Below are 63014 nucleotides of genomic sequence, written 5' to 3'. Positions count from 1 at the left end.
GTATCGTTACTGGCAGTTTTGTAGCTCAAAATAATAAAGCAACTAATCTTCTATCCAAAAATAGCAAAAAGAATACAAAATTAGGACACAAAACAAAAATAAAGGGCCAATCGACAAAAAATCTGTAATTTTTATAAAAAAAATTAAAAGGCCAATAACTTGAGAAGGGTTAGGTTTAGGATATGGGGTTCCATAGTCAAATCGGTTAGGAATGATGGTATCTATCCTCTCTTAAAGGGTTTCGGTCGACTTAACCTGTAACCCTGTATATATATATAGATATTGACTGGACTTGGATTTTTACGCTGATATGCCATATGATTATATATTTCATATTTTTTACAATGATGATTGTATTGCCAGATCATTGTCAGAAAAAATTACGACGTTCTAACTAATGGTAAATGGTCACCACAGCCCAGTTACATTGGCATTATGAAATATTAATCATTCCTTACACCTTGAATGCGCCACCAACCTCTAGTAGTTACTCTCCAAGTATAGAATATATTATTATTGGGTGGGGGTGGTACTTTCCTAGGTAGGCGCGCACGTAGCCCTACCACCAAATAACCTTTAATTGTAATGTATATTAGCGATGGTAAGTAATACATTATGATAAGTTTAATAATTGTTTCTATAATATATGTGACAAACAAAAAAAAAACCCGCTGAGTTTCTTTCGCCGGTTCTTCTCAGGTCAGGGTATTTTCTTTTCCGAACCGGTGGTAGTGTTTCAATTGACCATCAATAAGAAAGTGTAATGCTTCTATACTGAATAAAGTTATTTGAGTTTGAGTTTGAAATTAGCTATTTACAAACTTGTGTCGCCTTCCGTACCAACCCTTTTAAAACCGACCTCCATTAATCGCGCGCTGTCGTCACGAAATTAATCACAGTGAGTCAAGGGCTAATATGTATGTATGTTTTTGGTAAGCAGGTATTTACTAAGGGTTTAGCACTTTTTTTTATTCTCCTTATTCAGGCTAATCATCATTTACAGCACTCAAAAGCGACCTACAACTGACACGTGCAGGTTTCCTTACGATGTTTTCCTTCACGACCGAGCACGAGATGGATTACATATAAGCACAAATTAAGCACATGATTATTCAGTGGAGCTTGTCTGTCTGTTATAATACATGGACAATATCAGAGGCGGATTTACAAATCTGCCGCTAGTAGACTAGTAGGCTATTCAATTTTTGCCGCCCCTACTTTATTGGTAACATTTATGATTTGTGTTCTATCGTCCTCATTACATCGGTTTTTTCCTGTTATTAGTATGATTATAAACTAGGTGATATTTCTGTCAGTTACTAGATTATTTTTCAAACCCGCTATGTAGTGACGAGTATACGGATTACGGACGTAATGTGTATACATGTAATTATAATTTTTTTTTAATTTCTGTGAAATAATAACAAGTTTGAGCTAAATTTGCCGCCCCTCTAAATCTGCCGCCCTAGGCTCCATATTTAGCCTATTGGTAAATACGTCATTGGACAATATAGTAAATATACACTGATAATTTTGTTTTCTAAAGTGATTTCGTAAGAGGTAGCGGTTTGTATTTTCTAATGACTGAAAATCTGTGAACGTTGTATACAGTCTGTAGTATATTTAGTATCAGCTTTGAACGCGTGCGAAGTCGGGGCGGGTCGCTAGTCTACACTAATATTATAAAGAGGAAAACTTTGTTTGTTTGGTTGTAATGAATAGGCTCAAAAACTACTGGACCGATTTGAAAAATTCTTTCACCATTCGAAAGCTAAATTAATCCCGCATAACATAGGCTAAATTTTATTTTGAAAAAAATAGGGTTCCGTAAGATATTTTGGGTTTTTCGGACAAAAAAGGAATTGATTTTTTGCGTATGATGCCTAAACTATAAAAGATAGAACTATAAAATGTTCTAACTCCGGTGCTTAGAGGGCATAATGGCCTCCGACCCTAAGAACCTCATCAGATTCGTGGCTGATGTTGGTCTGGCTGAGGTGTTGTGATCACGAATTTGAGGTTTATCACAATAGATCCAAGCGCCGGTTGCTGTAATTCTTCAATTGTGACCGTGCCTCAGCAGTAGGGATATTAGAAGACTGATTATGAACCGTTATCTACGGGGGCGAAGCCGCGGGCGACCGCTAGTTCTCAATATAATGGGTACAATTCCCTTCGTATTCATTGGGTAGATACCCAAATATGACGTCACATTTTATCTCCAGGGTAACTCAGGCACAGGGGATGATTTTTTTTATGGATATGTTGCCGGACGAGCATATGGGCCACAAGATGGTGAGTGGTCACCATCACCCATAGCGTGCATCTTAACCAATTATTGCGGATTCAAACCCAGGCAAGCACCACTATATATACGTGCTTAATTAGTATTTATAATTTATCTCGTGCTCGGCGGTGAAGGAAAACATCGTGAGGAAACCTGCATGTGCCTAATTTCATTGAAATTCTGCCACATGTGCATTACGCCAACCCGCATTGGAACAGCGTGGTGGAATATGTTCCAAACCCTCTCCTTAATGGGTGAGGAGGCCTTAGCCCAGCAGTGGGAAATTTACAGGCTGTTACTTTACTTTATCTATACTACTATACTAATATTATAAATTTATAAAATTTTGTTTCATTTAGTGTCGAAACCTTTGGAGTAGTGGTGCAAAGATTTATCAAAAGTATAACCTCGCCTCATTGCCTCCACTGGTGACAGGAGGGCTGGTTCGTTTGCCCAGAGGATCGGAATTGCGATTCAACGGGGAAACGCTGCTAGCATTCTTGCCGCCATTGCACGCGGTCAAGATTTATACAGTAACAAGTTTTGATGATATTTGTATATATTTGAGTATTTAATTTTAATAAATGTATATTCGAGAGAGTCGAGTCGAGATGGCCCAGTAGAACTAGAACGCGTGCATCTTAACCGATGATTGCGGGTTCAAACCCAGGCAAGCACCGCTGATTCATGTGCTTAATTTGTCTTTATAATTCATCTCGTGCTCAGCGGTGAAGGAAAACATCGTGAGGAAACCTGCATGTGACAAATTTCATAGAAATTCTGCCACATGTGTATTCCACCAACCCGCATTGGAACAGCGTGGTGGAATATGTTCCAAACCTTCTCCTCAGAGGGAGAGGAGGCCTTTAGCCCAGCAGTGGGAATTTACAGGCTGTTGTTGTTGTTGTTGTTGTTGTTGAAATGTATATTGGGTCATATTAGTATCTTATATATTATACGAGATTACAATCGACCATCAAAAGTTTGGTCAAATTTCACCTGAAATAGTTAATATTTATTTAGTAAATTTAAAACCTATATAAACCAGTACTAACTTATATAAAAGTTTATATTATAAAGTACAATAATATTGATTTTATTCCATTCCAGTTATTCTAATGCCTTCCTAATGATCGTGCGATGGTTCATAACACGTTCCGTAGTCATAAGCGCCAATTATAACGCCGGGCGCCATGTTTGTTCTGCTAGGTTCTTTATCGTCGACAGATTTCATTTAAGTTTCGTTTTCGTGATTTAATTTACGATTAAATATTTAATTTTTATACTTCACATACTAAACATATTTATATTAAACAATGAATATCTTCAAATGGTTTTTACATTATAAAGACAATAACATAGGATAGCCTTGTTACACTACAATAATAAATAATAAAAATAAAAAGCCTTATATTACTTAATAAGATGAGTAATTATATTCGTAATATCAATCTAATTTATATGCTTTATACTTATTATATATGTATAACTAAGAAGGACCTAGTTACACTAATAGACCTTATTTTTTATGAGCAATATTATTATATTGCTCATGTCATTCTGTAAACATTTAAAAAAGTTTGTTGTTTTTAGTCCCATATCGGGCGCCACTCCAAAACCAAATACTTGTACAGTAATAATAATCTGTCTTTATCTATATCGACAACATACAAACAAAACAATCATTAATAGATGTTGTGACGAGCATTTCTAATCAAATCTTTCAAGTAGTCTTATTAAGGCGAGTATTTGAATTAATATTTAACATTTTGCATAATTAAATAGGAACGTAAAATTAAAGTTTTATATATGTGGCATTGTGCACTTGCCTAGGAATTAAAAAAAAAAAAACAAAATTAATAAAATAGAAAATAGAGATGTGTACACTATAAAACACCCACAGCGCTAAGCGGTAATGAGTCTTCATTACCTTTTCATTACACGATGTCATAAGGACAGCTAACGTGAAAGTGTAGGCGTGGCTTATCGACCAATCAGATACGTGGAAATTATCTAATGATTACAAAACCAGCCAATGGGAGATTGGAAAATGTTATGTAAGTTTTTCTTTACTGTTATAGTTGTTTTAAGTGCGAAGGTGTGAACGTGACTTTTTTGTTATTTTTTTTTTAATCGGTTTGATAATTTGTTAGTATTTTTTTAAAAAACCAGTAAGAAAAGGACAATTAAAGTAAATATTATCAAAATTTATTGATAATAAGTTATCTTAAAGTATAATTTGGATCTGATTAAATTTAAGCAATAGCTTTATTAAATGATTTAAAAAATAAATTGTGTCACTCTCACTTTTTGTAAAGTGTAATTTGACGTTACTTTTGACAAGCTGATCGTACTCTTTGAAATTATTTTTCAATGATTTATAACATATTCGACGCAATTGTTTGTTTTTTTAAATTGTTAAAATAACAATTGTAAAAACATTTAAAACAATCTCCGAACACCTTTTATGTGATTTGCTACATATTTTTCTCGAGAATATAACTTTTTTAATTTTTTTTAGCTTATTTTGACATAGACTTTGTTACACAGCCGCCCTGTAAAATTTTCATATGATAATAATAACAAATTTCATAATTATAAAGTAATTGTAAACTGTTCTCACGTCGTACGTTCATAAAATAAAAGATTATCTCATTTTTATTAATTAATTAATCGCACTATAATTAAATTAACAATCTCTTTATATATAAAATAAATATGACAAATGGATAGACAGACGCAAGATCCCACACGCGATAGGATTTTAAAGTTAAAAATCAATCCTGTCCACAGATAAAATAACAATAGCGATTATAGACCTTATTCATATAATACATATTTCTTAATTGTGCAGACAGCTTCTTAGGATGTAAAAACTTGAGCACCGTTGTCGTAGGATAAATTAAAAAAGTATAAAATTTGGTAAAATTATTTCTGTTTTTTTTACAATGCGATAGATTTTGCGTCTGTGCCTCGGATCACATTTTCTTTATTATGAATTTTCGCTTCGGATTTTTAATTTATAAAATAAACATTCACAATTAAAAGCTATTTACTCAATGCTACAACTTGTTGCTAGAATTTACGAGAAACTATTCTTGTATTACTAATGACTTATATTAAATTTCAGCATAATTTATTATTATTTATATTATAGTAGGTATATAAGATAAATATACATTTTCAATTCAAAATCATCATCATCAATCAATATGATATATATATTTCATTTTTTTTCATTTAACAGTTATAAAATATTCCTTATTCAATAAGCTCTTAAAATAATTTATCATAAAATATATATAAATATAAAATATTAATTTTGATACGTCATTTAAATGTTATGTAAAAGAAGGTTCCTTGGGGACAAATTTAGCAAAACATAAAAGCTATATATCTCGTTTTCCAATAACAAATCTTTGGTTATTATGTTCGATAATCATATTCCTTAGTCTAATCTGTTTGTAATTTAAAAAAAAAAATGTGTCAAAAGTAACGTCACTTTAAATAACTATCTGTAGGTAAAATAAAAAATAATACATTTAAATATGGAACACACTAACTTGCTCTACGACCTCGACCCGGTGTGTGGATCGCAACAAAGCGCTTTAGCAGCGCTTCGACTGTTGAGGAGTTACAATCAGTTCGTCGTACCACCTGGTAAGTGTCAAATGTCATTTTTTTTCTTGTTTATGTCAAAAACTTAAAAATGGCATGGAATTATTCATACAGCCCACATTTTGAAATACGATGTCGAATATACTTATGGTCTATTTAATTTTACTTTTATAGAAAAAGGAATACAGATAAACAATATTAATTCTTATATTTCTGATAAAAAGTGTTGTACTTTAATATACTCCTTGTATATTTATTAAACATTTATTTCGTTTTTTACTACGTGTCAATAGATGTCGTTATACAATTAGCTTGATTTTCTAAATCACGCTATCCTTTGTCAAAGGAAAATATATAAGACTCGAAAGATCTGATAAATTTAAAATTATTCCCATCTTATATCAGCTAAATACTAATACAATTCCCAGTCGGCAGTCGATTCAGAAATTAGCCAGAACAAACAGACAAAAAATCTTCGTGGGTTAGTCATATATTTGTTTGTCACGTGTTACGCAGAAAAAGTATGCCTATTTGGCCAGTATTCCAAAAATAAAGTGTTTCTAACTTGAAAAATGATGAACTAACATACGAACTTTTAACTCCTTATTCGTTCCATTCGGTTTCGAATTTACAAAATTTCTTCCTTCCAATCCTACTCACCAAATTTCATGGCCCATTGAGCCCATGGCCTTTAATGGTTCACGCTCGGCAATCAATACCATCAGTCAGTCAGGAAAAATTATTTTATGTATAAGTATTTATTATATAAGATATTTTTATATTAAGATATTGATTGGTAAATCTTGAAAACAGACTTCTCAAATGAATCAGCACTTTAAATAAAAAATATACTAAAATATTATCAAGTAATGACGTTTAATACTTCCATACCGCCCTTTGTGAAGGTTAAAAAAAAAAGAATTATCAAAATCGATTAATAGTCGGTTACAACACGAATGACAAACGCCTTCGCTTTTAAATAAACTGCTAATTTAAAAAAAAAAACTATAATCTTGTTCATGGAAAAATAAATACAGCCCAAATGACATTAACACCTCATTTCACTCATTGTGAATGGTTAGTTTTGTTAATAAGAAAAAAAAAAACAAATGTCAATTATATTCAAAACTTTGAAACGATTTAGTCAAAGCAGACGCCAGGGGGACGTAATTGTACTTAATTTGCTCGACACTAACGACACGCGATGCCATTTTGATATAATGACAATTCTCTTAATAATTCAAACACAAAAACAAAAGAAAAAAGATCTTGTTTACCAGTTGTCGCGTCTTCACTTGCGTAGGGTATTGGTTGTCATGTGTCAGGCAAAAAGTAGCCCTGTCTTTCTATTACTCTTTCAAAATCAAAATCAAAATCAAAGTATACTTTTTTCAAGTGGGCTTTTACAAGCACTTTTGAATCGTCATTTAACAATTAAGTAAAGCTACCACCGGTTCGGAAAGTAGATTCTACCGAGAAGAACCGGCAAGAAACTCAGTAGTTACTCTTTTTCAACATTTAAAAAAATACAGTCATGTTAGTTAATACAATTACTAAATTAATATATCCTGCCTGGAAGTCAACAGGTATTAATTCCCCGCTTTTTTATCATCTAGAAAATCTTGTATCGAATAATACGCCCTTTTCACCAATGTATTTTTTATAAACGATTTGAATTTACGAGACGGCAAAGTTAAAAATGTCTGTGGAATTTTATTATAGAAATGGATACCTTGCCCCAAGAAAGATTTATTGACTTTGCGGAGTCGGAAACTTGGCGTTATAAGCTTATCCTTACTTCTAGTGCATATGCAATGGACAAATGGACAAACTACTGAACTTATTGCTGAAAAAAAATTATAATTGATATAAAGCATAGTTGCACTCCAAGACCTTCCGTGTCTTGTCTTGTCTCGATATAGACTTTTTTTTACACCAATACTGGAGGCCCGGAGCAAACCGGCCCTTGTCCTGAAAAAGCACAATACTTCAGAAGACCCTGAAAGGACCTCAGCGGTGCTTTTATCAGTGTGTAATTACTTAGCAGTTATCAATGTATAGTAAGACACAAATTAGATGTAGCATCCGAAAATTTACACAACCAATAGAAACAGCTCCCTATCGCGCCATTTGACGCTATTCGTCGCTATAGATTCTCGCGTCAGAGAAAGTAAGTAAAGCGACGTATCAAATTGACGAATATATTAGGTCATATGATATTACAAGTTATTACGTTTGTGCAAAGATCATATTCGCGTGAGAAATAAATATTGATAATTTGGGATAGCATACTCAATTCGGATGTGATCGGTTTTACGAATTTTGCCGACGCTACATCTACGTTGTGTCGTACTGTACCAAAGAAATTGTTAGAAGATGATCGTCCCTCGCGTTCTAACTATGTAATTTGCATACAAACCTTTTGTTTTATTAATTATCAAAGGTATTATGTACGTCTATCAGATATGTAGAGAAAGTTACTTACTCTATGTAAAAATTCTAATAATAACGCAAATCCATAGTGAATACAATAGATTAATCAAACTCTCGACCAATGGTATCGCGTCAATTTGCTGTCAAATTGTTATTTGGCTTTTCTCCTGTGTTATGGTTAAATAGAGTATAAATTGTATAGTACTCAAAGATTTAGATGTAGTTTTATTCTACTGTACTGATGAACCAAACGACTCTTTAGTAAACATAGCAAAAATGTCCTCCAAATAAATTATTTTTTAGAATTAACAACATTAAATGCTTAAAGATATATATATACAAATATGAACTAAAACTAGTTACTGTATAAATCTTGACCGCGTGGAATGGTGGCAAGAATGCTAGCAGCATTTAATATCGCTCTTTTTCTTTTAATAAATAAAAATAAATGTTTTAATGTTTGTCCTATGTTTGCAAACTTTTTTATGAAATAACAAACTTCAAATTTCACGGACCACGGACTTCAACCAAGGGCTTGCATATGCGACGCCGGTATTTATGGAATTAGTAGACTTTTTCTTTGAGGTTCCCAAGAGATACCAGTTAAGAAAATCCGCCGGTTCAAACTGGTACCAAAGATTGGTCATACGAGGCAGAAAATGCCTTAAAAATTGCCTTCGATTCACTGATTTATTGTAGACCCAAACATATTTTCAGTATAAAAGCACGTAGATCCTTATGACAAAGTTGTGACGGTTAGTTAGAAATACAGAAGAGAGACGCATTATGGGTTCAATTATAACGAATTTCGCTATATTGTATGTATTCAATAGACAATAAAATAAATCAACAATGTTTAAGAATAATTAAATTACAAGATCTGAAAGAGATAGGAAAGAATAGAAAGAGATGGAAATATCACCAGTTCTATACTTTAATGAGAAAAGAAATTCGTTCCAAAAAAAGTAAATTGAAAAGTATAGCAAATCTACAGTAATTAGTAATACGCAGAGGTCAATACGATGTTAGGGGGCGCGATCGTCGAGGTGAGTTATTACAGCCCTTTATCAAATAGGGTTGGCGATATTTCTCAAGTATGAATTTTTTTTTATGGTATAAGTTTGCGGACGAGGATATGGGCCACCTGATAGTAAGTGGTCACCATCACCCATAGACAATGACGCTGTAAGAAATATTAACTATTCCTTACATCGTCAATGCGCCACCAACCTTGAGAACTAAGATGTTATGTCCCTTGTACCTGTAGTTACACTTGCTCACTCACCCTTCAAACCGTAACACAACAATACTGAGTACTGTTATTTGGCGGTATAATAACTGATAAGTGGGTGGTACCTACCCAGACGGGCTTGCACAAAGACCTACCACCAAGAATGTCTAAATTTTTTGACAATTCAGCTATTATAATCTACTAAAAACCTGCCCCGGCTTCGCACGGGAAAAATACTGATACTAAATATACTACAGAATGTGTTTTTTTCAAATTCAAACTCAAATTGCTTTATTCAATATAGAAGCATTACACTTTCTTATTGATGGTCAAATTAAACACTACCACCGATTCGGAAAAATGAACACCCAATGACATCATATGAGAAACTTCTAAAATTATCTGTGATTGAGTAAACAAATTCAATGTCTTAGACATTTCCTGCCTCGCACAACCACTTTGTGGAATCAGCTTTCGCCGGCGGTTTTTCCGAACCGATACGACATGGGAACCTTCAAGAAAAGAGCGTACTCACTTCTTAAAGGCCGGCAACGCACCTGCAAGCCCTCTGGTGTTGCAGATGTCCATGGGAGGTGGTAGTCACTTTTCATCAGGTGAGCCTCCTGCTCGTTTGCCACCTATGTCATAAAAAAATAAAATAAAAAAAAATGATCAGTATGACGACCTCCGTGGTCAAATGGTGTGTACACCGTCGTAAATAAACAAATTCTATAGTATAATATTCAGTATTCAGTATTGCATCCGTGCTAAGATAAATATAAAACACTCAAATAAAGAGTCAAATTATAACAGTTATTAATTACGGGATATTTGCCATGTTTTTTATTTTTATTCGTTGAAGATATTTCGACATTATCTACGAATGCCTTGTTCACGAGACTGTAGTAAAAATAACCATGTTAATTTAAATTCTTACAGTCAATTTCACCCATAAAACGACCATCTCGTTTTATACGAGTATATCCAATCGCCAGCCCTGCCCATGTGTGAATATTCACACGATCACAGGTGAACGCTGTTCATCGAGGAGCTTAACCCCTACTGAACAATTTCCCTGTGTACATTGTGTAATATACCTATCAAATATTGAACAAATAAATCGCCAATATACAAACACAGCTAATAATATAATAATTTACTCAATTGTCTCTGAACGTTTAAACATAAGCAGAGTATTTGGGCCACGTGTTGTTAATTGGTCACCAGCGCCCATAGACATTGGCGCTGTTAGAAATATTAATTTCTTTCATTTCATACTTGGGCTAGCACAAAGCCCTACCGTCTAGGTAGGTACCACCCACTCATCAGTTATTCTTCAGCCAAATAACAGTAATCTTTATTGTTGTGTTCCGGTTTGAAGGGTGAGTGAGCCAGTGTAACTACAGGCACAAGGGACATAACATCTTAGTTCTCAAGGTTGGTGGCACATTGACGATGTAAGAATAGTTAATATTTCTTACAGCGTCATTGTCTATGGGTGATGGTGACCACTTACCATCAGGTGGCCCATATGCTCGTCCGCCAACCTATAACATAAAAAAAAAACTTTGGGAACTAAAATGTTATGTCCCTTGTGCCTGTAGTTACTAACTCATTATTGCTGCTTTGCAGAATATCTGATGACATTTTCCCCATTCCTGTGGTACGAGTTTAAAACCTCATATGAAAACTATCATAATAACGAGCAAAAAACGTTACGGGTCTAATAAGCCCGGTAACTAAAAATCGCTGTGATGTTGGTCGAATTTTATTTCTTCTTTGTACATGGTCGAGATGGCCCAGATGGTTAGAACGCGTACATCTTAACCGATGATTGCGGGTTCAAACCCAGGCGAGCACCGCTGATTCATGTGCTTAATTTGTCTTTATAATTCATGTCGTGCTCGGCGTTGAAGGAAAACATCGTGAGGAAACCTGCATGTGACAAATTTCATAGAAATTCTGCCACATGTGTATTCTACCAACCCGCATTGGAACATCGTGGTGGAATATGTTCCAAACCTTCTCCTCAAAGGGAGAGGGGGCCTTTAGCCGAGCAGTGGGAATTTACAGGCTGTTGTTGTTGTTGTTTGTACATGGTCAAGGAGACTCCGTATTCGCACGACAGATAAATCTATGTTCTTCTTTGCGTCAAGGGAGATACATACGAGGCGTTTTAGACCCCGCATCGAACGTGTTAAACGTGTACAAGTACAAATATTGTCGTGGACAATTAAGAGCGCGTACCGTTTAAGGGGTCGCCCGGTCGTGATCCACCGACCGCTGCTTTTATTATTTATACGTACAATTGCAAAAACAAGTGCCAATCACTATAAAATAACAAAATTTATAAGTTTATCCGTTTGTTTACACTTTGCTCTTTCTCTTCAAATGTGAATGTTTTATGTAAAAACTCGTTCAACCAGCGCAAAGTAAGAACGTGTAGGTACTTATTGAATAAAATTCAAAAAAAAAGGTAGTAGAATAACTTCCTTTGACTCCCAAAGTTCCTCGCCCCATTAATGTTGAATATTTGTTAATGTGTGTGTTTAGTCCACTTTGTAAATTTTTATGTAAATATATCGAGCGTAATAAAATTAAGTTGTGAATATTTTTGTGATCGTTCTCATTTGTTGTATTAATAATCATTTTATATGTTTATCTAATTATGTATATGTTATTGTATCGTTTTAGGGTTAACCCATAGAGGTTAACAGAGAGTCTACTACTATTGTGCCGTTAAAATTAATTTAAGCCTGCAATCTCGACCGCACCGTTCAATCTCCATCGTGTCTTCTCCATCTCACGTGACATTGGCGAAAATAATAGAAGATATATAGAATAATAGAAGATAGATAGAAGGCGTAATCTGTGCCCTCTTGGCGCAAAGAAAAGTCATTAAAAAAAAACTTTCCTTGAATGGTTTGAATATGGGAATGTTTCCCCTTTACATCCAATCACATTGAAACCATCGATATTGACTCCAAGCCTGTCCTCTGAAAAGAGAAGGCGTCCATTTGTAAGTCAAAGTCAATACAGGTCTATAGTCGAATCCAGTGGCGGATTTACGAATAGGCTAAGTAGGCTGGAGCCTAGGGGGCAGATTTAGAGGGGCGGCAAATTTAGCCCAAATCAAAATCAAAATCTTATAATTATTGTATACACACTACGTCCGTAATCCGTATACTTGTCACTACATAGCCGGTTCTGACAGAAATATCACCCAGTTTATAATCATACTAATAACGGGAAAAGGCCGATGTAATGAGGACGATAGAACACAAATCATAAATGTTGCAATTTCGGAAAAAATGTTATAAATGTGATTGTGAACTAAACTAGCGTATTGAATATCAAGTCAACGGGGGCGGCAAAAATTTAATAGCCTACTAGCGGCAAATTTGTAAATCCGCCACTGGTTTATAGGCATACCTAACGCCTAAATTGGGTAAATATGGGATTCGAGCTTGTGTTTTAAGTTGAGCTAGTATATAATATAAACAAGTTAGAATTAATAAAACACATATAGTTATTGAAGACACTTCTCAACGTGAATGTACACGGTTAGGGGATTGCACACCTGCTGGTGATGTTACGCGTAATTACATACTATAACAACCGACGAACATCATTAAAATCGATCTATGCAAATACAAAGAAAAATGCCGGAACGAAAAGTAGTGTTTATTTACAAGGTACTGTTTATTCTGTGAGATTTCACTTCGTAACTCACTCGTGAATTGGCTACTGACATGTAGTGATGCACCATTTTGATATACATATATCATATTATGCAATGTCACATGTAACATTTTAAACTCACGTTCTGCGATGAGATTCGAGATTCTTGTTATAAAATAAACCATTTAAACCATTTATTTTGCTACACACATACATTACATAGATTAGACAGGAAAAAAAATTAAATTTAAAGAACACAGTGTAGGTAGTAAGGGGTCATCATTCATCTCAGTATAAGCTGTGCACAGCACTGATTTTCAGATGGCCCCTGACTATTGGGTAAACATAAACACATGCGCGCACACGAAAATAAATAAATGAAATTATAGGAACAAAAACTAAAACTAAAAGGTCCTTATACTAAAAAAAAAGAAACATCACACAAAAAGAAAAACATCACTAGGAACTTAGAGATAAGATAGACAGACAGACAGACTTAGACATAAGACATTAAAATTGAATATGATTAACGCTAAGTCTATGAGGTAGTATGACTAACACTATATTTGGAGTTTGTTAAATAGGCCTTCTGTTTATTCAGTGAGATTTAAAAGAGAAGAACTGATACTAAATATACTACAGAATTTGTTTATTTACGACACCACTTTAGAAACCTCTAAACTGATCAGTATCTTACTATATTTTCCATGTATTATATACTATAATATATAACATAATATTTGACTTGTTTTTAAAATCCATTTTATATTGTTTAGTAGAAGTTAAGGAACCCAGTAAAAGTCGTGTTTTTTTTATTTTCTAGTACATATTTGCCGAAAAATATCATATTAAAAATTTCATATTTAAATAGCACGCAAAAACGCTACTTGGACAATATGGCGCTGCAGTGGGGTCGGTGACGTCCCTTTCCTGTATCTTAATCTGTGGTACATATAGTAGAAAAGCAAAATTTACAAGAAAGGGACTTCATAATAAGCCCGGCCAATCAGGAACGTTTTGTGTCACGTGATAAACGTTTGAAAAAATTCATTTTTAATTATGGATTTTTGAATAAATTAAGTATTATTTCCAACTTTCGTTAGTAAATAACCATTTTTAAACTCATAATATACACTGATTACAATAATTCACAATTTATTTTTCGCATTGTCAAATAGCCTATTATGATTACTTACATTAAAACTATTTCTGGTGGTAGGGCGTTGTTCAAGCCCCTTTGGGTAGGTACCACCCACTTATCAGACATTTTACCGCCAAATAGTACACAGTATTGTTGTGTTCCAGTCTAAGAGTAGGTTAGTAACTAAAGGAATAAGGGACATAACATCTTAGTTCCCAAGGTTAGTGGCGCTTTGACGATGTAATAAATGGTTAATATTCCCTACAGCGCCATTGTCTATGAATTTATGTCTTTAAGGCTTCATACACTATAAATGATAAGCTTTAGGAGTTACTTCTCGATGATAACGCAGTGACTCCAAGTTTTATGAACCGATTATTAGCCAATGCGGAGTCTCCTAGTTCTTTGAACCGATTATAGCCAATGCGGAAAGTCTCCAAGTTCTATGAACCGTTTACTAACCAATGCGGGGAGTCTCCAAGTTCTATGAACCGATTATTAGCCAATGCGGAGTCTCCTAGTTCTTTGAACCGATTATTTTAAGCCAATGAAAAGAGTCTCCAAGTTCTATGAACCTATTATTAACTAATACGGAGAGTGTCCAAGTTCTATGAATCAATTATTAGCCAATGCGGAAAGTCTCCAAGTTCTTTGGACCGATAATTAACCAATCAGAAGAGTCTACTAGTTGCTAGTACGATTAACAGCCAATGACGGCGGTTGAAACTGAACTTGTTTATACTTACACTAATGTCTAAATTCTTCCACAGATGGACGCGGCGTGGTACCTCTGTTGGCGACCATACCACCGCCGTGTTTGCCATCATACTGCCAGCATCTACCGTTATGCTCACCACGTAAATATATTAATCTTTATATATTTTTACATATCATAATAAATAACAAAATACCTACAGTAATTGTTTTTAATTAATATTTGTATATATTTAAGCAATAAATGTAATTGATTGTAACGTAAATAAGTAATTTCTCTTAAAAAAAATCACAATAAAAGCAAAAAAAAGGCCTCCTCTCCCATTAAGGAGAGGGTTTGGAACATATTTCAAACACGCTGTTCCAATGCAGGTTGGTGGAATACACATGTGGCAGAATTTCGATGAAATTAGACGCATGCAGATTTCCATACGATGTTTTCCTTCACCGCCGAGCACGAGATGAATTATAAACACAAATTAAGCACATATATATAGTGGTGCTTGTCTGGGTTTGAACCCGAAATCATCGGTTAAGATGCACGCGTTGTAACCATTGAGCCATCTCAGCTCTTAAAAAAATGACATTATAATATATTATTTATAATTTTCTAGTATCAACATCAAATGTGTCCTCGACGTTATGTGATATGGAATCACGGAGACGAGGTGAAAAGAGGCCGATACCAGCTGAACTCAAGGACGAGAAGTATTTCGAGAGGCGCAGACGAAACAACCAAGCCGCTAAGAAGTCCAGGGATGCCAGACGGATGAGAGAGGATCAGGTTAAACCTTATATACAGACAGATACAGCGCTACCCGCCCCGGCTTCGCACGGGTGCAATACTGATACTAAATACTGGGACCGTCGTTACTTCTGATTTTCCACAACACAAGTGCTTTAGCTTTAAGTTGATATAGATTATTTGTAAAATTTTGTGTACTCTATGGAGTGACGTAGTCCAAGAAAGGACCAAGCTCCTAAAATTAAAGAAAAAAAAAGTGCTTTAGCTACTTACATTGGGATCAGAGTAAATGTGATGTTGTCTCATATTTATTTATTTATTTAAATATACTACAGAACTTGTTTATTCACGACAACACATTAGTAACATATAAAATGATCAGCGTTTCTCTACTATATTGTCCGCGTATTATACTTATACAAAAACCTTCCTCTCGCATAACTCTATCTATTAAAAGAAACCGCATCAAAATCCGTTGCGTAATTTGAAAGATCTAAGCATACATAGGGACAGACAGCGGTGAGCGACTTTGTTTTATACTGTGTAATGAAAATTATGATTACTTACATTAAAACTACATTTGGTGGTAGCGCTTTGTGCTAGCCCGTCTGGATAGGTACCACCCACTCATCAGTTATTCCACCGCCAAACAACAGTATTCAGTATTGGTGTGTTCCGGTTTGAAGGGTGCAGGAAGCACATTGATGACATAAGAAATGGTTAAAGTTACTATTCACATACAATATGCAGAGATGGCCCAGTGGTTAGAACGCGTGCATCTTAACCGATGATTGCGGGTTCAAACCCAGGCAAGCACCGCTGATTCATGTGCTTAATTTGTCTTTATAATTCATCTCGTGCTCAGCGGTGAAGGAAAACATCGTGAGGAAACCTGCATGTGACAAATTTCATAGAAATTCTGCCACATGTGTATTCCACCAACCCGCATTGGAGCAGCATGGTGGAATATGTTCCAAAAACCTTCTCCTCAAAGGGAGAGGAGGCCTTTAGGCCAGCAGTGGGAATTTACAGGCTGTTGTTGTTGTATGCATTTAATTAATTTGACAAAAAAGACCCGCTGAGTTTCTTTCGCCGGTTCCTCTCAGGTCAAGGTGTTCCTTTTTCCGAACCGGTGGTAGTCTTTCATTTGACCACCAATAAGAAAGTGTAATGCTTCTACATTGAATAAAGTTATTTGAGTTTGAATTTCCTTTGTAATAATAATAGTAATAAATCATTTGTTTCAGATTATATGTCTATTTTGTTAGTAACAATTAGCTTATTTTAGTGTTCGATAAATAATACTAAAGAAGAGAACAAAAAAAACAAACATAAATTAAGCTTAATGCGGACTGGTGTCGTTTGTTTCATAAAGTAAAGGAAAGCAACAGCCTGTAAATTTCCCACTGCTGGGCTAAACCTCCCATTAAGGAGACGGTTTGAAACATATTCCACCACGCTGTTCCAATGCGAACCATTCATCCAAAAGTGAACCATTTTTGAGTTATCTCGTTTTTTAGCTTTTTAGAGACAAATATCCAGTGTTTATTCGTTTTTATAAACCAGAAAAAGAAAATAGATTTTAATTGATATTTTCTAAATACATTTTTGAACTTGCATTTGTGATAAATTTTGAAAAAATCTCAAAAACGTCATAACTCAAAAATGGTTCAATTTTGGATGATATATATGGGGTTTAAAATTATTGCAAATAGTCACCCCTATCACCCCTACGTCGAATTACCAATAACCCTGTATATTGTTGGCTGGGTTTGAACCCGAAATCTTCGGTTAAGATGTACGCCTTCAACCACTGGGCCATCTCAGGTCTTCTTTGTTTTATAATCAGAGTGATTACAATTTAAATAAACATTAATTTCAGATCGCGTGGCGAGCTTGCTTACTCGAACAAGAGAACGCATCATTAAGGGCTCATATAAATGCACTAAGACAGGAAACGATAACTCTGCGCGCGCTACTCGCGGCCAGGGATGAAACGACGATGCCTTCGTCCACTACCAAAGATTAATTTATAATCTATGGTCAACGTGACATTGACAATTTTGACATTTGACGTAAGCTTGAATAGGCTATTTGACAACGCGAAAAATAAAGTGTCAATTATTGTAATCAGTGTATATTATGAGTTTTAAAATGGTTATTTATTAACGAAAATTGAAAATAATACTTAATTTATTCAAAAATCCATAAATAAAAATGCTATTTTTCAAACGTTTGTCACGTGACACAAAACGCTCCTGATTTGCCGGGCTTATGATGAAGTCACTTTCTTGTAAACCTTGCTTTTCTACTATATGTACCACAGATTAAAATACAAGAAAGTGACGTCACCGACCCTATTGCAGTGCCATATTGTCCAAGCAGCGTTTTGGGGCGTTATTTAAAAATGGAATTTTCAATATGATATTTTTCGGCAAATATGTAAGTACTAGAAATAAAAAAAACAACTTCTACTGGGTTCCTTAACTTGTACTAAATAATATAAAATGGATTTTAAAAACCAGTCAAATAGCCTATTGAGTGTGTTTGTTATCGGAACTTTGGAAGTGAAATTAAAGTAAATTTAAGTAGTTAAGTGCAATAGTGTTGTATTATATATAAAGATATATTGATGAAGGACTATTTGCAGTGCATAAAGTAGCTGAGTTGTTAGCAAATCCCTTGTAATATGTTAATCTAAGGTTTATCTATCTCTTAAAGCATCTTGTAAGTACGAGCGTCAAGAATAGTAGTGTACGCCGATAGTAATATGTCTCGGAAGAGCCTTCGAAAATGAATCTTAATCCATCGCTTTTTATTTATTTACCAATTAGGAATATGTAAGACATGTTATAATTGAATAAAGCAACGCCATCTACCGTCGAATAGCGGACAATGAAGACAGTTTTCGCTTTCGGATTTGAAAACTAGTTAAAATAGACGATCACTCAATTTGACAATACAACTGGGCCTGACGATGCCTGCCTGACAAAACAATTGACACGACAAGGTCAGGCAGGAAGACTTCATAGCTGGTTCTGAGTGTGGTATTCTTATTTAACTCTTATATGGGTAACCCGCAGGCGCACATTGTATTACTAAAACTACATACTCCTCCCTATACATATATTAAAGATAACTCAAAGGCTTTACTGAAGAATGGCTGGTCTTTTAAACTGAATATGAGATATATTGTATAGGTTTTACAACAGTTCTTCAGAGGAAAAAGTTTTACAGTGCGTCAAATATCTGGCAAAAGTCTTTATGCGCTATTCCACCCAATCCCATAATATTATAGGAGAAAAGCCAAATAATCATTTGACAGCAAATTGACGCGATACCATTGGTCGAGAGCTTGATTAATCTATGATATTCACTATGGATGTGCGAAAAAATTTGAACATTGACGTAACTATTATTGGAAGTAATATGAATATTGAAAGTTAAATTAAAATGGAAATAAGTGGTTATGTGCAATTGTGTTGTATTATAAATAAAGACATATTAATCATAAACTCTTAGTAGTGCACAAAAAACTTGAGTTATTAGCAAAACGCAAATGCAAATATTTTTAAGTATATCCATTTGAATTGGCTATAGATTAATTTGAATCTAAATAGAGTGCTATTAGTACTATACTCTTTGATTTAATACCATTGTTTTGTTTTTTTTTCAAGTCCATTTCCATTTAATTAGTATTCTACTAGAGATTTTAAAAAATATATATATAAATGATCATTCATTAAAACAATTATGAATTACATTCATCCAATGATATTCTAATAAACAGATATGTTATACCCATACTAAACAACAGAAAAAAGTGTGCCTCGCCGGGGACCGTTTATTTTACATTTCGTTACAAGTAAAAAGTATAGGTTGATAAAAACAATAAGTAAAAGGGATAACTAGATGTTTTAATTACGCAAAACGTATTACTACGTGATTATGATGTATTATAACGTATTACTACGTAAATCGACTAAAGGCAAACGTCCCAATTAGGACGTTTTCTAGTCTTCACTTTTTGCGCGTTAATAACATATCTGTTTACTAGAAAACCATTGCATTCATCTTAAATAACCGTACAAAAACATTAGCAGTATTATTATGTATATAAGACTAGATTAGATTTCATAAGATAGGATTAATACATTTCAAAATTATGCACATATTATTAAAAAAATCTTTGTTATCTTATGTGATATTATGTAAAAATCCGTCCATTTTGTTATTAAAAAAATATCAATTTCAATTTGTTTTTTATTTTTATATATAAATGGTTAAGATCAAATAGAATAAAGGGGTGCTTTTCGCGTGCTACATTTATGTAGGTAGTTAAGGGCTAGACGGACAATTATTGGGCGCGCAACACTCAAAAATATTTAATATATTTTAATGTTTAAGGAGGATGCACTCTGGTGTAAAAGTCAGGTGTAAATAAAACTTGTACTTGTACAGAATTTAAATAATTAGCTTTGTTACACACGTAGATTTACAACTTTAGCGTTAAATTCCAATGTTGCCAGAAGCGCTTATAACTAATTGCGACACAGTGTTTAATTAATAAAAGAAACAACATAGATATCCATATTAACTGATGTTAAACATAAGAATATATGCACATGAATTAATTGATCAGGTTTTTATTTTTACAGCAAAATTAATCACTAATTATATGGAATAATTCAGTGCCAAATTTCCAATAAAAAAATTTGCTTTTGATAACTATCCAATACCTATGTATGGCCTCTTACACCTGATAACCTAACTAAGTAATATATAATTTACACATTTTACATTTTTTATCATCAAAAAATTGGTGTATAACTTGAAGTTTCAAGAAAGCTATTCATTCATAGGTGTCGTTGTAAATTGCAATTATTATAGAAGCGACATCTTTTGTGACAAGTTAGACAATGAATTTGTTTTCATAAAAGTACAATCGCTATTTTAAAAAATGAAAATTAAGCTATTCTTAATTATTACTTAAAGTCCTGAAAACACTCAATCTCTTGCAAACGATAAGCATTGTAAGGTTTGATGAAACTTGATGTAATATATTACATAATATTTTTCTTTCTGTCACTATCAAGTTAAATGTCAATTCGGTAGCAACGATTGGTTAAAAATAATACAGCTGAAATTATTGACCAATCAAAACATTCAAGCTTAAGTAATCACCAATGACAATAAAATATCTTTCGTACTAAAACGAGAACATTCCATACCGCGCACTGTTCTCGGCACGTTATTTTCCGTGTGGCAAGAATCTGAGAAGCTCGCTGCTCGCTCTGGTGTTAAAAAAGAGAAAAATTGTTCTTTCAAGTAGTTGCGTCATCCACATGGTTTTGTCTGAAGTGAAATAAATTAGAAATAATTTAATAAGTACGTAAAATACACAATAAATACAATGTTAACAGCAACGCGGGTGATAAGCCGAAAGGCGTTGGATTGTTCCGGCATTTCAGATATCTATACGCACAGAAATTTCTCCTCGATTCTCAAAAATGTAAGTTACCTTTTTAATATATTAAAAACGAATGAAAATCGTTTGTATGTCAAATGTTCTTGATCATTCGAAATTTTTCACGCATTTCTTTAAATAGCGCCAAAGTTTTATAAGTGAAATTATATCGGTATTAGCCGGGGGGGCACATGTCGCAATAATTTTTTTTTTATTAAACGGAGCATCTTTTGCGGTTTCCAGAGCGCAGCTCCCACAGTACCGATCTACCAACAACATGGATTACAACAAAGGCATAAGTAAGTGTAAAATAATTTAATTTGATACAAGTATTTTATCCTAACCTATATCGTTCGACCTTTGCACTTACTTGGGATATAACATCTCGTTAAATCTGTTTGCAAATGTTCTAAATTGAATATCTTTGTAATTTGAGGTATTTTTTTAGCAATGATATATAATTTCACACATTTAGTAAAGATTGCAAGATCAGAACTCAAATCAAAAGTTTCAACACTGATGCAATTTTTAATACATTTTTTTTTAAATATATAAAATGTACTCGCATTCCAAAGCTTTGAGACAAATTGCATCATCTTTACTCGTTATGAAATTATATATTAAAAAAATCTTATCTTATTTAATATGGAGCAAGTCAACACCACCACCATTATGTGTGTACATGAAATATGTTAGATGAAAAATGTATGTAATGAATGAATGAATGAAATACTCTACTTTCAAATGATGAAATTATCTAAAAGAGTAGCTAATGAAACCAACTTTGTAATGCTTTGGTCTCAAACTCACAATAATATCATACTCTGAGTAGTTTCTTATAATTGAATCTACATTTTGCATAAGAATCATTGACACGGGGATGGGATTATGTCTACATATATTAAAGATTTGAGGAAATTAGATAAATTTGTAGAATTATAACATATTTTTTACTCATATATCTATTAGTTGTTTAACTGGTTCAGGTTATTGAGAGTTGCCACTATAAAAAATTGCTTAGCGAATAAATGAGATAAAAGTTACGTTTGATTACGATTTAAGTAAAACTAAATGTAAATTCTATTTAAAACGAACAGAATCTCAGTAATGACTTGTATCATCAATTTTTGTATTACATGTATTAAGTATAAGCAATCAAATTAATTACTGTTTCCCATTTGTCATAACTTTACTAAGTAATTATTTTATGGTCTTATTATTGATAAGTACCATACATTTTACATTTTTTTTTACATGTTTTTGCTCTTAGCACATAATTGATTATGTTATAATGGCATTATAGACATACCACTACAGAATTAAAAAAATATGTATATCGAGAAATGTATTATGGATTTTTAATTTTGTCATTTTCTAGTTCAAATCCGTAATTTTTATAAAGAAAACTTTTATATAGACGATGGAATGATACAGGGGTCATAATTTAGACTTACATGACTCAAACTCATATATTGAGCTTTTTCAATTGGAAAATTATTAGATAGTACAGACAGCAAAACCATTGATTAACCAAATTAACTTTTAAAGACATAAATGAATATGCTCGTGTAAAACTGTGATTCCAAAGTACTTACTAGCTGAATAAAATCTATTTTTATATAAAACTAACTGCGTGTTTGGTTTAACAAAAAAAAATATGTTGTGACCTAAGTTACTTCCGATTATATCAGTTATCTGCCAGTGAAAGTCCTGGCAAAATCTGTCCAGCCATTCCAGAGATTATCCGGAACAAACAAACAGACAAACCAACAAATACATATGCATTTAGTAAAAAAGGGCTATTTTAATATTACAAATAGACACTCCAATTTTATTTTATGTGTAGTATAAAATACTGATACTTTGTATGGAGTCTTATAAGTAATTATCAGCGATAGGGTTTTAATATAGAAATAATGTTCGTTCAAGGTCGGAGGGCGTCCGTGGCGCTGTCATCGGTATCGACTTGGGAACAACAAACTCTTGTGTCGCCGTCATGGAGGGGAAGACTCCCAAGGTATGCATTTTAATTTCTTCCATGAATAAGTAGGGGGGGGGGTTTCCTTATGACCTTGATAGGTTAACAAGGGATAACTGTGACTTATTACTGAAACCAGGGGAGTACTGATCTTAAGGACCATGGAAGGATGTTGAATGTGAAAGGAATTTTAAATTTTTATAGTCTTTTACTAGCTGTGCCCGTGACCTTGTACGCGTTTGAATTTCACAAAAAAAAATATATTATTGTAGCCTTAGTCAAGGCCAACGAAAGTCCAGTAAAAATCCAGCTATTCCAGAGATTAGCCGGAACAAACAGACAGACAAAAATTGTATAAAATGTTCTTTTGGTATACATACCCTGTATACATTGAGTAAAAAACGTCTTTTTTAATATTACAAACAAACACTTCAATTTTATTATATGTATAGATTATAAAGCAGTAAGCATATCTTGCTAAAGTATATCTCCTAAATCTTTTGAAGGAGTATATTTCATCATTACATATATGTGTCTAGTTTAATATATATATATGTATATAGCATCGCCGATCATAGCTCGCGTTCCATACGCGTGTTCATTTGCAGCGATGCGAGACCAACGCGCGGTACCAGCTGGTCACAGCTTACTTGCCGTGGACCTTCCTAGAAACCGTGCTACATACCAATTAAAAATAACTAATTAATTCTATAACCTAGTGCTAAAATGACTTAAGTATGTTTTGGTTCAAATGTTAAACACCACCAAATAATAAATTTATATGACGTTAAAGTTCTAAGTAACGTTGCTTAGATGATGCTGTACTGTATGTTGTTTTATTATTTAAGGGGTCATAAAAAGGAGGTGGATCTTAGTTCAATATGTTTGTTTGTTAATATTTTATTCATGAAACAATTTTGATGCTTAGTGGGCTTGCGACAACATATATCTACACTAGAAACTAAATATGGCATATTATATTACACTGCCATACCATATTAGAAAACTTGAATTCGACTTCTCTTGTCTAGTACTGCATTCAGGGTAAACTAAAAGTACTCAATAAAAGTATTGAGTACCAAGAAATATACTTAAAAAAATATTCTGTATACATACATTGAAATGAGCCGAGATGGCCCAGCGGTTAGAACGCGTGCATCTTAACCGATGATTGCGGGTTCAAACCCAGGCAAGCACCGCGGATTCATGTGCTTAATTTGTCTTTATAATTCATCTCGTGCTCAGCGGTGAAGGAAAACATCGTGAGGAAACCTGCATGTGACAAATTTCATAGAAATTCTGCCACATGTGTATTCCACCAACCCGAATTGGAACAGCGTGGTGGAATATGTTCCAAAAACCTTCTCAAAGGGAGAGGAAGCCTTTAGCCCAGCTGTGGGAATTTACAGGCTGTTGTTGTTGTAACTTATCTTGTAAGTAATACAGTAAGAAAATCATATTTTATTTAACCCATCCCCTACAATTCTCAGGTGGTCGAGAACAGCGAAGGTTCTAGAACGACGCCATCCCACGTGGCCTTCAGCAAGGACGGCGAGCGATTGGTCGGTATGCCCGCCAAGAGGCAGGCGGTCACCAACAGCGGGAACACCTTCTACGCTACCAAGCGACTCATCGGAAGGAGGTTCGATGACCCAGAAGTGCAGAAGGACATGAAGAATTTGTCCTACAAAGTCGTTAAGGCATCGAATGGCGACGCTTGGGTCCAAGGTTTGTACCATCGTTTGGCCAACATTATACCAAATTTGTGGATCATCTTTTGTATTTGTACTATAGGAACCTAGGTGTCTAATTTTTTCTGTGTTTAGGTTAAAAAAAACTTTAGAAGAGGTGATTATTAAATTAACAATCATGTAGATTATTGCACGCTATTATTAAAAAAAAAAAAAAAACAATAGGCTATTTGACTGGTTTTTAAAATCCATTTTATATTATTTAGTAGAAGTTAAGGTACCAGGTACCCAGTAAAAGTAGATATTTTTATTTCTAATACATTTTTGCCAAAAAATCTTCATATTAAAAATTCGTGACAAACATTTGAAAAAATGCATTTTTAGTTATTGATTTTTGAATAAATTAAGTATTATTTTCAAGTTTCGTTAGTAAATAGCCATTTTTAAACTCATAATATACACTGATTACAATAATTCACAATTTATTTTTCGCATTGTCAAATAGCCTATTATTTTACTCTTTATGAAATTGTTTTATATTAAAACAACAATCGGCTATACAAAACAAAATTACTTTAAATAAGATAGTGTAATGATTCTATGTTGTTTTTTTTTTAAATTTACAGGTGGTAAATTTAAAAAACAACAACTATTGGCTATGGCGTTGAACTATTGTCTAACCCATTAGCAGAGCTCTTTGTGCTATGTTGAATACCTAGTGGAACAAAGATGGGTTTGTTTTTCAAAGAAACTAACCTATCCTCTATCAAAGTAAAATTTTAGGTTACAAACGCATCGCCGATCACAGCTCGCGTCCCATACGCTTGTTCATTTGCAGCGATGCGAGACCAACGCGCGATACCAGCTGGTCACGGTTATATTGCCGTGGACCTTCCTAGAAACCGCGCTACATTATATTTTATATGATTATTTATACATTATATTTGATATAACAAAAATAAGAATATTGTAGTCTAAGTTACTCCCTATTATATCAGTTATCTGCCAGTGAAAGTCCCGTCAAAATCGGACCAATCGTTCGAGATTAGCCGGAACAAACAGACAGACGGACAAAAATTGTAAAAAATGTTGTTTTGGTATATGTACCGTGTATATATACATATGCATTGAGTAAAAAACGCCTTTTCTAATATTACAAACAGACGGACCAACTTTCTTATATGTGTAGATTGTGTCGATCGAATTCTTATAACTAATAGAATTTGTAAGTCCCAACGAATATTTTAAGTTACATGGGCCGCCTAACTGATGATCCAAAATGGTACATAATCAGCAAGGTGATACACGCGACGACGATGTTTTTGTACCGTCTGTATTCTGGATGAAATTGGCAAGTGACTTTCCCATCACTATCCTGCCCAATGCTGGGCAACCTCTTTCTTTTAAGAAGGTTTGAACCTTATTCCACTTCCTTGTTCCATTGTGGGCAAATACTAATGTTTTCCCTTATATTCTTTCAAGCAATATAGAAGCATTACACTAACTTTATATTAAAAAAGTTAAGATGGCCATAGTTGCTAAAGATATTTATATATTTCTTCCTGGCAACATTAGGGCGGATGAAAAGGTCTTATTGTATTCACAATTCACTTGCAAATTGTTATCCGCGTATTATTAGTTAGTGAATGACTCTTGCTTACAAAATGTCTTTAATGTCCGTCAACTAAGAGTAAGGTCAGCAAAAGAATACTAACAAAAATATATTCTTATGTCGTATCGTAAATAAGTTTACAATACACTAATTATCAGCATATATAAATAAATAGTAATGTATTGCTGTTTATGTGATAAAAAGAAGAAAAAAAACTAGTTATAACGCATTTCAATCGCGTATATTAATTATTTTTGACATCCCGACGTTTCGAGCACTTTACAGCGTTCGTGGTCACGGGTAGACTTGTTTAAATATCTAATAATCGCGAAAATTTAAATTGTAAGTTTGTTTATACTTTGTTTAAAATAATTTTATAAAATATGTATTTAGTTATATCTGTGTGATGCATGCTTCCAAGATACGAGAACTCTAAATTTTGTAATCTAGTATATAATATTCTGTAATCTCATTTAAGTGAATTGTAAAATTCTTATGAGAAATAAAGTTTTTTAACCCGAAAGTTTAAGACAAAAAAGAAACTAATCTCGAATTACTAATACTTTTACAGGCAGCGACGGTAAAGTCTACTCGCCGAGTCAGATCGGTGCGTTCGTTTTGATGAAGATGAAGGAGACAGCGGAGGCCTATCTGAACACGAGCGTGAAGAACGCCGTCGTGACGGTGCCGGCTTACTTCAACGATTCCCAGCGTCAGGCCACCAAGGATGCCGGTACGATTGTTTAGACTGTTCCTTGATTATCATATAAGCCCGTGGAGGGAGAAGAATCCCAGGTCCAGATGTATAGATAGTTGTTAGATTTGGGCAGTCCGGAGTCTGGAAACTAAATGTGTTTACTCTGTTTAAGCCATCTTGAGCCTGAAGTCTTCCTAATAGGCTATTTGACTGGTTTTTAAAATCCATTTTATATTATTTAGTAGAAGTTAAGGGACCCAGTAAAAGTTGATTTTGTTATTTCTAGTGCATATTTGTCCATATTTAGATAGCGCGCAAAAACGCTACTTGGACAATATGGCGCTGCAATGGGGTCGGTGACGTCACTTTCTTGTATTTTAATCTGGTACATACTGTAGAAAAGCATGGTTTACAATAAAAGTGACTTCATCATAAGCCCGGCCAATCAGGCGTATACGTATATGTGTCTAGTTTAATATATATATATATAGCATCGCCGATCACAGCTCGCGTTCCATACGCTTGTTCGTTTGCAGCGATGCCAGACTAAGGCGCGGTACCAGCTGGTCACGGCTTGCTTGCCGCTGGTCTTCCTAGAAACCGCGCTACATTATATTTTACTTTTATATTACGTAATTGTAACTATGCCACAAGCCTATGTATATGTATGACTAGCCAGTGTAACTCCAGACACAAGGGACATAACATCTTAGTTCCCAAGGTTGATGGCACATTGACGATGTAAGGAATAGTAACTATTCCTTACAGCGTCATTGTCTATGGGTGATTGTCTTTCCATCAGGTGGCCCATAAAAACAAAAAAATTATACTGAACCAATTTTTGATTCAATATCGAGACCAATAATAGTTTACAAAACCAGCTATTAAACCAAAGAAAAAAGATGTGTACCAGATAGGATGGGTTAATAGATAAAATAAAAGATAGTTTTTACCAAAGTCCATTGTCCAAGTCGATATATGATATAATTTCGAGCCGGTAGTGACGAGTCTTACATTCTTGAGAGAGTCTACTTTAAGTAATACAGTGAAACCTGGATAAGTTAAATTTCAAAGGGGCCTGTAATGTTGTTTCACTTATATATGGTATAAATAAACTATAAATAAACTTGGGAGTCATTGATACCTCAAATTACATACATAGTTAAGTGCGGTTTTGCGTGTAGAAAAAGAATAAGTTAGAAAAAATACAAAACAATGTTATCACAGTTACAGAAGTTAGGCATAAAAAATCACTTGCAGTCTCATTTGTAGAGGTTATTGTAATGATAAAACAAAATAACAAATCCCAGTTATAGAGTTTGCTTCGTCCCACTGACAGAGGTAATTCAATGCCAAAGTGATGGGACCGCAGCATGGGTTCCAGTTATGGAGGTATTTCACTCATCCAGGTCCCACTAAACCAAGTTTCACTGTATCATGCCTGACCAATGCGAGCAAAGCTAATATACTAGTAAAGTATATTTTGATTATGTGTGTAAATGAAATTGTATGTAATTTTTTTTTTTTGTGTTTTCAGGACAAATTTCCGGTCTGAATGTGTTGCGTGTAATCAACGAGCCGACCGCCGCCGCGCTCGCCTACGGCATGGACAAGACTGAGGATCGAGTGTGAGTACGAACAATGCGATACTAGCGCCCCGACCCGACTCCGCACGGGTGCTATACTGATACTAAATATACTATAGAATTTGTTTATATACGACATCACATTAGAAACTTGTAAAATTATCAGTGTTTCTCCATTATATTGTCCATGTATTGTATATAAAAATCTTGCTGAATCACTGTATCTATTAAAAACCCCGCCCCGACTCCGCACGGGTGTTATACTGATACTAAATATGCTACAGAATTTGTTTATATACGACATCACATTTGAAACTTGTAAAAGTATCAGTGTTTCTTTACTATATTGTCCATAAACAACAACAACAGCCTGTAAATTCCCACCGCTGGGCTAAAGGCCTCCTCTCCCTTTGAGGAGGTTTGGAACACATTCGACCACGCTGTTCCAATGCGTGTTGGTGGAATGCACATGTGGCAGAATTTCTATGAAATTTGTCACATGCAGGTTTCTTAACGATGTTTTCCTTCACCGCTGAGCACGAGATGAATTATGAAGACAAATTAAGCACATGAATCAGCGGTGCTTGCCTGGGTTTGAATCCGCAATCATAGGTTAAGATGCACGTGTTCTGACCACTGGACCATCTCGGCTATCTTATTTATCTCTCTATTGTCCATAAAAATCTTGCCGAATCACTCTATCTATTAAAAAAAACCGCATCAAAATCCGTTGCGTAATTTCCAAGATGTAAGCACACATAGGGATATAGGGACAGAGAAAGCGACTTTGTTTTATACTATGTAATGATTAGATCAACAGACTTCTGTTATGCAAAATAGTCCGGTCAAGCTGAGAATTGGTTAAATTTTACAACTTTTGAAAACGTAATACCACAGAAACAGTGGCTCGTAGGAAAGAAGTATTAATATATTTTTTGTAACTATTTTTATGATGAAACTTACCATTTTGCTGAAGAAGTGAAAATTTTTTTTACCTTTGGCCTTGTGTAAAGTTTTGTATATTTCGCATCGCCGATCATAGCTCGCGTGTCATACGCTTGTTCATTTGCAGCGATGCGAGACCAACGCGCGGTACCAGCTGGTCACGGCTTACTTGCCGCTGATCTTCCTAGAAACCGCGCTACATTACATAAAGAAATTAAACTATTGATATTTATTTATAAGAATCGGCCAAGAGCATCCTCTCTTGGGCAAGGATCAAGGTCATCTTGATCCCTTCTTACTACCTTGTTATATAATCTTGTCTTGATGAGTCATATAGCCTTATAGGCTTCGTTTGCGTTTTAGAGTTTCAGTTATCATGTCTCAGGTAAATAAGTAGTCTGTCTTTTCTTGAAGTTTGCTTCATATCAAATTTCATCAAATTCGATTCAGCGGTTTGGTTGTAAAAGAGCGACAGATTAGTCAGAGTTACTTTCATATTTGTAATATTAATATAGATTTTAATCTCTTAGAGTCGAGATGGCCGCGTGGTTAGAACGCGTGTATCTTAACCGATGATTGCGGGTTCAAAACCAGGCAAGCACCGCTGATTCATGTGCTTAATTTGTCTTTATAATTCATCTCGTGCTCGGCGGTGAAGGAAAACATCGTGAGGAAACCTGTATGTGACAAATTTCATAGAAATTCTGCCACATGTGTATTCCACCAACCGGAATTGGAACAGCGTAGTGAAATATGTTCCAAACCTTCTCCTCAAAGGGAGAGGAGGCCTTTAGCCCAGCAGTGGGAATTTACAGGCTGCTGTTGTAAGCGGGTCTTTGTTTTTGACTTCAATTATTATTTTTATTATTTTTATATATATGTAAAGTTAATCAGCATAATTTTGCCGGATTCAGTCGACATGCAGCTAGGCTGAGTGCACATCTGTCTTAAAGTGGGGTGTTTGATTGGATATATGGGGTATTTTGGGATAGGAATTTTCTTACTATTCTGCAAGTATTTAGTATGATAGCTTTCTGTAACTGGATGAATGTATTTTTTGGCAAATCTTTTTAAGGACTGGTATGACTCCTGTTGTAGATAAGACGATTGGAACTATAACTGCGTTCTGCCATCTCCTCATCCTCATTATTTCATCTCTGAGCTAGTTATATTTGTTTTATGAAGATTATTATTATTTTTTTACAGTATCGCAGTGTACGACCTCGGCGGTGGTACATTCGACATATCGGTGCTCGAAATACAGAAGGGCGTGTTCGAGGTGAAGTCCACAAACGGCGACACTCTGCTGGGGGGCGAGGACTTTGACAACGTCATCGTCAACTTCCTCGTCGACGAGTTTAAGAGAGACGTGAGTTGGTTTTTAATGTACTAAGACTTGGTGGTAGGGCTTTGTGCAAGCCCGTCTGGGTAGGCACCACCCACTCATCAGTTATTCTACCGCCAAATAACAGTACTCAGTATTGTTGTGTTCCGGTTTGAAGGCTGAGTCAGTGTAACTACAGGCACAAGGGACATAGCATTTTAGTTCCCAAGGTTGGTGGCATATTGACGATGTAAGGAATAGTTAATAATTCTTACAGCGTCAATGTCTATGGGCGATGGTGACTACTTACCATCAGGTGGCCCATATGCTCGTCCGCCAACCTATACCATAAAAATAAAATAAAAAAAATAGAGGTTCAAAAGCTTGGCCTAGCCTGTAACTCGACTGCGTAGAGTCAGTAACTCTTTTGTGGGGTATACGCTTCTACAACAAGATCACAGAAAGCGTTCAAAATGCTTCTGTTGCCAAATTAAAAAAAATATATAGCACGCTTTGGGAATGAATCGATCACCTCCTGGCTGTTTCTTTTCATATACAATTAAGTATCTTATTAATTTGAGAAAAAAAAGACCCACTGAGTTTCTTTCGCCGGTTCTCAGGTCAGGATGCTCCCTTTTCCGAACCGGAGGTAGTGTTTGATTTGACCATCAATAAGTGTAATGCTTCTATGTTGAATAGAGTAATTTGAGTTTGAGCTTAAGCTATACCCTGTACAAGTAAGCTTGATATTTTTAACAGAATTGAATTCAAAATAGTTACTGTATGAATCTTGACCGCGTGCAATGGCGGCAAGAATGCCAGCAGCGTTTCCCCGTTGAATCGCAATTCCGATCCTCTGGGCGAACGAAGCAGTCCCCTGTCACTGTGAGCTGTTATATATTTATATATGTCGTATTAACAACGAAATCAGTACGATCGTCAGATATCATAGGGGCGTGTTACTAGGGTGATTGAGCTTGTTAAAGTTACACACCACACACCACACACACACACACACCACACACACAACACACACACTCACACACACACACACACACACACACACACACCACACACACACACACACACACACACACACACACACACACACACACACACACACACACAAACACACACACACAAACACACACACACACTCACACACTCACATACACACATCACACTCGGCAACGAAGTGAATGACAGTTTCTAGGACGGAGATACTGATCTTCACGAGAGCGGAATAGTCTGTGCGCTTCCATCGTGTAGGCTCCGTCGTAGCACGAAGTTAGTACGTAAATTCCTACCGTATTAATGACCCATATATATGTAGCCTAAATTGTCATAATTATGTTTATTAATGTATTATAAGGAGAATTAGTGTGACTTTCCGAACGTCACGCGTCAAGCTGACAGATGTCTTTTAAAATTCTTTCTCTTTTTGGCGGGACTGGCGGGAGGTGGCGCGAAATACGGTCAGGCGTATCATTGTTTTACTGTTTTTTAATATTATTAGAAAACCAGAAATTGATTGAAGTAATTTGTTGTTAATCTTTATTATTTTATGTCCTTTCAATAAATTTGTTATAAAAGTAATTTTGTTTTGTTACCTGTATCAGATGAAGCTGTGGCATTATTACGGTTATATAAAAAGTGTCTCCGGGCTAACAGTGTATCTAACAATATGTTTAGTAGCTCTTAAGTTGATATAGATTATTTATAAAATTTTGTGTACTCTATGGAGCGACGTAGTCCAAGAAAGGACCAAGCTACTTAAATTAAAGAGAAAAAAAAAAAAGAATTTTGTTTTGTTAATAGTATTATCTCGTTTTATTTCCAGCAAGGTATCGATATCCGCAAGGACGCGATGGCCATGCAGCGTCTTAAAGAAGCAGCTGAGAAGGCAAAGATTGAACTGTCCGGTTCGCTGCAGACTGACATCAACCTGCCCTACCTCACTATGGATGCCTCGGGCCCGAAGCACATGAACTTGAAGGTATACACATTCACAATAATTGAATATTTTCTTAAATATTAAATCTATATATATGTACAATAGGCTATTTGACAATGCGAGAAATGAACTGTGAAATATTGTAATCAGTGTATATTATGAGTTTAAAAATGGTTAATTACTAACGAAAGTTGAAAATAATACTTAATTTATTAAAAAAACCATCAATTTTTTTTAAACGTTTGTCACGTGACACAAAACGCTCCTGATTGGCCGGGCTTATGATGAAGTCTCTTGTAAACTTTGCTTTTCTACTATACGTACCACAGATTAAAATATATGAAAGTGACGTCACCGATCCCATTGCAGCGCCATATTGTCCAAGTATCGTTTTCGCGCGTTATTTAAACATGGAATTTTTAATATGATATATTTCGGCAAATATGTACTAGAAATAAAAAACACAACTTTTACTGGGTTCCTTAACTTCTATTAAACAATATAAAATGGATTTTAAAAATCAGTCAAATAGCCTATTGAAATAGCACCCAGATTAATCCTGAAATCTCATGCATCTAGGTAGGTAGGTAGGATAATCTAAAATTAAAACTATACATGAGAAATGAACAAAGATGCACTTTGACTTGTCATTTAAAGTAAATATGCTTAAATGTAATTAACAAGTGCAAGATTAAATACAAAATGAAACCACCCGCTCTCGTCTGTATGACGAGGTGGGTCAAATATGTTTTGTTACATTTTTTTGTTATATATATAAATAGGCAAAGGAAACGAAGATATAATTTTTGTTGAATGATTTTGCCAATTGTTCGCAATAATACACACACTAACCCCTTTATAAAAGCTTCCTTATGAATTCTTCTATCTTTTAGTGGAAATAGCATGAAAATCCGCTCAGTAGTTTTGGAGTTTACAGCGAACATACAGACAGACAAGCGCGGCCGGGAGACTTTATTTTATAATATGTAGTTAAGATCTCCATTTCAGTACTTTCTTCTCTGTTTTTCAACTGATTTTCTTTTTTTTATCTGTGTATGTGTATTGACGATGACGAGCTTAAGAACAAAATTGACAAGAGTCGAGATAGCCCAGTGGTTAGAACGCGTGCATCTTAACCGATGATTGCGGGTTCAAACCCAGGCAAGCACCGCTGATTCATGTGCTTAATTTGTCTTTATAATTCATCTCGTGCTCAGCGGTGAAGGAAAACATCGCGGGGAAACCTGCATGTGACAAATTTCATAGAAATTCTGCCACATGTGTATTCCACCAACCCGCATTGAAACAGCGTGGTGGAATATGTTCCAAACCTTCTCCTCAAAAGGGAGAGGAGGCCTTTAGCCCAGCAGTGGGAATTTACAGGCTGTTGTTGTTGTTGTTTGTTGTATGAACAAAATTGAAAAAGAGTACATTTTGACGACCTCCATGGTCGAGTGGGGTGTACACCGGTTTTCATGGGTACGCCACTTTGAGGTCCCGGGTTCGATTCCCGGCCGAGTCGATGTAGATTACCATTAGTTTTCTATGATGTCATTGGTCTGGGTGTTTGTGGTATCGTTACTTCTGATTTCCACAACACAAGTGCTTCAGCTACTTACATTGGGATCAGAGTAATGTATGTGATGTTGTCTCATATTTATATATTTATTTATTATTATTATTTATTTAAATATATAAGAGTGATTCGAGAGGAAGGTTTTTGTATACAATTACATGGACGGTATAGTAAAGAAACACTGATAATTTTAGAAGTTTGTAACGTGATGTCGTATTTATACAAATTCTGTTGTTTATTTAGCATCAGTATTGCACCCGTGCGAAGCCGGAGCAGCTAGTTATATTATAAGTTACACATACATAACAATACATTACTATATGTGATGTTGTCTCATATAATAAATAAATAATAAATATGAGACAACATCACATACATTACTCTGATCCCAATGTAAGTAGCTGAAGCACTTGTGTTGTGGAAATCAGAAGTAACGACGGTACCACAAACGCCCAGACCCAAGACAACATAGAAAACTAATGGTAATCTACATCGACTCGGCCGGGAATCGAACCCGGGACCTCAGAGTGGCGAATCCATGAAAACCGGTGTACACACATAATATTATTATTATTATTATTCTGTAGTTTGAGTCATATTAATGTTCCTATTATTCTTCCCGTCAGATGAGCCGCTCGAAGTTGGAGTCGCTCGTGGGCGATCTGATCCGCCGCACGGTGGCGCCGTGCCAGCGCGCGCTGCAGGACGCCGAGGTGTCGCGCACCGACGTGGGCGAGGTGCTCCTCGTGGGCGGCATGACGCGCATGCCCAAGGTAACCTGCCTGCCTCACACTTAGACCCCCCCCCCCCCCTTCACACATCGGAGGGCTTCATACAAGCTCGTATGCTAGTATCCCACCTTTAAATAAAACTAGTTATAACGGATTTGAATCGCGTATATTAATTATTTTGGACATCCCGACGTTTCGAGCACTTTACAGCGTTCGTGGTCACAGGTAGACTAAGGTGACATTTGTCTATTTGAAGAACAAAGGAAATATTATTTACAAATACCGCAAACGATTTCTCAATTGGTATCTTAACGTTCCGCTAGTTTTATTTAAATGTGTTATAATCGCGAAAATTTAAGGCAACATTAAGTAGTAATACCTGGTGTTGTTTTCTGCTGGTTAGTGCGAGTGACTGCAGTAACTTGCGACAACCTTGATTCCTGAGGTGGTTGCATTGGTTATAGTCTATATATCTTAGAGTACCTTTTGATATATGTCTTTGATTGGTGGGAACCCCTTATCATCTAATGACTATTTTAGTGAGGCTGGGTTATGTGGAGTATTTGGAACAGACCTGTTTCAACTACGCGATCCCATTAAAATCCATTGAAAATCCAACAACTACCAATAATGTTTTTTGGGGCATCACTCACATGCTATCCTATATATTTACCCAAAGGGGATACATAAAGTTAATAAAGTACCCCCTTAGGGGGAGCAACACTTGAGAAGGAGCGAATAGTCTAAAGAATAGTTTCAGTTAGAATACATCTTACCATGCATAGATTTTTTCCATATAAGCACTGTATGCACAAACCGATACCAGCTCGTTCACTGCGGCTGGTTAGGCCGTCATATCGACCGGTGCTAGATCAATATGAGGATATATTCCCCGTTCCAGTTTGTACATGCTCGGGTTATAATCATTCAGACACTCACACTCTAAAGAAAACTCTTTTTTATAAACATTTTCGACATAGATATGAATTTTGAGTGTGATTTTTATTATGAAAACTGGCAACACAGTAGCTATTTAGGTGTTGCTCAATGATGTTGTAGTAAACAGATATGTTATTAACGCGCAAAAAGTGAAGACTAGAAAACGTCCTAATTGGGACGTTTGCCTTTAGTCGTTTTACGTAGTAATACGTTATAATACATCATAATTACGTAGTAATACGTTTTGCGTAATTAAAACATCTAGTTATCCCTTTTACTTATTGTTTCTATCAAGCTATCCTTTTTACTTGTAACGAAATGTAAAATAAACGGTCCCCGGCGCGGCACACTGTTTTCTATTGTTTAGTATGGATATAACATATCTGTTTATTAGAATATCATTGGTGTTGCTTGTAATAATTTTTTATTTTATTTTGATTAAATTTTCATTGTTGTAGTTTACATGATTTGCAAATAATAATGATACTTGGTCTTGTAAGTTGTGTAATAGAAAATGTAGGGGGTATCTGAACCAGGGGGGGGACACTCCCCCTGCACGAAGCGAGAGGGGGTTAAAGTAGTACAGTAGCGGCAGTAGGGCGTGTGGTAACGTGTGGTGGGCCCGATGATTTGCAAATAATAATGGTACTTAGACTTGCAAGTTGTGGAATAGAAAATGTCGTGTATCTGAATCCTGCTTTCCCCCTGCACGAAGCGGTTGGGGCGGGGGGTTAAAGTAGTACAGTAGTGGCAGTGGGGTGGGTGGTGACGTGTGGTGGGCCTGATGATTTACAAATAATAATGGTACTTGTACTTGCAAGTTGTGAAATAGAAAATGTCGTGTATCTGAACCCTGCTCTCCCCCTGCACGAAGCGGTTGGGGCGGGGGGGGGGGTTTAAAATAGTACAGTAGGGCGTGTGGTAACGTGTGGTGGGCCCGATGATTTGCAAATAATAATGCTCTAAGTAGCATCTGTAGCTCTAACTTGCAAGTTGTGAAATAGAAAATGTCGTGTATGTATTTGAACCCTGTTCTCCTGGGTTGAGCTGGCAGTGTACTGGCTGGCAGTGGCAGTGTGGCGGGTGGTGACGTGTGGTGGTCCCGCAGGTGCAATCCACGGTGCAGGAGATCTTCGGTCGGGCGCCGTCGCGCGCCGTGAACCCGGACGAGGCGGTCGCCGTGGGCGCGGCCGTGCAGGGCGGCGTGCTGGCGGGCGACGTGACCGACATCCTGCTGCTCGACGTGACGCCGCTGTCGCTCGGCATCGAGACGCTGGGCGGCGTGTTCACGAAGCTCATCACAAGGAATACCACCATACCCACCAAGAAGAGCCAGGTCTTCTCCACCGGTGAGCTATGCCCTGTGATATTCATAGAAATACCAAGATTAGACAGTAGACAGAACGAACCCTTTCTTTACTTTTTAAAGTTTTTAATAGATTTTAGTCAAGTTTTTAGAGGAATATGTTAACAGAGAATTATTGTCTTAATTAAAAATAGTATTTTTAAAATGATAGTACTTGGTATTATGGGCGATCCCACTTCTGAGATGTAACGACGCTTTTCCAGTAGGTGGCAGCGAAGTTTTCAATTAAACTCCAATATTCAGTTGCACATACAATATATTTTAAAATATAACTTTAGACTTTCAAACAGACTTTTCCAAGAATCCGCTTCCAGTATATTAATTACTAGGGTGGGTCCCTCGATTTTGCACGGATACTATTTATTACCAAATGATCTGATGTAAATAGATTGAAGGTTCCCTTTAGAACTCAGGAATAGGATATCTTTCAGGGAAAAAAAATTTAAGTTCTGGAGATTACCTCCTACATACATACAAACAGATTTTATTTACCTTAGATATATTTGTGTATTATACATATCTGTGTGTCCTTTTGATTTTCGTTTTGCATGTATTGTATTGACCTTTAAAGAAGTCATTTAATTCCTACCAATTTTTATAACTACTTTTAGTTTTTTTTCTTAGTTGTCGTCAATCTATCGATGTTTATAGAATATTGTCACATATCAGTTGCCGGTCTAAACATTTCAATGTATTACAGCTGCCGACGGCCAGACTCAAGTCGAGATCAAGGTCCACCAAGGCGAGCGTGAGATGGCCACAGACAACAAACTCCTCGGACAGTTCTCCCTCGTGGGCATCCCGCCGGCGCCGCGGGGCGTCCCACAGATCGAGGTCACCTTCGACATCGACGCCAACGGCATCGTACACGTGTCCGCCAGAGACAAGGGCACCGGCAAGGAGCAACAGAGTGAGTTTTATATCAACATGCGCTTTCATTAGCCTCGAACATGTGATAGGTGATATCTTTGAATACATGTATAGTACGACACAGCTTAGATGTAGCGTCGGCAAATTCAATAAAACCGATTACTGCCACAAACAACCAATAGAACGACGCCGACGCTACATCTAAGTTGTGTCGTACTATAACTACAGGCTCAAGGGACATAACATCTCAAATTAAACCAAATCCTTTATTAAATATAGAAGCATTACATTTGATAATCAATAAGTAAGTGTTACTTATTGGTTTGAAAAACAAAATACTTGATAATAACTGGCAAATAAACTCTGCTTAATATCAAAGATTTTTGCGCAGTGACTTTAAAGGATGGATATATTTTATATAATAGATATATATAACATGGATGAATTTATTTTCTTACAATTACTATATCAAGGTGCTTTTGATCACTAACCTTTATTTTAAGTATATAACGAAAATAAATAGCCATGGTCACTGCTATTGGCCTTGTAGTTTGTTTAATAATTATATAATGTGTGTCCGATCTGCTTGATAGACTGTTTATTGTGTTTAAATGGCTTTATGTGTCTATTATAAGTTATTATGTGAACAATTATATGAAGTACATAATTAAATATAAGTACAGATAATATTATTAGTTTAGATTAAGAGTAGTTGCGTCGTCGAAAAGCGCTCGCGCCAATGCGCCCGTGCCTGCAGCGACGCTATAGAAACGCGCGGTACCAGCTAGTCGTAGGTGCTTATACCTACGGCTTTCCTAGAAATCGTGCTACATTCAAACATGTAGAATAAAATTTAAGCTACAATGCTGATACTAAATATACTACAGACTTCTTGCGTCTTTACTATATTGTCCATGTATTATGTACAAAAAAGCCTCCCTCTCGAATCACTCTATCTATTAAAAAAACCGCATCAAAATCCGTTGCGTAATTTCAAAGATCTAAGTATACATAGGGACAGATAGCGTTTGCTACTTTGTTTTATACTGTGTAATGATTTGTTTTTATTCTTATCTGGATTACCATAACTGGTTCGGTCCAGCGTAGATCTGCTGATGTTTAGTATAAAATATAAAACGCCAAAATGTTGAATATAAAATGTAAAAAAAAGGCAGCTGCGAGCCTGTGGATGTAGTATTTATTTTTTATTTTATGGTATAGGTTGGCGGACGAGCTAATGGGCCAACTGGTGGTAAGTGGTCACCATCACCCATAGACAATGACGCTGTAAGAAACATTAACTATCCCTTACATCGTCAATGTGCCACCAACCTTGGGAACTGATATGTTATGTCCCTTGTGATCCAAGTAGTAAATTAAATAAAAGTTAAAGTAAAGTAACAGCCTGTAAATTTCCCACTGCTGAGATAAGGCCTCCTCTTCCATTAAGGAGAGGGCTTGGAACATATTCCACCACGCTGTTCCAATGCTGGTTGGTGGAATGCACATGTGGCAGAATTTCAATGAAATTTGTCACATGCAGGTTTCCTCGCGATGTTTTCCTTCACCGCTGAGCACGAGATGAATTATAAACACAAATTAAGCACACATACATAGTGGTGCTTGTATTTGAACACGCAATCATCGGTTAAGATGCACGCGTTCTAACCACTGGGCCATCTCAGCTCCTGTACAGTCAACATATCTCTCACATCACATACATTACTCTGATCCCAATGTAAGTAGCTGAAGCACTTGTCTTATGGAAACCAGAAGTAACTACGGTACCACAAACACCCAGACCCAAGACAACATAGAAAACTAATGGTAATCTACATCGACTCGAACGGGAATAGAACTCGGCACCTCAGAGTGGCGTACCCATGAAAACCGGTGTACACACCACTTGACCATGGAGGTCGACAATAAAAAAGGTAAAAAGCTTGTCACTAATGATTCTCTGATGATTTCCAGTCGTGATCCAGTCGTCAGGTGGCCTGTCCAAGGACGAGATCGAGAACATGGTGAAGGCTGCCGAGCAGTTCGCTGCCTCCGACAAGGACAGGCGCGAGCGTGTGGAGGCCACGAACCAGGCTGAGGGCGTCCTGCACGACACCGACAGCAAGCTCGACGAGTACCGCGCTCACCTGCCTCAGGACGAGGTACCTGACGTCACCATATACACTGTACAGGAGCTGAGATGGCCCAGTGGTTAGAACGCGTGCATCTTGGCCGATGATTGCGGGTTCACGCACAAGCACCGCTATGTATATGTGCTTAATTGTGTTTATAATTGAGGAAACCTGCATGTGTCTAATTTCATCGAAATTCTGCCACTGGACAGCACGGTGGAATATGTTCCAAACCATCTTCCAAAGGGAGAGGAGGCCTTTAGCCCAGCAGTGGGAATTTACAGGCTGTTGTTGCAGTTGTTGTTGTATAGATTGATGCTGCATTCGATTTAAACCACCCGAATATTAATATTCGCGTGGCAAAGCAGGGTGCTAGATTGTATGGCATTTTTACCCCCTTATGCATTACTTGTGTATGAGATATTTACGATGTCTACATATATATACGAAGAAACTATGTAATCTTAGTAATCGGTCTTTTAAAAACCCATCTTAAGTGTTAGAGATTTTACATAATCTGTGGAAACATACTGCCACTGATTCCATTACAATTTACATCACAAGTGAAATGTTATCTCGCTATATTAGGCTTGTTCCTTACGAAATCCGTGTGCAAATTTTAATTTTATTAAATCCGTCAGCTTAGGTGGTGCAATGGATATCAGTAACTAAAAAAAATATTCAGTAGAGAGTCTACTAATTATTTTATAACTTTTTGTAGGAAATTCTCACTGATATTTCTTCGATTCGAATTGTGTAATATTTTTTGGATCAGATTTCCAACCTATACCACTTTCACATTCATATATTCAGACCATTTCGGTCCACATTTGGTCCATCTTAAATATGAACTATATGTTTTTTTTTTTAATATTGCAGTGTGACAAGCTCCGCGGTGAAATGGCCAAGCTCCGTGAACTGTTAGCACAGAAGGAGACAGCAGACCCAGAGGCAATCCGCTCAGCGACCGGCCAGTTGCAACAGGCCAGCCTAAAACTCTTCGAACAGGCCTACAAAAAGGTATGTCTATAATTTTAACACAGTACTCAGTATTGTAGTGTTCCGGTTTGATGGGTGAGTGAGCCAGTGTAACTACAGGCACAAGGGACATAACATCTTAGTTCCCAAGTTTGGTGGCACATTGACGATGTAAGGAATAGTTAATATTTCTTCCAGCATCATTGTCTATGGGCGATGGTGACCACTTACCATCAGGTGGTCCATATGCTCGTCCGCCAACCTATACCATAAAAAAAAAAAGAAAACCGTCAGGATGGTCTTGATGTGGATGGCATGGATGTGAATAGATATAGAGGTAAAGGACGACCAAGGAAACGATGGATGGATTGAGTGAAAGATGATATGGTTAGAGAGAATGTTACTTGTGAGATGACGTCAGACAGAGAAGTGTGGAAGGAGAAGACATGCTGCGCCGACCGCAAATACAATTAGGATAAGGGCAGGAGGATGAGACTATAAACTTGAAATATTTGTTGTAGAATATGTAGCATGTAGCACCTCAGTTGAGTGATATTTATCAGATTTTTGGCTCCGTTGTTTGATTTTATTTATTATGCAAAACAATAATGAAATGGGCTCAAGTTTTAGTATTATAATAGATTATAAACTCTTCTAAATCGGAATAGTGATTCAATGTTTCTAAAATTTGTATTTATAATTCATCAGACTCAACTTACTTGCTGGTAACTATGCTATATTTTGCACTACAAATAGATCTCAGCTAATATATCTTTACTAGTAGTGGCACGCGACTTTGCTCGCGTTTTAGGGTGTTGGTTGTCACGTGTCAGGCAAAAAAAGTAACCTATGACCTTTCTCAGAGTTCAAGTTTGCTTCAAACCAAATTTCATCACATTCGGTTCAGAGGTTTGGTCGTTAAAGAGCGACAGACTTTCACATTTATAATAGTAGTAATTCAAAAGTTCCACTTATAACTTATAGTACGACACAAATTAGATGTGTCATCGGAAAATGCAATGGAATGAAAATCAAACCGATTACTGCCGATTCACACAACCAATAGAAATAGCTCCCTATCGCGCCATTCGACGCTATTCGTCGCTATAGATTCCCGCGTCAGAGAAAGCTAGTGCATGTAAATCGACGCGTCAAATTGACGAATATATTAGGTCATGTGATATTACAAGTTATTACCTTTGTGTAAAGATCATATAGAGAAATAAATATTGATAATTTGTGATAGCGTGCTCAATTCGGATGTGATCGGTTTTACGAATTTTGCCGATGCGACATCTAAGTTGTGTCGCACTATACCAACATTGAAAGCCATTTTGACGAATCTATGTCTACTATAGATTATTTTATATTATTAGATTTCAATAAATTATGTTAAATCAATTACAAAACCAACCTCGCTGGAGGAATTACAATCGTGCACGTTTTTGAGCCACCTCACCTATGAAATTGGTTTAGTGGTCAAGCAAATGTGCTAAATTACACGCAAAGGATGACTGTTTATGGTAAATCGTAAATCTGACGATCCATTGCCTTCCCTGCATACACATACACTTCTAATACATTCTAGGTAGTCCTAGATATCCTACTAAGCGAGTGTCCAAGATTGCCTAGATTTACTTCACGAGATATTAAAGTGTATAAGTGCCTTTTGTGTCTCATAATCTTATGGGACGCCAAATCTGATATGATAGGAAAGTGTCCAGGTTCGATGATCTGGAATAGTATTGTAAAAGAGTTGAGATTGCTCAGTGGTTAGAACGCTTGCATCTTAACCGATGATTGCTGGTTCATACCATTAGATGATTACTTAATCTGCGTTTGTAACACATCTCGTGCACGCTGAAAGAGGAAAACATCTTAAGAAAACATGCATGTGTCTTATTTCAATGAAATTCTGCCACATGTGTATCTTGTAATGCGAGTTGAAACAGTGTGGTGGTATATGCTTCTAACTTTCTCCTCAAAGAAGACGAATCCTTAGCCCAGCAGTGGGCTGTGCATTTGATTGATGTTATTATAAATAAAGATATATTAGCCGAGATCACTTGTTGGTAGGGCTTTGTGCAAGCCCGCCTGGGTAAATAACAGTACTCAGTATTGTTGTGTTCCGGTACAAGGGACATAGCATCTTAGTTCCCAAGGTTGGTGGCGCATTGACGATGTAAGGAATAGTTGATATTTCTTCCAGCGTCATTGTCTATGGGTGAAGGTGACCGCTTACCATCAGGTGGCCCATATGCTAGTCTGTTCCATAAAAAACAAAAAAAAATTGTAATGTATGTAACATTACATACAGCTTGTAGTCACAGTAATTTGTTACATGTGCATAGTGTTAAATATAATGCAACCTCTCGGAATATGTTTTTTGTGTGTTACATTTTATTGCTCTGCTTTCAGATGGCAGCCGAACGCGAGGGTTCATCCGGCGCGTCCCAAACGCAGACGCCCGGCGAGGACGAAAAGAAGGAAGAGAAGAAGAATTAATTTAAAAAAAACGTTAGGAAGTATATAAGTACTGTAAATATATAATTCAACCAAATACAGCCGAATGTTGCAATGGAAACGTTTCTGTACCCGATATGTATTGTATAAATTTATAATGTCACAATAATTGAATAGAGATGTCGTTGTGGATGTTATACGAGATGTGAACGCTTGAATGTCAGGAAATTGTCTCGATAGATACGTATAGAGGCATTGTATAGTTTGATAATGTCTCTACGTCTAAAAGGATCTTGGCTATATTAATACATCACAATATAGGGATAGGACAAGAAGAAAATCTTTATTGAACCCGTGATTCACAGAGAAAGTTTAATACGAATAAACTTAGATAAATATGAACACACCTAGAAGGTCTTTATATTCTGAACGTTAAATGATCTGAGATCATAATTTTAATAGCGCTTTCTATAATTAATGTGTTTCATATGTGACTATTTTTACATTTCAAAGTTATATGTGTGCGGCTTTATCCTCTCCAACTTATTTGAAGCCGTCTGTCTAACTAAAATATCGACGAATAAAGTAGGAATGATATAAAGTGTCACGAGCTATGTTATAAAGACAATGAACGAAATTAAATAATAAAGGAATCACAGGCGGAAGAGTGTGACAGAGATGACTACTGTCATGTCTTCTCTTTCCAATGTGACAGTATAAGAAAAGGTATACGTTTGTCAAAAATATTGGCTAAGTTATGATTAAAGGAAGGCTTTCCTGAATTCAATGCGTTCATATTTTGTATATATTCAATTGAAATGAAATCGTACAAACAAAGTGGTCTGTGTAATAAATTATCGATTACATGAAAAGGGCGCGGATTTTAAGCTAAAATTATACACAAGTTACTAATTATTTTGTGTTTTAAAAGCGGGCCAGTCTTTGAAGATATTGTTTTCATCAGTGGTTTGATGTGCAGGGACCATCACAAGTCTAGTGTTGTCTGAGTGCTCCTATAGAGCTTATTAATGTACTCTGCTGGGAAGAGATTTCTGGACGTATTTTAGAAGCTATACAGTTGAATATGATTGTATTCATCTATAGATACTCGTGTGTGGATTTAAAAACGGATAGCAAGTGTTTTAATATCCATTCGACTTAATATAGGGATTGTTTCGAATTCAGATCTGAGAAGACCCCTGTAAGAATCTTAGTTGATTTATTTTCATCATTTATGTAAACGAGGAAGAGAAATGAGCTAAGAATTGATCCTTGTGGAACCCACACATATGTCCCTCCAAAAGAAGATGGCTGTTAATTCTTCTTGAGCCTTATGGAGTTGCCATAATTGATAACACGACATTACCCATGTCTCGTCCAACTTCCGCGCCTGTATTGTTTTTTTTTCAAGTTAAGTATTAAATTGATGCAATGCCATTATACAATTTCACGGAATACAATTATTGCTAAGTATGTTAGTGTAGGGACGTTACTACAGTCTCATCGAGATGAGAGCGAGTCGTCGCAGAGCCTCGTAGTTGTTAGTCTTTAATGTAATTTGTAGGCGAAATTCCTTGTAGACTATTTTCCCCCCGTTTTGTTTTTTTTTTTTTGTTACATGAAAATATATGGTATTTTGTTAGTCTGCCAAATAACCAGTGAAGTTATGATAGATTATAAAAATTTCATATATTTTCAACTAAACACTGTCGATAAAATTGTTATATAGTATAAAGGACTGGTATCCGATAAGTTGTTTTTTTAAAATTGCCTTTTCTCGTGTAATATATTAATAATTATAATTGTATGTACGTTTGTTTGTTCGTATGTAATAGATTTTTTAGCGTATTTTGGATAGATAGGATGTGGCGAAGCTTTATTTTGCATTTAAGTAGATTTAAAGGGTGATGAGTGATATTTTTCTTTTTTTTTTTAACCTTTTTGTTCTGACTGTACACGTTAGTTATCAATTTAAATCTTTGATCACTCGAATATATGTTATATACAAGGTAGTATATAGGTATATTGATTGCACAATAAATTAATTATAGCTCGTAAAATTAAATAATTATGTATATAATATCGTTTCTGTCCAATGAGTACTAAAAGTACACTAACCAACCCGATGCAAGCAATGCTTTGTATTTGGTGTTCCAGTTGGAGAGGTAAGCCAGTGTAACTACAGGCGCATTGGTGATGTAGGAAATGGTTAATATTTCAGTACATCACTATACAATATGCCCGATAGCCTGCCTATGTCATGAAGAAGAAGAAATATGCACTTATCGCCCATTGTTTGATAATACGCTTTAAAATCTATTCCAATCACGAAAACTGTTAATGTTTTTGAAAAAGTTAAATTATAATGTGTATATTTTTACGTTATACATCTCGGCCATCTTGTGGTTTTTTTTATTATTTATTATATTTACCAAATGATGGATAATTTTTTTTCTGACTTTGACTTGTGTTGAAAAATATATGCATTATAATTATATAGAAGCAACGCCGTCTGTGTGTTTGTTGCGACGCGATTGAAATTGTATGTGAATGTTAGTTTAGTGAAATATATTATTTCGAGAATTTGCCTTGAGTTTTATTTTAATTAGGAATACCACCGGCGAATACAATGTCACAACAAAAACAACATCAAATATTTTTAATTTTTGCTTATGTTTAATTTATATTTTCAATAATTGCATTGTATCCCAAGATTTTTAGATGTCCGCTCTGCACAAAATCACGTAGAAACGTGATTTTTCGATTGGTTTATGTCGGAGGGTGCCCCAGTGTGCCAAGTATAAGACCGAGTTTCTGTCGCCCGAAACTGCGAGCGTTAGCCGCCATCTTGGAAAACGTTTTTTTACATATATCTCGGAAACGGTAAGTTTGACGTTAAAAATCAAAGAAATCTTTTTTGTAGAGAACAAAATTTCCCACCTAATTTATACTAAACTTTTCCCTCTGTTGTTAATATTTTAGGATAGATCGAAAATCGCAATTAATTTTCGTTTCAATATTCACTTTTTTACAACTATAACCTCAAATTAGTTAACAGGAGTGACGTCATTGACCGCTAATTAATGTTTTTCAAATACGTTCCTTTTCACATTACTTTAATTCGTAATTATTGTTAAAAAACAATTATATCAAATATAAACCTTGCAGTGGCCCGTCTTTTATATTTTTTTAACATTTTAATAGCAACATTTTTATAAATATTATATTTGCATGTTCCCTATTGAAAGTATAAAGTAAAAGATATAGAAATTAATTAATTTAAATATCAAAGTAATTTGAAAAAAAAATGCAATTCTAAATTGTATGTAAAATGTTTCCCGGTTACTTCCCATTTACTCTACACTGCTGACGTGTTCCATCAAATTTCATGATAAACCTCCAAAAGCGCTATCTAAACATTACATATTTTGAGGGACACTGTACATACAAAAACATCGCTACTCGTCATAGAGCCTGTCCTACACGTTGCGATTTTGTATACAGTTAATCAAAAATTCTCTTATGTAGTAATTAAAAATAAATTAAACACTCAAATATACATTTATTATCCTTAAGTAAATTAAATCTTTAATTTTACAAACTTAAAAACAAATCAGACAACTTTCGACCTATAGACAACTAAAAAAAAAAAGTACAAATTACATTATAACGTACGAAATTCAACTTAAGGCGTTAAATTTTACAGCATCCTTGTAATCAATGGCCACCAGCTTCGAACGCTATAACAAGCGGCTTCTGATTCTGATCATCGTATCTGTCATTCGAATGACAGTTGTACATGGTGACAACGCCATACGTCAAAATGCCAAAACAAAAGAACGTCACCATGAGGCCGGCGAGAATGTGCGCATTGAAATACGGACCGCAGTTGACAGCGGGACCGAAGCATCTCGAGCTGTTTGTGTTTGACGAACCGTTTCGAGCGATCAGGTAATCCTCATTAAACGGCTGTATCTGGTAAAAGAAATCTGTGTATATAATATAATAAAATAATAAAAAAAGCGTGGAATTAATACTCGTAGACTTCCAGGCGGGATAATTTACATACATATATAATTGTAATTAATTAACATGACTATTTTTAAATGGTTAATTAGCAACTACTGAGTTTCTTGTCGGTTCTTCTCGATGGAATCTATTTTGCGTACCGGTGGTAGCTTTACTTAATATAGTTGTTAAATGACGATTCAAAAGTGCTTGTAAAAGCCTACTTGAATAAAGTATAGCTTGATTTGATCTGATTGATGGTTTAGTGCTCATAACGATGAAATAGATCGTCTAATAGTCAACACAAAATATATTTACATGTTACTATCAAGATTAAGATTGACATGTTATGAGGAGGAATAATGACCATGTTGTAAGGAAGGCCTTGAGCATGGATGTGGATGGGTATTAAGGCAGAGGACGACCAAGGAAACGATGGATGGATTGTGTGAAAGACGATATGGTTAGAGAGAATGTTACTTGTGAGGTGACGTCTGACAGATAAGTATGGAAGGAAATGTACTGACTGAATAAAATTGGAATAAGGGCAGAAGAATGATGATATCAAGATTAACATTGATTCCATAGACAATAACTACTTTTTATCAATCAACTGCTAATCTTGGGAGTCAAGATGTTATGTCATTATGCCTTAACGTTACACTGGCTAACTTAACCTTCAAATCAGACACGACAGAACTTAATATTGCTGTTTGACCGTAGAACATATAATGAGAGGTTAGTACCTATCCAGTCGATTTTACACAAAGCCCTACCACTACTGTACTCCTCAATGCAGTCATCAACTTACTTGATAATGAGATATAGTCACCGCGCTGCCATCCCTCATGTTGATCAGCACGAGTGGATCGCTGCAGACGTAGGACCAGTCCCACGGGGCTCCCACCCTCATGTCCGTGCGGCCGACCTCTTCACCCCATTCAAGTAACGCGACATTTTCTGTTTAAATGTTTCCCTTTTTATTTGAAGACTAGCAGAACTAGTATAATTTCATTAAAATTCTGCCACGATGTATTCCACCAATCCGCATTGGAACAACGATGTGAATATGTTCCGAATCTTCTCAAAGGGAGAGGAGGCCTTAGCCCAGCAGTGGGAAATTTACAGGCTGTTGTTGAGTGACATCTGAGTCACGTCAAACAAATACCCTTAAAAAAGGCTGGGGTTATGTGGCAGAAACATTTGGATCGCTATTATGATTTGATGACCTCCATGGTCGAGTGGTGTGTACACCGGTTTTCATGGGTACGCCCCTCTGAGGTCCCGGGTTCGATTCCCGGCCGAGTCGATGAAGATTACCATTAGTTTTCTATGTTGTCTTGGGTCTGGGTGTTTGTGGTATCGTTACTTCTGATTTTCCACAACACAAGTGCTTTAGCTACTTACATTGGGATCAGAGTAATGTATGTGTTGTTGTCTCATATTTATTTTATTTATTTTATTATTTATGATTATTACTGCGTAATGTGATTATTGGTAGTTATTTGTGTTGTAGACTAAATGTTTTTCTTTTGTGGTACAATGATTGTTATTGTAAATTAAATATTCTTTTAGAGTTTAGCCTATATGTTTTTCTTTTAGTAATTCCTACTTCTGTTTCTAAAAATATTAGGGTACATTGCCTAGGCCATATGCAAAGCTTTACCGTACCAATTGTCCACCGATCCTTCTTGAATTTAAAAGAGAACTCGAGTTCGAAGTCCGTGTACGCCATGCGCGTGGTCAAGCTGTGCTCCTCCCAAGTTTCCTCGGCTATCATCGGGACTTGACTGAAAGTGGATCGACGAGTGCCCATCGTCGTGTACACACCTGCGACAGAATCTGGCTCAATTTTTAGTAAAACACTGTCGTTTTGGAATCATTCGTAACCTATTAAATATATAAAGGTAAAAATAAATCTATATTAATATTATAAATTTGAGCTGGTTCTGCTGTGTTACACAAAGGGTGAACGCAAATTTGGCTTGGTCGTTATATTTTGTTGTTCGATATTGAGAAAGACGTTCCGTTTGGAATATTTGTATAATCTATATCTTTAATAATATAATAAATGTGAAAGTAACTCTGTCTGTTTGCCGCTCTTACACGACCAAACTAGTGAACCGAATTTCATGAAATTTTTGACAAACATGAACTCCAACAAAGGACCAGCTGCTAGCTTCCAGCGATTTCGCTTGCATTTTAAGGTGTTTGTTGTGTTAGTCAAAAAAGGTCTATAGCCTATGTCCTTTGTTGGAGTTCGTTTGATTCATACCAATTTCATCAAATTCGGTTCAGCGGGTTGGTCGTGAAAGATCATCAGACAGACAGACAGACAGAGTTACCTCTAAATTTATAATGTTAATATAGATAAAGATTCCAAACCAAACGTCTTCCTCAAAATAGAACATAACGATCAAGCTCCATTTACGTTCACCATTAGTGTAACACAGCAGACACAGCTAAAAATACTAACTTAAGAAAGAAATAATTCACAATATCTCAGATATATCTACTAACCAATAAACCGAAAGAGTGCTCCAGAACTTGATATAGTTACCCCTGGCTGCCTAACATACTTCTCAGGTTTTACAGGCAGGAAGTTCATCTTCGTCACGAGAATAGGATTCATCTTTCCCGTATAGAAAGCGACTACCGGCTTCAAAGCGATCTGATGTACTACGTAATAGACTTCCCGGATTACCAGGTCATGTCTTCTCAAAGCAGAAGTTCGTGTTTCGTTAACTTTATCATTGAAATATATATAAAAATGTTTGAATTTACCATCGTAAATCTTCAATTTAGTACTAGAATCGCTTAAGCGGAACACGTTGTAGTCTTCTTGGCGAAAATGTGTTTTTAAAGTTTTGAACGGTTGCGCTACAGCTGGCAGAAATTTCACCTTATTTTCGTACAAGCCTTGACTCAAATGATAAAATGGAGTCCCATGCTTATCCTTTCGTGTAATGTCCTCGAGGCAAAAAGACTCTTCTATAAACAATATTACAACTTTACTTCTTTTAACTGCATCGTTTATTATCTTTGTGAATTCGATAGCTTTTAATTTTGTAAATGGATTAGGGTCGATGGATACATGCGACAATACTTTTTCATAATCCAATATAAAAACCGGTGCTGTATCTCTTTCAGCCAAACTTGAATGTAGTAATAATAAAAATAAAGCTAATATCGACATTTTTACTTATTTACTCACAAGCTTATATATTTCTTTGCTGTGACAGAAGAGAAGAATAAAAATTAAGTTTCATTTATTTTTCTATCAATTTTTTTTATTTATGACATTTTAATATAAAAACTTTCTAAAAGATAATCTATTAGATATAAGACAAAAGAAGCAAATTTAAGTTATAAAAAAAATAAACGTATTTTATTTATAATAACGTGAAACATGATAGATTTTTTTAACATATAATAATATTACATCTAATAATATTTTTTAACAACATAATTTATGTGTGGTGCCATTATGAAAAATATATATAAAGGCAACATTAAAAGCCATAGACAAGCGTCAAATTAATCATATGATCACTTTTCACATGACCGATGGTTAATCGTCATCGCCCATTTTTCGTCTTTTTATGACAATTTTTGGGCTAAAAACTTACTAAGTAATTTAGTCCGCAACGTCCACTAGTAATAGTTTTGAAAATGGCGTTTTGCCGTTTAGTGTTCCCTATTTTAGTGATAAGTGTCGTGTCCAGTTACGCTACAGAACAAGTTCCAGTATTCCTATGGGGTGATTTAAAAACAAAATCAATAAAATCGAATCCTTTAACTAACGTCCCAAAGGATGCGTTCGAGGAGATTTTAAAATCCGAATTGGAAAACGACCCCTTCACTGTTATTTGCATCGACGAAACGCTGTCAGTCGAAGATTTCTCACATAAAAACTCTGATGGTGATACATCATTCCCGTATTTACACGCTAACATAGGAAACGCTTTATATCTGCCGTCAGTCGAACAAGCTTTAGAGGTCCTGAACCATATAGCGGACCCCGAAAAGGTAGATCATGTTACGTTAACAGAGAACGGCCTATCAGCGGAGTTTGAACCTGTAAGTGGTAAATTCCTGTTCATAAACCTGAAAGATGCTCGCGAGGGTGAATCCAGAGCCGACATGTTGCGTCGCCACAACGATTTCATGGAAGACATGTTCACTAAGCTTACTGAAAAGTATAAACATGTTGTCGCTATCTACACTGCAGAATATCCTTCATGGACAATTTCTTCGAGTCACTTGAGGGTCCGTCGTCAAGCTGAAAGTGGTCAGATCGATGCTGCCATGGACGGCCTCAAGTTATATGTCAAGGACATCACCCTCACCGTCGGCACTGAAAAGACAAGCCTGAACAACGTTGCCAGTTACTCGACCGAGTTTAACGACACAATGATGGCAACTACGATGAACTTTGGGGAAAATTCTCTCACATTGAACTTCTTACAAAAGGCCGGCTACTGGTTCTTCAGTGAGTAATACTTTATGGGAACATTTCACAAATAATTCTTTATGTTATCTGAAAAATTTGTCTTTTTCTATTGTATTTGAATACTCATCCAGTTTTTATATGAATACGATGTTATTCAATACTTCAATTTTTCCATTACAGGTTCCGTGACCTTGAAACAGACTGCACCCAAAGCGGTGACTGAGGAACTCGCCCCTGATTCCGATGTACACGCTTTCATGGGCTTCTCGTACAGATGTGGACAAAGTGTTTCCTTCAGCAGTGTGAACGACACTCAAACTTATAACCTACTATTCCAAGATTTAAAGGTAACTACTATTATAGAAGACTACTAAATATTTTTTTATATAAATGCAGTAACAATATTAGGCCAGCGGTGTAACTATCGTAAGGCCAGGTGGTGCAGTGCACCAGGACCCCGGAGTTCAGGGGCCCTCAAAACTAAACCTTAAGCTTCTGAAGCTAGAAAATCACGAACCTGAGCACAAGATTTCTTATTTGGTATCTATAATTTTAAAACATAATTATTAGTTGAAGAGGGGGTGAGGGTTTGATTCTTTTTCTATGCACCGGAGCCCTTCCTCACCTAACTATGCTGTATATGTACTGTATTAGGCTGTCATAATTGACTGCGGTTAAACAAATATGTTTGAGTGATGAAGAGTAACTACATATATATGATACTGGGTGTCGAATTAAGTCATGCTTATCGCTAAAACTCATTGAAATGGAAAAGACTTGCAAGATTACAACTAACTGAACAAAAAAAGCAATTAAATTAGGTGTGTATGTATGAATGGAATCTGTGATGTCATTTCTATTGACTGTATTTCAATGGTTACGTTGACAAATACTAATTTTGTTGCAATGCCTCTCATGCACAAAATATAATGTGTAATTTATTACACACGAATTTCAGCATGTGGATAGGCTCCACTGAATTTTTGTGTGCTCTATACACATTTATTTAGGATATTTTAATGTAACTTGCGTGTAATACATATGTATCAACAGACCATTGAAAATTTTCATGAGAGCAGCTCAAAAAGTCCTTAAATAGAGCAGAGATCCTTTGGGGTATAATAGATGCCCTGTCTACATTATTATAATGTTAATTTCTCTTTACAAAAACAGGCCTTACATAATTAATAAGTAATATTTATGTCTAACATTTTTTTTATTCATGTAATTGTCTAGAATCTGCGAAAAGCTTGTGATATTACATTATAAATAGTATATTTTATTAATGACGCAATTGAAATGCTCTATATATCCCTGCACGCTTATGTCTTTTAGTTACCGAGTCTTCTTACATAATATTTGACAATTTTTTTATGTCATTTTTTTATTTCATCCTTGATTTGGATTTGCTGTTCGTTATCCATCCAAAAAAACACACTGTATACAAGTACCTGCATGAAGTTTAATTTTTACAATGTTTTTAGAATTATTTTACCCGTAAATATAATATTCACCCCTAATAACTCAATTTTAAACCAAATGAAAATAAATGCCTCCAATTATATAATGCCAGTCCTGTCTTCCTACAGCCTGTGAGAAGTCTTATCTACAATATTTATATTGAAAAATCATAAAAAGGAGTTTTTGTTCTTTTCCTCTGAATAAAAGTTGGAATCATTCGCATTATTTCTGCTTATAAGCCTTGCTCTTGAATCACTCATTTATTTTGGAAAACTGCATTGAACTTTGTTTAACTTTGCATTGTTAATAACATATAACTATACAGACAGCAGGAAGTTTTATACTGTGTAGGCATTATATACTAAAACCTTTATAACAAATTCTAAGTTTTTTTGTAGTGTTTTTAGTTAGATATTATATATTATTAATTATTGTATATGTATATAACATAGTATAGTGACATTCTGTAAATTTCCCACTGTTGCCCTAAGGCCTCCTCTTCCTTTGAGGAGAAGAAGAATATTCCACCTTAATTCTCTAGAATTTCGTCGAAATTAGACACATGCAGGTTTTCTCATAGTATTTTCCTTCCCCGCCTATTTCGAGATAAATTAAAAAAGAACACGCGCCCTAACTACTGGGCCATCTTGCCGTTAACTTTGCCGTTTAGTAAATTCAAATCGTTTGTTAAAAATACATTGGTAGAAAAAGCATACTATTCGATACAAGATTTTGTAGATGATAAAAAAGCGTGGAGTTAATACCTGTTGACTTCCAAGCAGGATACATTAATTGAAATAATTGTATTTAATTAACATGACGCTGTATTTTTTAAATGTTAAAAAAGAGTAACTACTGAGTTTCTTGCCGGTTCTTCTCGGTAGAATCTACTTTCCGAACCGGTGGTAGCTTCACTTAATTGTAAAATGACGATTCAAAAGTGCTTATAAAAGCCTACTTGAATAAAGTTTATTTTGATTTTGATTTTGATTTTGATTTCTTATCGTGTACCATTATTATATAATCTATCCTTTTTTCAAGTACGCAGTACATAAATGATTTTAATTCAATATTGAATAATGTAATATTAGACTAGTAATACTTACCTACATATATTGTGGGTATTAGGAAATTCAATTTATCAATGTTTTCTTTTACTTTATTCAAGTACTTTTGAATCGTCATTTAACAACTATATTTAGTGAAGATACCACCGGTTCAGAAAGTAATTCTGCCGAGAAGAACAGGCAAGAAACTCAGTAGTTACACATTTACAACATTTAAATGTATAGTCATGTTAGTTAAATACAACTTTATATGTATGTAATGTATCCTACCTGGAAGTCAACAAATGGTACATACAATATTTATTTAAAATTTAATTTGTTCATAGCTTTTTTTTCAGCCCTTTGTTGTATTACGATTTGGAAGGTGATTGAGTTGTAACACACAAACACGAGGGTACATACATAAACATCAGTTATATATAGTTATATATATGATATCTATGTGTGTGAAACAAACTTGGAAAGGCATAGTTCCCAAGTCTGGTGATACTTTGATGATGTAAAGGATAGATGTTTCTTACAGCGTCAATGACCTAACCTATCTACTTTGTTATTTGAACTAGCAACCCGCCCCGGTTTCGCATGGGTGTAATACATACTAAATATACTACGGAATTTGTTTATTTACGACATCACAATAGAAACTTCTATAATAACCATCGTTTCTTTACTATATTGTCCATGTATTAATTACAAAAATCTTCCTCTCGAATCACTCAATCTATTAAAAAAAAACCGCATCAAAATCCGTTGTGTAATTTCAAAGATCTAAGCATACATAGTGACAGACAGTGGTAGGCGACTTTGTTTTATACCATGTAATGACAATTAAAATGCTAAAAAAATGTATCTTAAAGTAAAACGTCCATTTTGCAGGTACAACCGTTCTTCAGGGAAACTGGCAACACTACCCTCGAGTTCGGCGAGTCCCTCAACTGCGTTGGATTCTTCACGGTGCCAATCTGGTCAGGTCTGTTCGTCGTTTTCATCCTCCTGGCCATCACCTTCTACGGTATCATGATGATGATGGACATCCGGACCATGGACCGGTTCGATGACCCCAAAGGCAAGACCATTACAATAAACACAGCTGAGTAAACTATATAAACGGCCAGTTCCTAAAATAGTGTTCATATTTAATATAATTGTTGATTTCTGTCCAAATTGATTAATTGCTATTGTATATTGACTTGGCTCCGGCACTACCGTGCTACCGAATGGATTTTTTAAATTCGAACTGGCCTCATGTCAAACATAACACCAAGATTAAGCTAGTTTAGTCGTCGTTTATAGCTCAATATATTGTATTAATAAAGAAAAAAAAAAATAATATTGCTTATATTTCGTACCAATATTTAAATGCGAGAATTTTCGAACTGTCACATTCTAATTTCAAAAATTCGAATCGTCGCCATGTATTTTGCGATGACGTTTTATTTCTAGTGGACGTACAATAATAGGATTCGGCGGTTATGTAACACCATAGACAAATAGATGTTTGTATTCGTAACGGTTAGTGTTCGATTTGTTTTTTTTTTGAAATTATTTCCTAATATATTCCATTGATCTACGTGTCTATGGTGTAAACGAAAGCTTCCAATGAAACGTAAATAACTAGATTTTCTAATGAAACCGAAAATGTGCCTGTTCATTGTAAACACGTGTAGATAAAAAAATGTGTATATTTCTGTGAATTTGTGATTTAGGTACTTCTTAGAGGTAGCATAATTTTTTTCCGTTGTACGATGAAATTAAAAAAAAAAAATAATACGATACTAAAATGCACCTCTTAGTAAGAAGTGCTTCAGACGTTAATAACGTTATTTATTAAAGGCATTTGTCTTCCGTGTTAGTTTTCTGGTAACATTTCCCTCATCAATGTTATTTCCAACTTGAAAATAACTCACTAATCAATCATTAGGACCAAACATTAACGTTACAAAGTTTCGTTACAAAATCGTTTAACGTTGCGACGTTGTGTTGCGAAGAAATAACGACGTAACATCTTATGTTCCACGTTGCAGATTAAAAATATTAACTGTAACAATTCTCTAGTACAGGCGACTTGCTCAACTTCGTAACGTAACGCGATTTAACGTTAACCGTAACGAAAAAGTAACGTATCTGTGTGCCCTTTATTAAAATTATTTTATAAACATATAATCATGAATGATACCGGAAAATATACTCGTGGATAATTTGTATATACGCCGATTATGTATTTATATATGTCACTCGATTCTGAGTTCATTTAGACAACGATTCAATAATGTTCCGAGCTTCAAAATATAATAAAGGCGTAGTTTATATAAAAGTGTAATTGTAATATAAAATGAAATGAGTGCCCTCCATTTTAGTGCCAACCATTCATTCCGATATTTCGAATAACTAAAATGAAATCTACTATGAATTATTGTAATGGATAGTATTTCTATTATTTAAGTGTCCTTCACAAAGTTTCGCGCGAGCCCCGTTATATGATTAAATATTAAAATAATAAAATTAAAAACCTTATGAGACTTTTGTGCAGTAAAATTTAAAAAAAAATAATCGTAATAAAAGTTTGGTATCGGCACTTTCGTGCAATCAAAAGTACGAGACAGTATTTTGTGTTCCATTTTTGAATTAAATCAAAATGGCTGCCCCATTGACAAGGATTCATCGCTCGCGCGGAATGTTAGATTAAGCGAAGTATATTTCGAGAATCATACAAATATTTATATAATAAAATCATTGTACATATTATTTTGAACTTCAGTTAAACCGTTTTTATTTTATTTTGTTGTTATTTTGAACAAGTATTAAATTTTGAAACCAATTATTTTTGTTTTTTTATTTCATAAAAAACTTATATTAAGGTGTATTTGATACTAGTAATAAATAGATTCTGTTGAATTGAAATGTTAAGGAATAATAAAGCTTACGTACGTTCAATATGGTTTTAATGATTAACCCACCTAACCTTTTCAGAGATATTTTTATTTTATTTAACATACAGGAAACAGCGTCTGAAATGCAACCTCAGATATTACACTAAAATTTGTGTAAACTCAGTTTCCTATTTAAGTAGTTTGTAGTTTTTATTTCCCTTTTTTTTCTCATTTTTCTAGCTACAAAGCCCAAAAATATAATGGTAATGTAATGTGTAGGAATTAAATTATGTATGTTTTAACATTTATTAATAGTATTTTTCTTTTTACTATGGAATATGACTAATTAATACTAAATATACATAGGTATATTGGGCTTCTGAGGTTAATATCATGACTGCGGCCCGCCTATGGTTATTTTGCCTACCAAGAGGTTGCCGATCACTTAACTAGCTGGAACAGTTGTGTTATGGAAAATCAGAAACGACGGTACCGCAAACACCCAGACCCAAGACAACATAGAAAACTAATGAACTTTTTCTACATCGCCTCGCCGGGAATCGAGCCTGGGAACTCGGAGTGGCGTACCCATGAAAACTAGTGTACACACCGGTAATGGTGTTCTCGACCATAGAGGTCGTTTATTTGTACAAAACTACGATAATATCGCGGGAGAACAGATCTACACTACACAATCGTAACTGCTGTATTCCTTACATATTTTGTTTCAAGTACTTCACTCTCAACGTTGACACGGAACAGACATTTTTTTTTTCGCTAGAAAAACGCGCTGCTATATTCCAGGTGGAAAGGTATGTGAGACTCACCGGTGTCCAAGATGAACAAAACACCGGTATACCCTCTAAAAATCAGCGATACACCTCTCCCCCCCCCCAGGATCGCTTTCTCATGTCGACGTGAAGGGAAAGACAAACCTAAACAATGCAGCCTATTAATCAGCCGAGTCTAACGGCATAACTATGTCGACCATGAACTTTTGGGGAGTATAGGGATTAGAGAACATGCAAATAAAATATTTATGAAAATAGTATAAAAGAAGGGCCCTGCAAGGTTTTTATTTGATATGTTGTTTTTTTAACAATAATTACGAATTAAAGTAACTTGAAACGGAACTTGTTTCAAAACACTAATTAGCGTTCAGTGACGTCACTCCTGTTATAGGTAATTATTTGAGGTTATAATTGTAAAAAAGTGAATATTGAAACGAAAATTAATTGCGTATTTCGAATAAAAATGGAAGTTGAGTTTGTCAAAGCAGAATCCAGATTCCTATTTTCAGCTTGAAAGCACTTTTTTCTCAGTTTTGAGTCAGAAGGTCCACTCAAGAACCACTTATTTGAAAACTTTGTTGAAGTAGTTGAACACATTGGCACAAAACATACGTCAGTACGGCTTTTTTCAGAGTATCGAGTAGTCCGTTTTAAATTCTTACAAAAAAGTATCTCAGAGAGGATAAGTACTATTAATGGGCCAGAGACAGACAGGAATGACGTCATACGAAATAAATATCCGTTTTCGCGCGAAAATTTAAATTAACATTTTGAAACCGCATTTTTGCAATTAATTAGAGTGTTTCGGATTTTTAATATACTTGTGGTCTATCCTATGTGGAGTTATTTAAAATAAAGACAAAAATAATATTATTTAAATATTGCATCTGCCCTATTTAGTTATATTGGTGGTAGGGCTTTGTACAAGCCCGTCTGGGTAGGTACCACCCACTCATCAGTTATTCTACCGCCAAACAACAGTACTCAGTATTGTTGTGTTCCGGTCTGAAGGGTGAGTGAGCCAGTGTAACTACAGGCACAAGGGACATAACATCTTAGTTCCCAAGGTTGGTGGCACATTGACGATGTAAGGAATAGTTAATAATTCTTACAGCGTTAATGTCTATGGGCGATGGTGACCACTTACCATCAGGTGGCCCATATGCTCGTCCGCCAACCTATACCATAAAAAAAAAAAAAAAAAATTTACCAAACAGGAAACGAATTATAGACTCAAACTAAGAACCAAAACCAAAATAAACTTTATTCAAGTGGGCTTTTACAAGCACTTTTGAATCGTCATTTAACAATTAAGTGAAGCTACCACCAGTTTGGAATGAAGATTCGACCGAGGAGAACCGACAAGAAACTCAGGAGTTACTCTTTTTCTTAGATTACTTTGCCAGTTATAAACCGATTTTGATGATGATATTTTAGTTGGAAAGAACATACCTCTGGAATGGTACCATGATGAGGATATCAGCGTCTGATGATGGGATCCTGGAGAAATCGAGGGGAACCCTCAAATTTTAAAGGCTGCATATATACCGCGTTTTACATATTTTCTAAAGTTAGGTATATTGGCATTTGCTTCTGACAATAATGTTATGCGGCTGAGCTCATGATGGAAGGTGTGAGTCCTCAATTACTAGGAGTTAGGAAATAGTTCTTCCAACACTAATATATGGATATATACTCCTCTTCGTAGCCTTTATGAAGAGAAGTACAGGTTTACTAAACATTGCTTTTGTATACTATGTAATGATGAAACTGTAATGGAGCTGTTTAGCGGCTCACAGTTAGGGTGTTATATGGGGCAGAATTTCTTACGGTATTTAATCAAATTTTGTCTATGTGATGTGCTGTCAAATGATGTATGTCATATATTAGCTCTTTTGCAAAGTTTTTTTACTGAGATCGATTACAGCTCTTTCGAGAGTGGTACCTTGCAGTTTATGCCGCGTGTAGCATAAGGTATAAAGCAAAAATAATAGCAAGCAAAATAAAAGCAGTCTATTTTTGCTTTATTCGCAAGTTTCTTTTGAAATTGTCCTCGAAGTAATTTCTGACTTATATAAAGGGTACGCTTAATCTATCCATATTAAGAAAAAATAGTTAGTCTACATCAGCTTAGCTTAAAATAAAAAAATAAAAAAAAATTTAACAAAAAGCAAAAGCTACTTCAAATAAAACACTAATTTAAAACAAATAAATATGCACTAAAAATTAATAAAATAATTGCGTATTCAACATATTTTTTAGAGCTCCTAGGTAAAATGAAATGAAAAATATTAGACTACTTAAAAGTCGATTTACGATAATATAATCCTATAGAAAACCCTACAGCATATCTATCAAAAAACAATACGAGAATACTTTAACAAATATGTTTTTTACAAATTACCTTTTATACTATAATATACCTACTGGGTCAATCAAGGGACTCGTATCGCTTCTTTCTTTTTATTGTTGCGGCTCCAAATATACTAATAATTATAACTACATATAATCGTAAATCGACTCAGTTAATATTATTTTTGCGTCGTTTTAAGAATGTCTTTCAAATAAAGTTTTGGATTTTGAAGACTATTTGGCCTTAACGTTTCAAAGCAAAGTACAATCTAAGTTTGTATAAATGTAGACTACTTTTAACTTCGTAAACCGAAGAGAAGAAATATTAGAAAAGCGCTATATAACAGGAAAATCAAACTTTATCCTTATAATTGAGACATGATAACTATCTTATCTACAAACAACATACTAATTTATTACCTACAAGCGATGATGCAAGAAACAATGCATGATTAACCATTCGTATGTATAACACTATTTCTTAACGTATTTCCTTGTAAAATATACGAACACTAGCGACCCGCCATGCTTCGCACGGGTACAATGCTGATACTAAATATACTGTATTTTCTTGTCGTTTATTAAGTAATACTTTATGTAATGTACAAATATGAACTAAAACTAGTTATTATATGCCTCCGAAAACACAGCAATGAAATGAAGAAGCAGTCCTTATGATTCTGTACTCTTTTCTTACTACCATAGATAATTAATCTAAAATACCTTCTATTTCTGGCAACAGAGGGCGCCATAAGTACTTTACCGCCATTGTAGCTGTTGAGCGTCATTGCATTCTTGTGATTCGTTCGAATTGCTTCGAATTTTTTTTCTTAAAATACAAAGTCTTAAAAAGTTTTTTAAAAAGTGTACTAAGTGTAGGATTTAGTGCCTTTTGAAAACACAGCAGTGTATCTCACTACAGAGATGGATCCGGTAAGTAGTGGTAAGGAAAACGAGCGTGTCGGTATTGTTGCTTCGGATGGAGAACAAATACCGTCTACGAGCTCTGTGTCTAGATCGTCAGGGAACAGTTCATCCTCGTCCTCGGAGTTCGAGGATGGTACTGCATCACCCTTACCAAATAAACGATCTCGTACAACAGCACGTAAGTACAGGTCAAAAAAAGTTTTTACCGATCCGCGGGTTGATGTTTTAATGTCACAAATGGCGTACATTTCTAATTATTTCAGTCAATGTAGCCCTATGTATTATAATTCATCGGATCAACAGAATTATAATAAAGCTGTTCCTAGTACTAGTAGTAATAACAATTTACAACAATTTCCTAATAAAAATTTACAATTTCCTAATAATAATTCAGAACAATTTCTAACATTACCTAGCCAACCCGAATCAATGTCGCTTAATTGGGGTTCCCTAAATACAGACGTTGATAGAAAAAAGATTATGCCAACTAGTGATAAAGAGAGATATTTAGAATTAAATAAGTTACAACAATTTGATTCTCAGGCTTGGAAAGGCATTAGGTATAAGCAAGTTTTACAGAGTTGCTTAGCAACACCAGGGTTCACTGGGCTTCAAGTTAACGATGAATTATGTCACTTTAATAAAAGCAAGGACTACCTTGCTTCAACTGAGTTACTTTTAGCCGGGCTATCCAATCAAGTATTGGAACAACGTCAATTATTAAAAACAGGTTTACAAACTATTGTTGACTGGGCTTGTACTAATTCTCAGAACTTAAATCCAAATAACTTGTTTGAGAAAATTTCTGACACTTTTGGACCTGGATCTTTATGTCATAAAAATTCAGAGACCACTATGCAAATTATTTGTGGAAAGCGTTCGGAATGTATAGAGGTTAGGCGTGAACGCATTCTTAAAGAAATAGG

General features: G+C 35.3%; 4 protein-coding genes across 4 annotated transcripts; 3 read left to right on the top strand and 1 right to left on the bottom strand.

The window, feature by feature from the left end:
* The first annotated feature begins 5835 nt into the window (after positions 1-5835).
* On the top strand, positions 5836-17976 carry LOC124541502 (transcription factor ces-2-like). The gene is made up of 4 exons (XM_047119418.1): positions 5836-5947; positions 15162-15248; positions 15720-15889; positions 17733-17976. Exons 1-4 carry the CDS (start codon positions 5836-5838, stop codon positions 17877-17879), a joined length of 516 nt encoding a protein of 171 aa, XP_046975374.1. The 3' UTR covers positions 17880-17976.
* Positions 17977-21081: 3105 nt separating this feature from the next.
* Positions 21082-45457, top strand: LOC124541772 (heat shock 70 kDa protein cognate 5). The gene is made up of 14 exons (XM_047119719.1): positions 21082-21362; positions 21561-21616; positions 23247-23334; positions 24786-25023; positions 27170-27331; positions 28833-28923; positions 31033-31195; positions 32991-33146; positions 35307-35453; positions 37459-37699; positions 38417-38626; positions 40561-40748; positions 41598-41738; positions 44115-45457. Exons 1-14 carry the CDS (start codon positions 21264-21266, stop codon positions 44199-44201), a joined length of 2067 nt encoding a protein of 688 aa, XP_046975675.1. The 5' UTR covers positions 21082-21263; the 3' UTR covers positions 44202-45457.
* Positions 45458-47785: 2328 nt separating this feature from the next.
* Positions 47786-51395, bottom strand: LOC124541501. The gene is made up of 4 exons (XM_047119417.1): positions 50688-51395; positions 49839-49997; positions 48979-49127; positions 47786-48134 (listed from the first exon to the last, which is right to left on the bottom strand). The coding sequence occupies exons 1-4, from the start codon at positions 51361-51363 to the stop codon at positions 47877-47879; spliced, it is 1242 nt and encodes a 413-aa protein (XP_046975373.1). The 5' UTR covers positions 51364-51395; the 3' UTR covers positions 47786-47876.
* A 307-nt stretch (positions 51396-51702) lies between these two features.
* LOC124541438 (V-type proton ATPase subunit S1) lies at positions 51703-58082 on the top strand. Its single transcript, XM_047119308.1, has 3 exons — positions 51703-52659; positions 52801-52967; positions 56025-58082. Exons 1-3 carry the CDS (start codon positions 51840-51842, stop codon positions 56244-56246), a joined length of 1209 nt encoding a protein of 402 aa, XP_046975264.1. The 5' UTR covers positions 51703-51839; the 3' UTR covers positions 56247-58082.
* Positions 58083-63014: the final 4932 nt, after the last annotated feature.

Source organism: Vanessa cardui, chromosome 28 (genome assembly GCF_905220365.1).
Source record: "Vanessa cardui chromosome 28, ilVanCard2.1, whole genome shotgun sequence".
Taxonomy (NCBI): domain Eukaryota; kingdom Metazoa; phylum Arthropoda; class Insecta; order Lepidoptera; family Nymphalidae; genus Vanessa; species Vanessa cardui.
This window is presented reverse-complemented; position numbering and strand designations above follow the sequence as displayed.

Bases quoted from the DNA above. Each gene is read 5' to 3' on its own strand.
- LOC124541772 (XM_047119719.1), top strand. From the start codon at position 21,264: ATGTTAACAGCAACGCGGGTGATAAGCCGAAAGGCGTTGGATTGTTCC. The intron at 27,332-28,832 runs GTACGATTGTTT...TTGTGTTTTCAG, and splicing joins TCAGGCCACCAAGGATGCCG to GACAAATTTCCGGTCTGAAT. The intron at 28,924-31,032 runs GTGAGTACGAAC...ATTTTTTTACAG, and splicing joins GACAAGACTGAGGATCGAGT to TATCGCAGTGTACGACCTCG.
- LOC124541502 (XM_047119418.1), top strand. From the start codon at position 5,836: ATGGAACACACTAACTTGCTCTACGACCTCGACCCGGTGTGTGGATCG. The intron at 5,948-15,161 runs GTAAGTGTCAAA...ATTCTTCCACAG, and splicing joins TCAGTTCGTCGTACCACCTG to ATGGACGCGGCGTGGTACCT. The intron at 15,890-17,732 runs GTTAAACCTTAT...CATTAATTTCAG, and splicing joins GACGGATGAGAGAGGATCAG to ATCGCGTGGCGAGCTTGCTT.
- LOC124541438 (XM_047119308.1), top strand. From the start codon at position 51,840: ATGGCGTTTTGCCGTTTAGTGTTCCCTATTTTAGTGATAAGTGTCGTG. The intron at 52,660-52,800 runs GTGAGTAATACT...TTTCCATTACAG, and splicing joins GGCCGGCTACTGGTTCTTCA to GTTCCGTGACCTTGAAACAG. The intron at 52,968-56,024 runs GTAACTACTATT...TCCATTTTGCAG, and splicing joins TACTATTCCAAGATTTAAAG to GTACAACCGTTCTTCAGGGA.
- LOC124541501 (XM_047119417.1), bottom strand. From the start codon at position 51,363: ATGTCGATATTAGCTTTATTTTTATTATTACTACATTCAAGTTTGGCT. The intron at 49,998-50,687 runs GTTAGTAGATAT...ATTCTGTCGCAG, and splicing joins AGCACTCTTTCGGTTTATTG to GTGTGTACACGACGATGGGC. The intron at 48,135-48,978 runs GTAAGTTGATGA...TTCTTTTACCAG, and splicing joins TGACTATATCTCATTATCAA to ATACAGCCGTTTAATGAGGA.